This window comes from Salmo trutta, chromosome 12, assembly GCF_901001165.1.
Source record: "Salmo trutta chromosome 12, fSalTru1.1, whole genome shotgun sequence".
NCBI lineage: Eukaryota > Metazoa > Chordata > Actinopteri > Salmoniformes > Salmonidae > Salmo > Salmo trutta.
The window spans coordinates 43749581-43821669 of NC_042968.1; the positions used below are offsets into that span (position 1 = coordinate 43749581).

The 72089-nt window shown below is 43.2% G+C and overlaps 2 protein-coding genes across 2 annotated transcripts; one reads left to right on the forward strand and one right to left on the reverse strand.

Moving 5' to 3' along the window:
- Positions 1-6033: 6033 nt before the first annotated feature.
- LOC115202548 (cadherin-related family member 5) lies at positions 6034-38281 on the forward strand. Its single transcript, XM_029766672.1, has 14 exons — positions 6034-6284; positions 13306-13478; positions 13890-13955; positions 14533-14622; positions 14848-14934; positions 15133-15237; positions 15624-15809; positions 16580-16670; positions 27524-27621; positions 33743-33949; positions 34414-34527; positions 34993-35059; positions 36049-36209; positions 37688-38281. Exons 1-14 carry the CDS (start codon positions 6185-6187, stop codon positions 38279-38281), a joined length of 2139 nt encoding a protein of 712 aa, XP_029622532.1. The 5' UTR covers positions 6034-6184.
- Positions 38282-42483: 4202 nt separating this feature from the next.
- Positions 42484-55331, reverse strand: LOC115203603 (cathepsin D). The gene is made up of 9 exons (XM_029768406.1): positions 55127-55331; positions 52913-53075; positions 49757-49880; positions 49238-49356; positions 48754-48953; positions 48306-48428; positions 44301-44445; positions 43985-44083; positions 42484-43225 (listed from the first exon to the last, which is right to left on the reverse strand). Exons 1-9 carry the CDS (start codon positions 55186-55188, stop codon positions 43064-43066), a joined length of 1197 nt encoding a protein of 398 aa, XP_029624266.1. The 5' UTR covers positions 55189-55331; the 3' UTR covers positions 42484-43063.
- Between the last annotated feature and the right edge of the window lie 16758 nt (positions 55332-72089).

Sequence of the window (72089 nt, forward strand, 5' to 3'; positions counted from 1 at the left end):
ATACACTGGCCCAGAGAGACAGGAAACACAGGGATAAATACACTGACCCAGAGAGACAGGAAACACAGGGATAAATACACTGTCACAGAGACAGGAAACACAGGGATAAATACACTGGCCCAGAGAGACAGGAAACACAGGGATAAATACACAGAGAGACAGGAAACACAGGGATAAATACACTGTCACAGAGAGACAGGAAACACAGGGATAAATACACTGGGGAAAACAAGCGACACCTGGAGGGGGTGGAGACAATAACGACGACAGGTGAAACAGATCAGGGTGTGACACAAATTCATATCACCTGAAAATGATTACATCCTATAAGCATTCAAGTTTATATGGTTTGGAGTTGGAAAATGTGCATAGAAGTAATGATAAGATCAGAATACTCACTTGCCTAATAATTGTGCACGCAGTGTGATCTGATGAACAACCTGTTTAGAAAAAGCGACCTTCTCTGATGCAAGTCATGTGGTCCTGTAATAATACCCTCCAATATGATAACAAACAACAGCAATTATGCACCACCTTCTATTCAATTCAATACATCACATAATCGCTAAAGTGAACATTATGCAAGTTCAATTACATGTCAAGTTTTGTGGGTTCAAGTCCCTAGACTGTATGCGTGTAGGATCTCCTTGTTCTCAGATGGACTGTCTCAGCTCATAAGAGTTATCACTGAGGATATACTGTATGTACAGTAGGATTATAGGATCTCCTTGTCCTCAGATGGACTCTGTCTCACCTCATAAGAGTTTAGTAGATAAGCGTCCTTAGACAACACCAGACCAGGCAGTGATCCTGTCCCGAACAGCACTCATACATGGCTGACCTAGACAAGCGTCCTTAGACAACAACAGACCAGGCAGTGATCCTGTCCCAAGCAGGACTCATACATGGCTGACCTAGACAAGCGTCCTTAGACAACAACAGACCAGGCAGTGATCCTGTCCCAAGCAGGACTCATACATGGCTGACCTAGACAAGCGTCCTTAGACAACAACAGACCAGGCAGTGATCCTGTCCCAAGCAGGACTCATACATGGCTGACCTAGATAAGCGTCCTTAGACAACACCAGACCAGGCAGTGATCCTGTCCCAAGCAGGACTCATACATGGCTGACCTAGATAAGCGTCCTTAGACAACAACAGACCAGGCAGTGATCCTGTCCCAAGCAGGACTCATACATGGCTGACCTAGACAAGCGTCCTTAGACAACAACAGACCAGGCAGTGATCCTGTCCCAAACAGGACTCATGCATGGCTAACCTCGTCTAACTCTAACCCTAACCCAGGGTGAGCCTCCAGCCACTGTAAGCAGCTACTGTAGATTAGCGCAAAGAATTCTGGGAGGGAGTCTTAAGACTGCTGAGGCTCATTTTGTTGCTGTTGAAACTGTGTTGCCCTGGGCTGTGTACCTCGATACTGGAGCTGTGTAGTGTGTAAGACTGACAGGGTATGGTACCTGGGCCCGGGTCGCATTCCTACTGTATAAGACTGACTGGGTCTAGAACCTGGACCCGGGTCGTTTTCCTACTGTATAAGACTGACTGGGTCTAGAACCTGGACCCGGGTCGTTTTCCTACTGTATAAGACTGACTGGGTCTAGAACCTGGACCCGGGTCGTTTTCCTACTGTATGAGATGACAGGGTATGGAACCTGGACCCGGGTCGTTTTCCTACTGTATGAGATGACAGGGTATGGAACCTGGACCCGGGTCGTTTTCCTACTGTATAAGACTGACTGGGTCTAGAACCTGGACCCGGGTCGTTTTCCTACTGTATGAGATAACAGGGTATGGAACCTGGACCCGGGTCGTTTTCCTACTGTATGAGAGACAGGGTATGGAACCTGGACCCGGGACGTTTTCCTACTGTATGAGATGACAGGGTATGGAACCTGGGCCCGGGTCGTTTTCCTACTGTATAAGACTGACTGGGTCTAGAACCTGGACCCGGGTCGTTTTCCTACTGTATGAGATGACAGGGTATGGAACCTGGACCCGGGTCGTTTTCCTACTGTCTTGGGCCTATAAGGGCAGGGATACTCAAATCCTATCCTGGAAACTGCCTGTCTGAAAGTCTCACTGTTTAGATTGTTTACCTTGTCTGATTAAGTTGATTAGGCCTGTCAGCGCATGTTGACTGGTTACATAGCAACAGCTGAATCAAATCACACTCAGAACAGTTATACCCTTAGAGCCAGACCAGTGTGGGATAATGGGATGATATTCCTACTGCAATCTATTGTTGTGATTGGTTTGAGTGGGCTAGGTTGTTCAGCTAGTCTGTGAGACTGTTCATAGTTCATCACCCAGCCTAGTCCTGCTTTATCTGACTTGAAACTTCAACTATGTTGAAAATTAAAGAGCTGTTACTGTAACCACAGGCTGTTCTGTTCTAACCTCTACTGTGCTGCTCTCTGCTGGTAGTAGTGGTTACTGTAGACCTGTCTGTCTCACCATGCTACAGTCCTAGTAGTAGTGGTTACTGTAGACCTGTCTGTCTCACCATGCTACAGTTCTGGTAGTAGTGGTTACTGTAGACCTGTCTGTCTCACCATGCTACAGTCCTGGTAGTAGTGGTTACTGTAGACCTGTCTGTCTCACCATGCTACAGTCCTGGTAGTAGTGGTTACTGTACACCTGTCTGTCTCACCATGCTACAGTCCTGGTAGTAGTGGTTACTGTAGACCTGTCTGTCTCACCATGCTACAGTCCTGGTAGTAGTGGTTACTGTAGACCTGTCTGTCTCACCATGCTACAGTACTGGTAGTAGTGTTTACTGTAGACCTGTCTGTCTCACCATGCTACAGTCCTGGTAGTAGTGGTTACTGTAGACCTGTCTGTCTCACCATGCTACAGTTCTGGTAGTAGTGTTTACTGTAGACCTGTCTGTCTCACCATGCTACAGTCCTGGTAGTAGTGGTTACTGTAGACCTGTCTGTCTCACCATGCTACAGTTCTGGTAGTAGTGGTTACTGTAGACCTGTCTGTCTCACCATGCTACAGTCCTGGTAGTAGTGGTTACTGTAGACCTGTCTGTCTCACCATGCTACAGTTCTGGTAGTAGTGGTTACTGTAGACCTGTCTGTCTCACCATGCTACAGCCCTGGTAGTAGTGGTTACTGTAGACCTGTCTGTCTCACCATGCTACAGTACTGGTAGTAGTGGTTACTGTAGACCTGTCTGTCTGATGCCATGCCACAGCACTTGGCTGGCAAAATTAAGCTTCATTACATATTCACAATGACATCACACCTCCCCAGTGTCCTGGTTACACAGCCCTCACGTGAGAGACAATTAGCTATTCTCGATTTCACCTTTTAAAGTGTCAACAGTTTTACATTTCATGGTAAGTCCAGTGCTTAACTTGGACTGAAATAGGTGGTGGTACTGTTTATATATTTAGGTGCAGGAACTCCACAATACTTTTGACCTGATAAGAGGTTCAGGAACTCCACAATACTTTTGACCTGATAAGAGGTTCAGGAACTCCACAATACTTTTGACCTGATAAGAGGTTCAGGAACTCCACAATACTTTTGACCTGATAAGAGGTTCAGGAACTCCACAATACTTTTGACCTGATAAGAGGTTCAGGAACTCCACAATACTTTTGACCTGATAAGAGGTTCCGGAACTCCACAATACTTTTGACCTGATAAGAGGTTCAGGAACTCCACAATACTTTTGACCTGATAAGAGGTTCCGGAACTCCACAATACTTTTGACCTGATAAGAGGTTCAGGAACTCCACAATACTTTTGACCTGATAAGAGGTTCAGGAACTCCACAATACTTTTGACCTGATAAGAGGTTCAGGAACTCCACAATACTTTTGACCTGATAAGAGGTTTCCAGAACTCCACAATACTTTTGACCTGATAAGAGGTTCCGGAACTCCACAATACTTTTGACCTGATAAGAGGTTCAGGAACTCCACAATACTTTTGACCTGATAAGAGGTTCAGGAACTCCACAATACTTTTGACCTGATAAGAGGTTCAGGAACTCCACAATACTTTTGACCTGATAAGAGGTTCAGGAACTCCACAATACTTTTGACCTGATAAGAGGTTCCGGAACTCCACAATACTTTTGACCTGATAAGAGGTTCAGGAACTCCACAATACTTTTGACCTGATAAGAGGTTCAGGAACTCCACAATACTTTTGACCTGATAAGAGGTTCAGGAACTCCACAATACTTTTGACCTAATAAGAGGTTTCCAGAACTCCACAATACTTTTGACCTGATAAGAGGTTCCGGAACTCCACAATACTTTTGACCTGATAAGAGGTTCAGGAACTCCACAATACTTTTGACCTAATAAGAGGTTTCCAGAACTCCACAATACTTTTGACCTGATAAGAGGTTCCCGGAACTCCACAATACTTTTGACCTGATAAGAGGTTCAGGAACTCCACAATACTTTTGACCTGATAAGAGGTTCAGGAACTCCACAATACTTTTGACCTTATAAGAGGTTTCCGGAACTCCACAATACTTTTGACCTGATAAGAGGTTCAGGAACTCCACAATACTTTTCACCTAATAAGAGGTTTCCGGAACTCCACAATACTTTTGACCTGATAAGAGGTTTACGGAACTCCACAATACTTTTGACCTGATAAGAGGTTCAGGAACTCAGTAGAACATTTGATGTGCTGGCCCGGTACTCAGTTCCTGTGAGCTCCTGCCCAAGTCAAGCACTGGGTAGTCAGGTAAATCAATTAAATTCATCCAGGTAAGTCATACAGTTCAATCTGCAATGACATGAAGAATGAGGCTACACTGTTCCAAGCCAACAGCTGGGTGTTGCTAGTAGGGTGAAAAGTAGGGTGCTATATAGGGAATAGGGTGCCTATTTTTTTCAAACCCCTTGAGAGAATGGGAGAAAGTGGATGGTGGTGGCTATATTCATGTGAAATATGTCCTAGTGACGCTCTAAACAGGACCAAGTCCAGAAAACAAGTCCTTTTATAAACACCTCAATATGATTTAGTAATAAGATGACCTGTTTTTGATCACGACGGCACACAGAGCTTTTGATTTCAGCCATGGGTTAATGTGATCCACGTGTTGTTGTAGAGTCAGTACTTCTAAACATTACACTGGTTCCATCTGACTGGTTACATCTGACTGGTTCCATCTGACTGGTTACATCTGACTGGTTCCATCTGACTGGTTCCATCTGTCTGGTTCCATCTGACTGGTTCCATCTGACTGGTTCCATCTGACTGGTTCCATCTGACTGGTTCCATCTGACTGGTTACATCTGACTGGTTACATCTGACTGGTTACATCTGACTGGTTACATCTGACTGGTTATATCTGACTGGTTATATCTGACTGGTTACATCTGACTGGTTATATCTGACTGGTTACATCTGACTGGTTACATCTGACTGGTTACATCTGACTGGTTACATCTGACTGGTTACATCTGACTGGTTATATCTGACTGGTTACATCTGACTGGTTACATCTGACTGGTTACATCTGACTGGTTACATTTCAGTTTCACAAATATGAAATAAAAGGTATTCAAATGCCCCATCCATCCATCCACCCACCCATCCATTCACCCACCCACCCATCCATCCATCCACCCACCCACCCACCCATCCACCCACCCACCCACCGATCCATCCAGAAGCGGTCTCTTTTTGAGTGGAGGTAATCTGAAATGGCACCCTATTCCCTATATAGTGCACTACTTTTAACCAGAGCCCTATTCCCTATATAGTGCACTACTTTTAACCAGGGCCCTATTCCCTATATAGTGCACTACTTTTAACCAGGGCCCTATTCCCTATATAGTGCACTACTTTTAACCAGGGCCCTATTTCCTATATAGTGCACTACTTTTAACCAGGGCCCATAAGGAATAGGATGCCATTTCAGACGCTTCCAGTGTGATCCCTTCAAGCAGCAAAACAGATGCAAGTATTTTAGTAGGAGGCTAGCGGACCACTATTGGCAGGCTCTTTAGGCAATAATATGACCCTAAGATGAAGTCACAAACATTGCAACTGTAGTCGACTCCCACACGTCAGGCAGGGCAACACAGACAAAGCATTATGCCCAGTGAGTACCAGCTGGTACCATCGTCTCCTCTCCTCGTCCTCTCTACGGACTTCATTTGTTGTGTCGTCTTGAAAACCAGGACATGGAACTATATAATTATAAAGGAAAACAGCAAACTGCAAATATCCTCCTGGGTTGTCTGGTGTTGTTTTTACTTTCTATACTTTGTCCAGCTGAGAAACGTGAGTAGTGATGTTCTATTGGCTGCTTTGGTCAGGTGGTCATCTTGGTGTGTTATGAGAGGGGTTGTGGATTGTGGTTTCTTGTTTAATGGGGGGGATACTGTACTCAAGCACAGTGCAATCTGACCTCTATCAAAAATGGCTTTATACATTGATAAGTACCTCTGTCACTGTTTCACAGGCCTTGAGGCCTGTACGTCATACTGACCATGGGCCTGATTCTGACTTAGGAAGTTATGCCTTTCCTCCACACGCTAGCCGTGCTTAGGTCAGCTGTTGGCTCACCCGCACCCGCCCTCAATTGCTAATAACCCATCCGCAACCGCCCGACTATATGTGATAAAGTGAACATCTGAGACCCGCACCCGCACCCAACCCTAACCCACTAATATACAAAATGTGCTGTAGGCTACAGTCAGAGACAGCAGAAGGATTTTTTTTTAATTAACAGGAGGTGCAGGATATTTTTGTTATTGCCTGATTTAGATATGTTTCTGCTTATAATTTCCAACATTTTGGTAGGCTATTTGTTAGTCAACTTGTCTATAATTAGATGCAGCTTCTCTTCTGTCATTATAAATGGACCTAGAAGATTAAATCAACCCTTGCTCAACAGAATAATGTAATTGATAGATCGATAGAATGCTTCAATATAGTTGACATCCGTAATGTTTTCTCTGTCATCTCTGATTCTTTCTCCAAGACCTTTAGGGATCAGCGATAAAATGCAAGAAAATAGAAATCTGTGAAAACGACCCAACATGTTTCTGATAAGATTTCAGTTTGGCTTAGATGCATATTTTATGTGTTTGAAATAGTATGAGGTTTTATGATGCTGAAAAAGACAGCACCTTCACCTTTAGAGACGGTCCCTATCCACGCTATCAGGTTTTATGATGCTGATAAAGACAGCACCTCTACAGATGGTCCACTACCTGGCCAAAGGTATGTGGACACCCCTTCAAATGACTGTATTTCGGCTATTTCAGCCACACTCGTTGCTGACAGGTGTATAAAATTGAACACACAGCCATGCAATCTCCATAGACAAACACTGTCAGTAGAATGGGCCGTACTGAAGAGCTCAGTGACTTTCAAGGTGGCACCGTCATACAAGCCAGTTCGTCAAGTGTCTGCCCTGCTAGAGCTGTAAGTCTTGTTATTGTGAAGTGGACATTTTTAGAAGCAACAACGGCTCAGCCGGGAAGTGGTAGGCCACACAAGCTGACAGGACATGACTGCCGAGTGCTGAAGCACCGTAGCGAGTAAAAATCATCTGTCCTTGGTTGCAACACTCACAACACTCCCTACCGACTGCATCTGGAAGTAATGTCAGCACAATAACTGTTTGTCGAGAACTTCATGAAAGGGGTTTCCATGGCTGAGCAGCCGCACACAAAACTAAGATAACCATGCGCAATGCCAAACGTCGACTGGAGTGGTGTAAAGCTCGCCACCATTGGACTCTGGAGCAGTAGAAACGCGTTCTCTGGAGTAATGAATCACGCTTCACCATCTGTTAGTCTGATTGACGAATCTGGGTTTGGCGGATGCCAGGAGAACGCTACCTGCCCGAATGCATATATAAATAAATACAATTGTGCCGTCTGGTTTGCTAAATATAAGGAATTTGATGTACAGCATTGACTTTTACTTGAGTCATTTCAAATTAAGGTATCTTTACTTTTACTCAAGTATGACAATTGAGTACTTTTTCCACCTCTGCTGCCGGGCAACAGTCTAAAAATGGCAGCATTGGGACAACCCTGCGGAGAGATTGTTTTCTAAAGTGAAACTCAGACCTGATCCTGGTATTGGGATTTATTGTCAAGAGACCATGGCGGGAAATTCAAAACTGCAAGAATCTAATAATTTCAATTTCTTAAACAATGAACTATTTTTCACCATTTGAAAGATAAACATCTCCTAAATCCAACCACATTGTCCAATTTCAAAGAGGCTTTACGGCGAAAGCATAAAGTTAGGTTATGTTAGGAGAGTACATTGAAAATAGCTGTGTGCAATGTTTTGTCAATTCAAAGACAGGCGTCACCAAAAGCAGATAACCAGCTAAAATTATGCACTAACCTTTGACAATCTTCATCAGATGACACTCCTAGGACATTATGTTATACAATACATGCATTTTTTGTTCCATCAAGTTCATATTTATATCCAAAAACAGCCTTTTACAGTAGCGGTGAAATTCAGCATTTTTTTCCCTCAAATGCTTCCAGTGAATCAGCGTTACAATTTACAAAATTACTATTCGAAAACATTGGTAAATTATAATATTGTCATTCAAAGAATTATAGATTAACATCTCGTAAATGCTACCGCATTGCCAGATTTCAAAATAACTTTACTGGGAAATCACACTTTGCAATAAACGGGGTGCTATGCTAAGAACATGCTAAGAACAATAGGCTAGGATATACAGGTTAGCACCATCTAATATCAATAATACTATTGTAAATAATCGCTTACCTTTGATTATCTTCATCAGAAGGCACTTCCCAGGTCCAGAATCCCAGGTCCACAACAAATGTGGTTTCTTTCGACAAAGTTCATAATTTATGTCCAAATAACTGCAAGTTGTTCCATGTTGTTAGGCGTTCAGTAGGCTCCTCAAAATGTAGGGGGGGGAGTCACGAAGAAAAGTACAAAAGAAAAATCTATTTACATTCGTTCAAACATGTCAAGTGTTGTTTAGCATCAATCTTTAGGGCCATTTTTAACGTGAAACATCAGTAATATTTCAACCCGACCTCTCCTGTGTCTTGAAAAACTTTTTTGAAAAATGTATCGCCTCACATGCACGCGCAGGTGCGCACAATAATGAAGTGACGACATCCCAGGGACGTCAACTTCCCTGCATTCTAATTCGGTCTCTGTTCATCATAGACGCTTCAAACAACTTTATAAAGATCGTTGACATCTAGTGGAAGCCGTAGGAAGTGCAAAATGAATCCTTTGTCACTGTGTGATCTATTAGCAATGACTCGAAAATAGTACAGCCACAAAATTCTCATTTCCTGGTTGTATTTTTCTCAGGTTTTTGCCTGCCATATGAGTTTTGTTATACTTACAGACACCATTCAAACTGTTTTAGAAAATTCAGAGTGTTTTCTGTTAATAATATGCATATCCTAGCTTCTGATTTGGTGTAGGAGGCAGTTAAAAATGGGCACATATTTTTTTCAAAATTCTCAATACTGCCCCCTAGCCCGTAGAGGTTAAGAACTACATAAGAAGCATTAGGCTCTAGGTCTGATATGCGATTTGGAACACCTGAGTGTTCATTACACTGGCGCAGTCGTAGTCTTGACCACGACATATATTCACCGATATCCCCTTATACTTTCAGTTTATTGTTTATTTTTCACCTTTTCAGTCACATTCCTGAAGCTAAAAAAACAAACAAACACTTTGCTCCCTAGTACATATGAAAATGAAAAAGGTTCATGAATGACTTGTTGGAGGTTTACTCTCAAAGTGATTTCTTAAAATAAATAAAACATAGACATCGATGACATGAGCATGTGCCCCCAGACCTCGTGGGTCTCCCACCTTGCGGATAACGCCTACAGGTCCTTTTTATTGTAACGTCATCACCCGTTACTCAGCAACAACCACGTGGCTACGACGGCGTTTATAGAGGAAGCAAATGATGGTACACGAAACAATGGAATTAAATGGAATGATAATGTCGGCTACAGAGGGAAAACAGTATTTGATCCCCTGCTGATTTTGTACGTTTGCCCACTGACAAAGAAATGATTAGTCAATAATTTTAATGGTAGGTTTAATTGAACAGTGAGAGACAGAATAACAACAACAAAAAAATCCAGAAAAACGCATGTCAGAAATGTTATAAATTGATTTGCATTTTAATGTGGGAAATAAGTACTTGACCCCTCTGCAAAACATGACTTAGTACTTGGTGGCAAAACCCTTGTTGGCAATCACAGAGGTCAGACGTGTCTTGCAGTTGGCCACCAGGTTTGCACACATCTCAGGAGGGATTTTGTCCCACTCCTCTTTGCAGATCTTCTCCAAGTCATTAAGGTTTCGAGGTTGACGTTTGGCAACTCAAACCTTCAGCTCCCTCCATAGATTGTCTATGGGATTAAGGTCTGGAGACTGGATAGGCCACTCCAGGACCTTAATGTGCTTCTTCTTGAGCCACTCCTTTGTTGCCTTGGCCGTGTTTTTTGGGTCATTGTCATGCTGGAATAGCCATCCACGACCCATTTTCAATGCCCTGGCTGAGGGAAGGAGGTTCTCACCCAAGATTTGACGGTACATGGCCCCGTCCATCGTCCCTTTGATGCGGTGAAGTTGTCCTGTCCCCTTAGCAGAAAAACACCCCCAAAGCATAATGTTTCCACCTCCATGTTTGACGGTGGGGATGTTGTTCTTGGGGTCATAGGCAGCATTCCTCCTCCTCCAAACACGGCGAGTTGAGTTGATGCCAAAGCGCTCCATTTTGGTCTCATCTGACCACAACACTTTCACCCAGTTGTCCTCTGAATCATTCAGATGTTCATTGGCAAACTTCAGACGGGCATGTATATGTGCTTTCTTGAGCAGGGGGAACTTGCGGGCGCTGCAGGATTTTAGTCCTTCACGGCGTAGTGTGTTACCAATTGTTTTCTTGGTGACTATGGTCCCAACTGCCTTGAGATCATTGACAAGATCTTCCCGTGTAGTTCTGGGCTGATTCCTCACCGTTCTCATGATCATTGCAACTCCACAAGGTGAGATCTTGCATGGAGCCCCAGGCCGAGGGAGATTGACAGTTCTTTTGTGTTTCTTCCATTTGCGAATAATCGCACCAACTGTTGTCACCTTCTCACCAAGCTGCTTGGCGATGGTGTTGTAGCCCATTCCAGCCTCGTGTAGGTCTACAATCTTGTCCCTGACATCCTTGGAGAGCTCTTTGGTCTTGGCCATGGTGGAGAGTTTGGAATCTGATTGATTGATTGCTTCTGTGGACAGGTGTCTTTTATACTGGTAACAAACTGAGATTAGGAGCACTCCCTTTAAGAGTGTGCTCCTAATCTCAGCTCGTTACCTGTATAAAAGACACCTGGGAGCCAGAAATCTTTCTTATTGAGAGGGGGTCAAATACTTATTTCCCTCATTAAAATGCAAATCAATTTATAACATTTTTGACATGCGTTTTTCTGTATTTTTTGTTGTTGTTATTCTGTCTCTCACTGTTCAAATAAACCTACTATTAAAATTATAGACTGATCATTTCTTTGTCAGTGGGCAAACGTACAAAATCAGCAGGGGATCAAATACATTTTTCCCCCACTGTATCTACCAAATGACTGGAACTAACAGTTGAATTGTAGTGTGTTTGTTAGGCCTACTGACTGTCGATACTGATAATGGCTAATATTTAACGTGATAGAAATAGGAGATAGAGAAAGTCGGGGTAGCCTATAATTAAGACATTCGAGAGTGCCCATCCCTACAAGTTAAAAGGTCTTAATATTTAAATGCTGCATAATGGCACAGCATTTCATAAACTTTATTGTGGGAAAGTTGATATGTTGATATGCTTCAGTTTGTTGCCATATGACTGGTTTCACATTTGTCTCTTGTGATTATTAGGTAAAATATATCTAAAACAAGTGTCATTTCTATTTACAATCCCCTTGTTCAAACGGATTACTCATTTACCTAGCTCTTATCAATAGCACACCTCCACCACACCTTCATTAATACAGTGTATCTGTAGACACACCTCCACCACACCTTCATTAATACAGTGTATCTGTAGACACACCTCCACCACACCTTCATTAATACAGTGTATCTGTAGACACACCTCCACCACTCCTTCATTAATACAGTGTATCTGTAGACACACCTCCACCACTCCTTCATTAATACAGTGTATCTGTAGACACACCTTCATTAATACAGTGTATCTGTAGACACACCTCCACCACACCTTCATTAATACAGTGTATCTGTAGACACACCTCCACCACACCTTCATTAATACAGAGTATCTGTAGACACACCTCCACCACTCCTTCATTAATACAGTGTATCTGTAGACACACCTCCACCACTCCTTCATTAATACAGTGTATCTGTAGACACACCTTCATTAATACAGTGTATCTGTAGACACACCTTCATTAATACAGTGTATCTGTAGACACACCTCCACCACACCTTCATTAATACAGTGTATCTGTAGACACACCTTCATTAATACAGTGTATCTGTAGACACACCACCACACGTACAGTTTCTCCTGACCCCTGTATCTGTGTCTGTTATACATCTCCCTCAGTCTGTACAGTTTCTCCTGACCCCTGTATCTGTGTCTGTTTCACATCTCTCTCAGTCTGTACAGTTTCTCCTGACCCCTGTATCTGTGTCTGTTTCACATCTCCCTCAGTCTGTACAGTTTCTCCTGACCCCTGTATCTGTGTCTGTTATCCATCTCTCTCAGTCTGTACAGTTTCTCCTGACCCCTGTATCTGTGTCTGTTATCCATCTCTCTCAGTCTGTACAGTTTCTCCTGACCCCTGTATCTGTGTCTGTTATACATCTCTCTCAGTCTGTACAGTTTCTCCTGACCCCTGTATCTGTGTCTGTTATACATCTCTCTCAGTCTGTACAGTTTCTCCTGACCCCTGTATCTGTGTCTGTTATACATCTCTCTCAGTCTGTACAGTTTCTCCTGACCCCTGTATCTGTGTCTGTTATACATCTCTCTCAGTCTGTACAGTTTCTCCTGACCCCTGTATCTGTGTCTGTTATACATCTCTCTCAGTCTGTACAGTTTCTCCTGACCCCTGTATCTGTGTCTGTTATACATCTCTCTCAGTCTGTACAGTTTCTCCTGACCCCTGTATCTGTGTCTGTTTCACATCTCCCTCAGTCTGTACAGTTTCTCCTGACCCCTGTATCTGTGTCTGTTATACATCTCTCTCAGTCTGTACAGTTTCTCCTGACCCCTGTATCTGTGTCTGTTATACATCTCTCTCAGTCTGTACAGTTTCTCCTGACCCTGTGTCTATAAAAGAGAACAGCACTGTGGACATTCTAGTAGCCAGGATCAACTGTAGTGATGATGTTCAGCTGACCATCACAGAGAACCCTGCGGAGGCTTTCTACCTGCGGGGGACGGACCTCATCGCCAAGAGAGGACTGGACTTTGAGGTGAGAGCTCAAGGACAATGTATCAAGCTGATCTAGGATCAGTTTTGCTTTGTAGAATACAAAGAATACAAGCAGGGGGAGCCTGATTCTGGATCAGAACTCCTACTCTGAGACACTTTATACGTACAGTGTCAGAACTTTAACATTTATAGCATTTTTAACATGTCACAAAGTGCATTTATTTAAAAACTTTATTTTGTTCTTGGACAAGTTCAGGTAGTGTTGTGAGATCTGGCTTGCATGCCAACTGCAAAGTAGTTGACTGGAACGTGGCCATGAACTGATTCAGTTATGGGGTCAAAGGTCATTTTTCCGTTGACAAAAAGGTCAAAAGAAAGGTTGAGGGACTATGCCGATGCATTCTGTCTATGATGTGAAATAACAGCTGCTGCTTTTGTGTTTGTTTCCCAGTCCCTGCCCAGTGTGGATGATGCTCTGTGGGTCCGGGTACGCTGCAACAGAACTGGCTCCAGATCAGTGAGTAGTAGTGATGACATGTCTCATGGTCATGGGGCTGTGAGTCCGGGTACGCTGCAACAGAACTGGCTCCAGATCAGTGAGTAGTAGTGATGACATGTCTCATGGTCATGGGGCTGTGAGTCCGGGTGCGCTGCAACAGAACTGACTCCAGATCAATTAGTTGTAGTGATGACATGTCTCATAGTCATGGGTTATGTCCCAAATTGTACCTTATAGGGCTCTGGTCTAAAGTATATAGGGAATAGGGCTCTGGTCTATAGTAGTACCACTATATAGGGAATAGGGCTCTGGTCTGTAGTAGTACCACTATATAGGGAATAGGACTCTGGTCTATAGTAGTACCACTGTATAGGGAATAGGACTCTGGATTCCTAAGCATCATTTGGCCTCGCTATTTCTGGGCTGTACCTGTCAATGGTCAATATTTCTGCTCTGAAGCTATGGGTGAAGAACTTCAATGTGTAGAATATCAATTTGCTTTCACATCAAATTTTCAACTCTAAAAATAAGTAGGTTCTATAAAGTGTTTTGCTGCTTTCAAATGCAAACTAATAACGATCTACTCTTTTCTAAGGTGAACGTGTCTGTTGAAGTTTTCATTGAAAATGTGAACGATAATCCTCCAAACTTCGCTCAGAGTCATTACGTTCTCCAGGTGAACGAGGTGAGACCATCTTTCATTTACTATATATTTTATAGCATTAGACACTTATATGTGGGCCTAAAAATACAATGGTGACTATGTTATGATGACTATAGTAATAAACTACTTGCACCCTTCATATAATACCACATCAGTTTGTATGAATTAACTTTCCAAATCGGTACATTTCCAAGAAGTAACATTTGTGTAACATAATATGTTGATTCTGGGCCCTCTCTCCCACAGCTGACTCCTGTGAACACCAGTGTTGGTCGGATAGAGGCCACAGACATTGATTCTGAGCCACTGTACTATCGTTTAGAGTCAGCCACGGTAAGACCTTCCCCTCCATCACCAATGAACACCATCACTGATCTGTTGATGCTGCTGTCTTGGTCCAGCTCTTTCCTGAAAATATATTTTTTTTTTTATCTCAACAAGACTAACCTGGTATAAATAAAGGTTCAGTCAAATCATTGCTCAGCAGTTAGGAGATTAAACAGACACGTTTGTCATTGTTGGTGTCACCAGAACAGGTATCTACGACTGGAGAATGCCAACACCCCCAACATACTGGTGCAAAACATCATCGACTATGACTCCGTCCAAAAGATCTCCCTTGTCTTACATGTACAGGTATACTGTTCTTTACATTCTGCCCTACTGTTTATGTCAAATGGGATTTCAAAGTATTCCAGAAATATCCTCGAATCTGTAAAGTATTCAAGAAATATACTAGAATCTGTAAAGGATTCTAGAAATATACTAGAATATGAAAAGTATTCTAGAAATATACTAGAATCTGTAAAGTAATCTAGAAATATACTAGAATTTGTAAAATATTCAATAAATATACTAGAATCTGTAAAGTATTCTAGAAATATACTAGAATCTGTAAAGTATTCTAGAAATATACTAGAATCTGTAAAATAACATAATCCTATAGTAGAGAACCAGGATTTGCTGTCCTCAGCTCAATGCCCCTTGATCTTCCTTGACAATCTATGAATACCATTTCCCAGGACACGTATAACGTTTCTGAGTCTGGCGAGCCTTCGTTCACTGCCGTGGTGACCATCACGGTTAACGTGAAGGACATTGACAACCGTCCACCGTGGTTCCAGCCCTGTGTCAGAACCAACCTGGGGATAGCCAAACTGTGTGTCAGCTCCGGCTACAGGTCAAAGGTCAACCTCACAGAGAAAGAGGTGTGTGTTACAGTATATCTGTGTAACTGAACAGAAAGTGGTATGTGTTACAGTATATCTGTGTAACTGAACAGAAAGAGGTGTGTGTTTCAGTATATCTGTGTAACTTAACAGAGAGAGGTGTGTGTTACAGTATATCTGTGTAACTTAACAGAGATAGGTGTGTGTTGCAGTATATCTGTGTAACTTAACAGAGAGAGGTGTGTGTTACAGTATATCTGTGTAACTGAACAGAGAGAGGTGTGTGTTACAGTATATCTGTGTAACTTAACAGAGAGAGGTGTGTGTTACAGTATATCTGTGTAACTGAACAGAGAGAGGTGTGTGTTACAGTATATCTGTGTAACTTAACAGAGAGAGGTGTGTGTTACAGTATATCTGTGTAACTTAACAGAGAGAGGTGTGTGTTACAGTATATCTGTGTAACTGAACAGAGAGAGGTGTGTGTTACAGTATATCTGTGTAACTTAACAGAGAGAGGTGTGTGTTACAGTATATCTGTGTAACTTAACAGAGAGAGGTGTCTTCTTGTTGTTAAAGTTGACCCGTTCTGCTTCATCAGTCCACATCACACATCTTATAGAAGTGCAACATCCACTTGTAGAGTACTTATAGTGTATTTTAGTAATCGCGGTGAGTTTGATTTAGTGTAGAGTTTGCACTTTTGGGACTATTCAATTGGTTCCATTAAACAGGGCAAACTAAACCAAGTGCAGCTCAAGTATTTCACATACAGTATGTATTTTACCCAGGTCTGTTGTTGTCCACAGGATGGTGCTTTATCTCTGGAGCCTGGTCCGTTATACGCCAAGGATGGAGACAGAAACAGGAGTGAGCTGATCAGCTACAGGATACTTAGAGGTACAACAGATCTTTGATGTTCTCTCCACAGTAATCTAGTTGTGATGTTCTCCCCACAGTAATCTAGTTTTGATGTTCTCTCCACAGTAATCTAGTTGTGATGTTCTCCCCACAGTAATCTAGTTTTGATGTTCTCTCCACAGTAATCTAGTTGTGATGTTCTCCCCACAGTAATCTAGTTTTGATGTCCTCCCCACAGTAATCTAGTTGTGATGTCCTCCCCACAGTAATCTAGTTGTGATGTTCTCCCCACAGTAATCTAGTTTTGATGTTCTCTCCACAGTAATCTAGTTTTGATGTTCTCTCCACAGTAATCTAGTTGTGATGTTCTCTCCACAGTAATCTAGTTTTGATGTTCTCTCCACAGTAATCTAGTTTTGATGTTCTCTCCACAGTAATCTAGTTGTGATGTTCTCTCCACAGTAATCTAGTTTTGATGTTCTCTCCACAGTAATCTAGTTTTGATGTCCTCCCCACAGTAATCTAGTTGTGATGTTCTCTCCACAGTAATCTAGTTTTGATGTTCTCTCCACAGTAATCTAGTTTTGCTGTTCTCTCCACAGTAATCTAGTTTTGCTGTCATCCCCACAGTAATCTAGTTGTGATGTTCTCCCCACAGTAATCTAGTTTTGATGTTCTCCCCACAGTAATCTAGTTGTGATGTCCTCCCCACAGTAATCTAGTTGTGATGTTCTCCCCACAGTAATCTAGTTGTGATGTTCTCCCCACAGTAATCTAGTTGTGATGTTCTCCCCACAGTAATCTCGTTGTGATGTTCTCCCCACAGTAATCTAGTTGTGATGTTCTCCCCACAGTAATCTAGTTGTGATGTCCTCCCCACAGTAATCTAGTTGTGATGTTCTCCCCACAGTAATCTAGTTGTGATGTTCTTCCCACAGTAATCTAGTTGTGATGTTCTCCCCACAGTAATCTAGTTTTGATGTTCTCCCCACAGTAATCTAGTTGTGATGTCCTCCCCACAGTAATCTAGTTGTGATGTTCTCCCCACAGTAATCTAGTTGTGATGTTCTCCCCACAGTAATCTAGTTGTGATATTCTCCCCACAGTAATCTAGTTGTGATGTTCTCCCCACAGCAATCTAGTTGTGATGTTCTCCCCACAGTAATCTAGTTGTGCTGTCATCCCCACAGTAATCTAGTTTTGCTGTCATCCCCACAGTAATCTAGTTTTGCTGTCATCCCCACAGTAATCTAGTTGTGATGTCATCCCCACAGTAATCTAGTTTTGCTGTTCTCTCCACAGTAATCTAGTTGTGATGTCCTCCCCACAGTAATCTAGTTTTGATGTTCTCGCCACAGTAATCTAGTTGTGATGTTCTCCCCACAGTAATCTAGTTGTGATGTTCTCCCCACAGTAATCTAGTTGTGATGTTCTCCCCACAGTAATCTAGTTTTGATGTCATCCCCACAGTAATCTAGTTTTGCTGTCATCCCCACAGTAATCTAGTTGTGATGTCCTCCCCACAGTAATCTAGTTGTGATGTTCTCGCCACAGTAATCTAGTTGTGATGTTCTCCCCACGGTAATCTAGTTGTGATGTTCTCCCCACAGTAATCTAGTTGTGATGTTCTCCCCACAGTAATCTAGTTTTGATGTCATCCCCACAGTAATCTAGTTTTGATGTCATCCCCACAGTAATCTAGTTTTGATGTTCTCTCCACAGTAATCTAGTTGTGATGTTCTCTCCACAGTAATCTAGTTTTGATGTTCTCTCCACAGTAATCTAGTTTTGATGTCCTCCCCACAGTAATCTAGTTGTGATGTTCTCCCCACAGTAATCTAGTTGTGCTGTTCTCTCCACAGTAATCTAGTTTTGATGTTCTCTCCACAGTAATCTAGTTTTGCTGTTATCTCCACAGTAATCTAGTTTTGCTGTCATCCCCACAGTAATCTAGTTGTGATGTTCTCCCCACAGTAATCTAGTTGTGATGTCCTCCCCACAGTAATCTAGTTGTGATGTTCTCCCCACAGTAATCTAGTTGTGATGTTCTCCCCACAGTAATCTCGTTGTGATGTTCTCCCCACAGTAATCTAGTTGTGATGTTCTCCCCACAGTAATCTAGTTGTGATATTCTCCCCACAGTAATCTAGTTGTGATGTTCTCCCCACAGCAATCTAGTTGTGATGTTCTCCCCACAGTAATCTAGTTGTGCTGTCATCCCCACAGTAATCTAGTTTTGCTGTCATCCCCACAGTAATCTAGTTTTGCTGTCATCCCCACAGTAATCTAGTTGTGATGTCATCCCCACAGTAATCTAGTTTTGCTGTTCTCTCCACAGTAATCTAGTTGTGATGTCCTCCCCACAGTAATCTAGTTTTGATGTTCTCGCCACAGTAATCTAGTTGTGATGTTCTCCCCACAGTAATCTAGTTGTGATGTTCTCCCCACAGTAATCTAGTTGTGATGTTCTCCCCACAGTAATCTAGTTTTGATGTCATCCCCACAGTAATCTAGTTTTGCTGTCATCCCCACAGTAATCTAGTTGTGATGTCCTCCCCACAGTAATCTAGTTTTGATGTTCTCGCCACAGTAATCTAGTTGTGATGTTCTCCCCACGGTAATCTAGTTGTGATGTTCTCCCCACAGTAATCTAGTTGTGATGTTCTCCCCACAGTAATCTAGTTTTGATGTCATCCCCACAGTAATCTAGTTTTGATGTCATCCCCACAGTAATCTAGTTTTGATGTTCTCTCCACAGTAATCTAGTTGTGATGTTCTCTCCACAGTAATCTAGTTTTGATGTTCTCTCCACAGTAATCTAGTTTTGATGTCCTCCCCACAGTAATCTAGTTGTGATGTTCTCCCCACAGTAATCTAGTTGTGCTGTTCTCTCCACAGTAATCTAGTTTTGATGTTCTCTCCACAGTAATCTAGTTTTGCTGTTATCTCCACAGTAATCTAGTTTTGCTGTCATCCCCACAGTAATCTAGTTGTGATGTTCTCCCCACAGTAATCTAGTTGTGATGTTCTCCCCACAGTAATCTCGTTGTGATGTTCTCCCCACAGTAATCTAGTTGTGATGTTCTCCCCACAGTAATCTAGTTGTGATGTTCCCCCCACAGTAATCTAGTTGTGATGTTCTCCCCACAGTAATCTAGTTGTGATGTTCCCCCCACAGTAATCTAGTTGTGATGTTCCCCCCACAGTAATCTAGTTGTGATGTTCCCCCCACAGTAATCTAGTTGTGATGTTCTCCCCACGGTAATCTAGTTGTGATGTTCTCCCCACAGTAATCTAGTTGTGATGTTCCCCCCACAGTAATCTAGTTGTGATGTTCCCCCCACAGTAATCTAGTTGTGATGTTCTCTCCACAGTAATCTAGTTTTGATGTTCTCTCCACAGTAATCTAGTTGTGATGTCATCCCCACAGTAATCTAGTTTTGATGTCATTCCCACAGTAATCTAGTTTTGCTGTCATCCCCACAGTAATCTAGTTGTGATGTCCTCCCCACAGTAATCTAGTTTTGATGTTCTCGCCACAGTAATCCAGTTGTGATGTTCTCCCCACAGTAATCTAGTTGTGATGTTCTCCCCACAGTAATCTAGTTGTGATGTTCTCCCCACAGTAATCTAGTTTTGATGTCATCCCCACAGTAATCTAGTTTTGATGTCATCCCCACAGTAATTTAGTTTTGATGTTCTCTCCACAGTAATCTAGTTGTGATGTTCTCCCCACAGTAATCTAGTTTTGATGTTCTCTCCACAGTAATCTAGTTGTGATGTTCTCCCCACAGTAATCTAGTTTTGATGTTCTCTCCACAGTAATCTAGTTGTGATGTTCTCCCCACAGTAATCTAGTTGTGATGTCCTCCCCACAGTAATCTAGTTTTGATGTTCTCTCCACAGTAATCTAGTTTTGATGTTCTCTCCACAGTAATCTAGTTGTGATGTCCTCCCCACAGTAATCTAGTTTTGATGTTCTCTCCACAGTAATCTAGTTGTTATGTTCTCCCCACAGTAATCTAGTTTTGATGTTCTCTCCACAGTAATCTAGTTGTGATGTTCTCCCCACAGTAATCTAGTTGTGATGTTCTCCCCACAGTAATCTAGTTGTGATGTTCTCCCCACAGTAATCTAGTTGTGATGTTCTCTCCACAGTAATCTAGTTGTGATGTCCTCCTCACAGTAATCTAGTTGTGATGTTCTCTCCACAGTAATCTAGTTGTGATGTCCTCCTCACAGTAATCTAGTTTTGATGTTCTCTCCACAGTAATCTAGTTGTGATGTTCTCCCCACAGTAATCTAGTTTTGCTGTCATCCCCACAGTAATCTAGTTGTGATGTCCTCCCCACAGTAATCTAGTTTTGATGTTCTCGCCACAGTAATCTAGTTGTGATGTTCTCCCCACAGTAATCTAGTTGTGATGTTCTCCCCACAGTAATCTAGTTGTGATGTTCTCCCCACAGTAATCTAGCTTTGATGTCATCCCCACAGTAATCTAGTTTTGATGTCATCCCCACAGTAATTGTCACGCCCTGACCGGGTGAACTCAGGTGTTTTGGGTCAGGGTGGTTTATGTTGGGTGGTTTTCCTGTGTTTGTTTTCTGTTTTGCGTTGGAGCCTTGTGTTGGCTCTATTGGGGAGTATTTCTATGTTGGTTTCTGTCTTCCCAATCAGAGACAGCTGTCGCTAGTTGTCTCTGATTGGGATCTCATTTAAGTTCATTTTCCCCCACGCTGTTCGTGGGGAATTGTATTTGCATTGCTATTCGTAGCCTGTGAAGCTGTTCGTTCGTGGTATCGTTTATTGTTTTGCTGGTTCACCGTTCTAATAAAAATGATGATGAACCAAACCTCCGCTGCGCCTTGGTCCCTCTATAACGACGAACGTTACAGAATTCCCCACCGAACCAGGACCAAGCAGCGGGAGGAAAAGGAGCGCGAGAGATGGGCTCGCGAGGGAAAGGAGTTCTGGACCTGGGAGGAGATCATGTCGGGGAAAGGACCCTGGCGGACGGACTCCCAGGTCGAGGCGGAAAAGCCAGCCGGTAGACGGAGTCGCAGGCGGCGGTCGAGGAGGCCCGGAAAACAGCCCCAAGAAAATTTTGGGGGGGGGCTAATGGGGTGGTCCGGTAGGGCAGAGGAAGAGCCCAGACCACTGCTCTCGTGGGGATGACGGCGGAGGAAGAGACGAGGATGAGGCAGTTGATTGAGGACCTGCAGAGGGAAGATCTGGAGGAGGAGCCCTGGTATGCGGAGTTGCGCGCTGTGTCGCCAGTGCGCCCGCACAGCCCAGTGCGTCCGGTGGACAGACCCAGCACATGCCGTGCTAAGATGGGAATCCAGCCGGGACGAGTGGCTAAACCAGCTCCACGCTACAGGTCACCTATACGTGTTCACAGTCCTGTCTGGCCCGTCCCTGCGCCCCGCACCAAGCCCACGGTGCGTGTCCACAGTCCTGTCCGGCCCGTCCCTGCTCCCCGCTCCAGGCCACGGGAAGCGGAGTTGCGCGGTGTGTCGCCAGTGCGCCCGCACAGCCCGGTACGTCCGGTGGACATGCCCAGCACATGCCGTGCTAGGATGGGCATCCAGCCAGGACGAGTGGCTAAACCGGCTCCACGCTTCAGGGCACCAGTACGTGTTCACAGTCCTGTCTGGCCCGTCCCTGCTCCCCGCACCAGGTTAGTGGTGCGTGTCCCCAGTCCTGTCCGGCCCGTTCCTGCTCCCCGCACCAAGTCAGAGGTGCGTGTTCCCAGTCCTGTCCGGCCCGTTCCTGCTCCCCGCACCAGGTTAGTGGTGCGTGTCCCCAGTCCTGTCCGGCCCGTTCCTGCTCCCCGCACCAGGTTAGTGGTGCGTGTCCCCAGTCCTGTCCGGCCCGTCCCTGCTCCCCGCACCAAGTCAGTGGTGCGTGTCCCCAGTCCTGTCCGGCCCGTCCCTGCTCCCCGCACCAGGTTAGTGGTGCGTGTCCCCAGTCCTGTCCGGCCCGTCCCTGCTCCCCGCACCAGGTTAGTGGTGCGTGTCCCCAGTCCTGTCCGGCCCGTCCCTGCTCCCCGCACCAGGTTAGTGGTGCGTGTCCCCAGTCCTGTCCGGCCCGTCCCTGCTCCCCGCACCAGGTTAGTGGTGCGTGTCCCCAGTCCTGTCCGGCCCGTTCCTGCTCCCCGCACCAAGTCAGAGGTGCGTGTTCCCAGTCCTGTCCGGCCCGTTCCTGCTCCCCGCACCAGGTTAGTGGTGCGTGTCCCCAGTCCTGTCCGGCCCGTCCCTGCTCCCCGCACCAAGTCAGTGGTGCGTGTCCCCAGTCCTGTCCGGCCCGTCCCTGCTGCCCGCACCAAACCAGTGGTGCGTGTTCCCAGTCCGGCACGGCCCGGGTCCGGTCCACCGGTGCCCAATCCTGTTCCGGGCGACGGCTCCGCTCCAGAGCCTGGGCATGCCGCTCCACAGTGGTCCAGTCCGGGCCAGAGGGGTAGGGCTAAGGTGGAGGCGGGGGGGAGAACACGCCCGGGGCCAGAGCCTCCACCGAGGGTGAGGCGCCCACCCGGATTCCCCCCCCTAATAGACTTAAGTTTGGTGCGCCGGGAGTACGCACCGTTGAGGGGGGGGTACTGTCACGCCCTGACCGGGTGAACTCAGGTGTTTTGGGTCAGGGTGGTTTATGTTGGGTGGTTTTCCTGTGTTTGTTTTCTGTTTTGCGTTGGAGCCTTGTGTTGGCTCTATTGGGGAGTATTTCTATGTTGGTTTCTGTCTTCCCAATCAGAGACAGCTGTCGCTAGTTGTCTCTGATTGGGATCTCATTTAAGTTCATTTTCCCCCACGCTGTTGGTGGGGAATTGTATTTGCATTGCTATTCGTAGCCTGTGAAGCTGTTCGTTCATGGTATCGTTTATTGTTTTGCTGGTTCACCGTTCTAATAAAAATGATGATGAACCAAACCTCCGCTGCGCCTTGGTCCCTCTATAACGACGAACGTTACAGTAATCTAGTTTTGCTGTCATCCCCACAGTAATCTAGTTGTGATGTTCTCTCCACAGTAATCTAGTTGTGATGTTCTCCCCACAGTAATCTAGTTGTGATGTTCTCCCCACAGTAATCTAGTTTTGATGTTCTCGCCACAGTAATCTAGTTGTGATGTTCTCCCCACAGTAATCTAGTTTTGATGTCATTCCCACAGTAATCTAGTTTTGATGTTCTCTCCACAGTAATCTAGTTGTGATGTCCTCCCCACAGTAATCTAGTTTTGATGTTCTCTCCACAGTAATCTAGTTTTGATGTTCTCCCCACAGTAATCTAGTTTTGATGTCATTCCCACAGTAATCTAGTTTTGATGTTCTCTCCACAGTAATCTAGTTGTGATGTTCTCCCCACAGTAATCTAGTTTTGATGTCATTCCCACAGTAATCTAGTTTTGATGTTCTCTCCACAGTAATCTAGTTGTGATGTTCTCCCCACAGTAATCTAGTTTTGATGTTCTCGCCACAGTAATCTAGTTGTGATGTTCTCCCCACAGTAATCTAGTTGTGATGTTCTCCCCACAGTAATCTAGTTGTGATGTTCTCCCCACAGTAATCTAGTTTTGATGTCATCCCCACAGTAATCTAGTTTTGATGTCATCCCCACAGTAATCTAGTTTTGATGTCATCCCCACAGTAATCTAGTTTTGATGTTCTCTCCACAGTAATCTAGTTTTGATGTTCTCTCCACAGTAATCTAGTTTTGATGTTCTCTCCACAGTAATCTAGTTGTGATGTTCTCTCCACAGTAATCTAGTTGTGATGTTCTCCCCACAGTAATCTAGTTGTGATGTTCTCCCCACAGTAATCTAGTTTTGATGTTCTCTCCACAGTAATCTAGTTGTGATGTCCTCCCCACAGTAATCTAGTTTTGATGTTCTCTCCACAGTAATCTAGTTGTGATGTTCTCCCCACAGTAATCTAGTTTTGATGTCATTCCCACAGTAATCTAGTTTTGATGTTCTCTCCACAGTAATCTAGTTGTGATGTTCTCCCCACAGTAATCTAGTTTTGATGTCATTCCCACAGTAATCTAGTTTTGATGTTCTCTCCACAGTAATCTAGTTGTGATGTTCTCCCCACAGTAATCTAGTTTTGATGTTCTCGCCACAGTAATCTAGTTGTGATGTTCTCCCCACAGTAATCTAGTTGTGATGTTCTCCCCACAGTAATCTAGTTGTGATGTTCTCCCCACAGTAATCTAGTTTTGATGTCATCCCCACAGTAATCTAGTTTTGATGTCATCCCCACAGTAATCTAGTTTTGATGTCATCCCCACAGTAATCTAGTTTTGATGTTCTCTCCACAGTAATCTAGTTTTGATGTTCTCTCCACAGTAATCTAGTTTTGATGTTCTCTCTACAGTAATCTAGTTGTGATGTTCTCCCCACAGTAATCTAGTTGTGATGTTCTCCCCACAGTAATCTAGTTTTGATGTTCTCTCCACAGTAATCTAGTTGTGATGTCCTCCCCACAGTAATCTAGTTTTGATGTTCTCTCCACAGTAATCTAGTTGTGATGTCCTCCCCACAGTAATCTAGTTTTGATGTTCTCTCCACAGTAATCTAGTTGTGATGTTCTCCCCACAGTAATCTAGTTTTGATGTTCTCTCCACAGTAATCTAGTTGTGATGTTCTCCCCACAGTAATCTAGTTTTGATGTTCTCTCCACAGTAATCTAGTTGTGATGTCATCCCCACAGTAATCTAGTTTTGATGTTCTCTCCACAGTAATCTAGTTTTGATGTTCTCTCCACAGTAATCTAGTTGTGATGTTCTCTCCACAATAATCTAGTTTTGATCTTCTCTCCACAGTAATCTAGTTGTGATGTTCTCCCCACAGTAATCTAGTTTTGATGTTCTCTCCACAGTAATCTAGTTGTGATGTTCTCCCCACAGTAATCTAGTTTTGATGTTCTCTCCACAGTAATCTAGTTGTGATGTTCTCCCCACAGTAATCTAGTTTTGATGTTCTCTCCACAGTAATCTAGTTGTGATGTCCTCCCCACAGTAATCTAGTTGTGATGTTCTCCCCACAGTAATCTAGTTTTGATGTTCTCTCCACAGTAATCTAGTTTTGATGTTCTCTCCACAGTAATCTAGTTGTGCTGTTCTCTCCACAGTAATCTAGTTGTGCTGTTCTCCCCACAGTAATCTAGTTTTGCTGTCATCCCCACAGTAATCTAGTTTTGCTGTCATCCCCACAGTAATCTAGTTTTGATGTTCTCTCCACAGTAATCTAGTTTTGCTGTCATCCCCACAGTAATCTAGTTGTGCTGTCATCCCCACAGTAATCTAGTTGTGCTGTCATCCCCACAGTAATCTAGTTTTGATGTTCTCTCCACAGTAATCTAGTTTTGCTGTCATCCCCACAGTAATCTAGTTGTGCTGTCATCCCCACAGTAATCTAGTTGTGCTGTCATCCCCACAGTAATCTAGTTTTGCTGTTCTCCCCACAGTAATCTAGTTTTGCTGTCATCCCCACAGTAATCTAGTTTTGCTGTCATCCCCACAGTAATCTAGTTGTGCTGTCATCCCCACAGTAATCTAGTTTTGATGTTCTCTCCACAGTAATCTAGTTGTGCTGTCATCCCCACAGTAATCTAGTTGTGCTGTCATCCCCACAGTAATCTAGTTGTGCTGTCATCCCCACAGTAATCTAGTTTTGATGTTCTCTCCACAGTAATCTAGTTTTGCTGTCATCCCCACAGTAATCTAGTTGTGCTGTCATCCCCACAGTAATCTAGTTGTGCTGTCATCCCCACAGTAATCTAGTTTTGCTGTCATCCCCACATTAATCTAGTTTTGCTGTCATCCCCACAGTAATCTAGTTTTGCTGTCATCCCCACATTAATCTAGTTGTGCTGTCATCCCCACAGTAATCTAGTTTTGATGTTCTCTCCACAGTAATCTGTTTTTGCTGTCATCCCCACAGTAATCTAGTTTTGCTGTCATCCCCACAGTAATCTAGTTTTGCTGTCATCCCCACAGTAATCTAGTTTTGCTGTCATCCCCACAGTAATCTAGTTTTGCTGTCATCCCCACAGTAATCTAGTTTTGCTGTCATCCCCACAGTAATCTAGTTTTGCTGTCATCCCCACAGTAATCTAGTTTTGCTGTCATCTCCACAGTAATCTAGTTTTGCTGTCATCCCCACAGTAATCTAGTTTTGATGTTCTCTCCACAGTAATTTAGTTTTGATGTTCTCCCCACAGTAATCTAGTTTTGCTGTCATCCCCACAGTAATCTAGTTTTGCTGTCATCCCCACAGTAATCTAGTTTTGCTGTCATCCCCACAGTAATCTAGTTTTGCTGTCATCCCCACAGTAATCTAAAAAATAGGTTTTCCCCAAAAATATCAATATGTTTTATTTTACCTTACGAAGATGGAGACGTTGTCAGTAAAGGTGGTATTTGGGAGCATATACAATGTCAGGGACTTTCTGTTCTCTTTGCGTTATCAGCCGGGCACTGACGTTTTATTAAAGGATGTGGGTATGACCACACAGTTTTCTATATAATACAAATATATCACACATGATCAAATATCATCGTACTTGTTCCTCCTCTGTATCTCATAACAGACTGATCTTGACTTCATGGTTTCTCCTCTGTATCTCATAACAGACTGACCTTGACTTCATGGTTTCTCCACTGTATCTCATAACAGACTGATCTTGACTTCATGGTTTCTCCTCTGTATCTCATAACAGACTGACCTTGACTTCATGGTTTCTCCACTGTTTCTCATAACAGACTGATCTTGACTTCATGGTTTCTCCTCTGCACCTCTGCATCTCATAACAGACTGATCTTGACTTCATGGTTTCTCCTCTGCATCTCATAACAGACTGACCTTGACTTCATGGTTTGTGTATCTTTTCCTCCCAGGGAATGAAGGCAGCATCTTCCAGATCGATGAGGAGACGGGGAACATCTCCATGGCCAAAGCCGCAGACATAGCAGGCCCAATAACCCTCACTGTCCTGGTAAGAGATGTCTTTTCAATCTGTATTTCCATGTGTACTCAATTTCTTCTTTTGGCATTTAATCGATTGAAAGCTATGATTGTGTTCAACATTGAAATTGATCTTCAGATCATGGATCTTTTCAAATGATGATGAATGAGATGCATTTTTCTTACTAGAACATAATTTTGGGTTTCAGAATACATTTTATAAACATATAGTTCATAAAGTAGCTATAGACTTCTAAAAGTCACTAATATAAAATACATTGTGGTGACTTTTTCTGATCCCATTTGGGTTTGAGAAGAATTCTAGTTTATGATATAGTAATCTGGAAACCCAGAACCAAATCTTGCGTGTGCTGGTCATGCTATTTGATATTTATATTAACAGTCTGTCACAGGAGACTACAGAGAGCCAGCAGCATACCACCCTGCATCCCACTGCTGGCTTGCTTCTGAAGCTAAGCAGGGTTAGTCCCTGGATGGGAGACCAGGTGATGTTGGTAGGAGGCACTCTTTCTTCTTGCCTAAAAAAAAGATCCCAATACCCCAGGGCAGTGATTGTGACACTGCCATTTGTAGGGTGCCATCTTTCAGATGGGACGTTGAACAGGTGTCCTGACTCTCTGTGGTCACTGAAGATCCCATGGCATTTATCGTAAGAGTAGGGGTGTTAACCCTGGTGTCCTGGCAAAAATGTCCAAGCTGTCCCACATACCATCATGGCCACCTAATCATCCCCAGCTTACAATTGGCTCATTCATCCCCCTCCTCTCCCCTGTAACTATTCCCCAGGATGTTGCTGTAAATGAGAATGTGTTCTCAGTCAATTTACCTGGTAAAATGACAGAAAAATACAAGGACTAGACTACCTCCCTCTCTCTACTAGATAGACCACCTCCCTCTACTAGACTTAATTACCTTAATCACAAGGTGGGAGTTAAAACAAATGTCCAATTAAGACCTAGACAACAGGGTTAGGGGAGTTTGGTAGAAAATGACAAGATGATGTTTTAATACTGTTTATTCATCGACTAAGGTTTCTCAGTACTCTCTCTTCTGTGTCTGTGTGGCCTGAGTTCGGCCTCTGGGGCTTGGCGCTGGCATTTGATTTATGATGGCTCGCTGATAGAACCTACAGCCTGCATTACATAGTACAGAAACGCCTGCTCATTCTATGAGGTACCAGGAAGGAGATGTCTCTGGTATGGATAGCTGATGAGAAGAACCTGGTCTTAGGGGCCAAACCCTGCTTTCTATACAATTGGAACAGTCTTCACAGCAAATGCTATCTGGCTCGGGGATACTACTTTCTCATATACCAAGCCTCACCTTTTGACCCATTCCTTTCTCATATACCAAGCCTCACCTTTTGACCCATTCCACACATCTGCTTCACACTTATTAAATGTCTATTATTTTAAGATTTAACATGTAATGCGCCACATGTATAAAATATATCAGCCAATTCCTAAGGGAAAATATACATTTTGATGGGAGCTAAAATATACTGCTCAAAAAAATAAAGGGAACACTTAAACAACACATCCTAGATCTGAATGAAAGAAATAATCTTATTAAATACTTTTTTCTTTACATAGTTGAATGTGTTAACAAAATCACACAAAAATTATCAATGGAAATCCAATTTATCAACCCATGGAGGTCTGGATTTGGAGTCACACTCAAAATTAGAGTGGAAAACCACACTACAGGCTGATCCAACTTTGATGTAATGTCCTTAAAACAAGTCAAAATGAGGCTCAGTAGTGTGTGTGGCCTCCACGTGCCTGTATGACCTCCCTACAACGCCTGGGCATGCTCCTGATGAGGTCCGCCAACTCCTGGACAGTCTGTGGTGCAACGTGGCGTTGGTGGATGGAGTGAGACATGATGTCCCAGATGTGCTCAATTGGATTCAGGTCTGGGGAACGGGCGGGCCAGTCCATAGCATCAATGCCTTCCTCTTGCAGGAACTGCTGACACACTCCAGCCACATGAGGTCTAGCATTGTCTTGCATTAGGAGGAACCCAGGGCCAACCGCACCAGCATATGGTCTCACAAGGGGTCTGAGGATCTCATCTCGGTACCTAATGGCAGTCAGGCTACCTCTGGCGAGCACATGGAGGGCTGTGCGGCCCCCCAAAGAAATGCCACCCCACACCGTGACTGACCCACCGCCAAACCGGTCATGCTGGAGGATGTTGCAGGCAGCAGAACGTTCTCCACGGCGTCTCCAGACTCTGTCACGTCTGTCACGTGCTCAGTGTGAACCTGCTTTCATCTGTGAAGAGCACAGGGCGCCAGTGGCGAATTTGCCAATATTGGTGTTCTCTGGCAAATGCCAAACGTCCTGCACGGTGTTGGGCTGTAATTACAACCCCCACCTGTGGACGTCGGGCCCTCATACCACCCTCATGGAGTCTGTTTCTGACCGTTTGAGCAGACACATGCACATTTGTGGCCTGCTGGAGGTCATTTTGCAGGGCTCTGGCAGTGCTCCTCCTTGCACAAAGGCGGAGGTAGCGGTCCTGCTGCTGGGTTGTTGCCCTCCTACGGCCTCCTCCACATCTCCTGATGTACTGGCCTGTCTCCTGGTAGCGCCTCCATGCTCTGGACACTACGCTGACAAACACAGCAAACCTTCTTGCCACAGCTCGCATTGATGTGCCATCCTGGATGAGCTGCACTACCTGAGCCACTTGTGTGAGTTGTAGACTCCGTCTCATGCTACCACTAGAGTGAAAGCACCGCCAGCATTCAAAAGTGACCAAAACATCAGCCAGGAAGCATAGGAACTGAGAAGTGGTCTGTGGTCCCCACCTGCAGAACCACTCCTTTATTGGGGGTGTCTTGCTAATTGCCTATAATTTCCACCTGTTGTCTATTCCATTTGCACAACAGCATGTGAAATGTATTGTCAATCAGTGTTGCTTCCTAAGTGGACAGTTTGATTTCACAGAAGTGTGATTGACTTGGAGTTACATTGTGTTGTTTAAGTGTTCCCTTTATTTTTTTGAGCAGTGTAGTTAACAAAACTAGAGCCTCTTACTGCCCACAACTTCAATCCATTGCAGTTGTAGCCTTGTTTTATCATAATCAGGGTTACAGCTCTGTCGCAATTTGCCCATCCGTCATGGTTACAGCTTGCTGATTTAAAATGCATTACATGTAGGTAACAGTCCCTTCTGATTAGACTACAGATAATAAAACAAACACTGGCTGTTGTTGACAAGGATATATTCAGTTCATATGCATACTATTAATATTTCATTCAGGGATTGAAATCACGACACCAATCTCAGTAGCCTATTCTAGCAGGCTATTACGCAACACAAAAACGTATTATCTTGAAATCGCCTCGCTATTCATGTTGAATAAATGAGTCTGTTCATTTGAACTGAGCGAGCTGCTAAATCGTTCAGTTTACCTGTTAAAACAAACACCGGCTGCTGTATCTAGCTAAGAAAACCATGGCAACAGTTGAATTACAACCAGAAACCCAGATTTTAGTCAGTAACACAGACCCAATGCTATTGAAATGACAAGTAAATCCCGCAAATAGACCATTTATAATCGTTTGTAGTCTTAACATCTGCCAAATAATAATGACACAATTACCAGTTCGTCCAACATTTGGTGAAATGTTATATGCGCAAAGGGATTTATTTACAATCAGGGTGGTCAAACGAGTAAATGGACATCCACTGATTTGGAAACAGATCTGTCGAGTTTAATAAAAGCGGATTATATTTTCTCTTGCGACATATTGAAATTCCTGTATTACATCAAATTTGCTCCGCAATGACAATTATTTTGATAGAAAACCTACTTAGGCTTTTTACGTCGTTTCAAGTTACGTCGATATTCCATCTGAATTCTCTCTGACTTTATAGAAAAATGGATTATCCGATAATATGTAGCAACTCTTGCTGCGAAAAAGAGAGAGGTTGACAAACTCATTTTCAGGCATTATGGGCAGGTTTTTCCCCCCAAATGTATTACCAGGACGGAGAAAAACCCATTAGCTTTTTATAGTTTTATTGGTTAGGGTAAATCAATTCCCCGTACTTTTACCAAAAGTGAACATACGCCAATCTTTTATTTAATAAAAAAAAAAACTCTTATTTCCCAGAACCTTTAGACAGTCATACAATGGTCAATGCTTAATAACCTTATCTTTATCAAATGATCCATAAAGGGACCACGCTGAACCTTTCAGAATACTTTTTATTAAAAAAAAATCTTATACCCCTTATGTGCATCTACGTATGAGTTTAAAAAAAAAGTTGCATATCATTATTATTTCCATTATTACAAATCTCCGGATCGATTATACTGTAACGACCCTGGGTTTATAAGTGCGGGAATCGACTCTGCCGCTCGGGCATACTTCTGCGGTACAGTCGATATCGCACCAGACCTCGGGCTAGAAGGTCGAGGGTTCGAGGCCTGCTCCCTGCTGTTTCATTACAATACACACATACAATTATTCATTTTTTTATATATATATTCACAGAATCCATCAATAACGTTATAGTCATCTTTTATTATCCTGTAACTCTCATATCACATTCACACTGTACTGTTCCCAAAAAAAACAACTATATTTTATTATTTACATACTATATTTTCACTAATTTCATTAGTCATGGGTATCTCTCAGAAATCCCACAGCCTCGGCTTTTAATCAGTCCTAACTTTCCAGAAAACCTCACCCTAGGCTTTTAGATGGTCTTACTAGTTTAACTAGTCGTAGGTATTCCTATTTCAGAACCCCTCACCCTAGGCTTTTAACTAGTCGTAGTCGTCCCTGTTTCAGAACCCCACATAATTCTCTATTATGGCAACCCGCAGGTCCACATAGATTCACAGCAGCCCCCTTAGGACCCGTGATATCTTTGATTGTTTTCAAGAAACATTAGTCTCACCTATAATTCAGTTGGAAATGACGTATCCATTCCGCTGATGCTCCCAGCCAGGGATCCACTCTTCTCTGTCTAGTGGAGTATGGCTTCCCCAGCTGCATCTAATGCAACTCCCGTGCACGAGACAGCAGATGATAGGTCAAAAGGTGAGGCTTGGTACAGTATATGAGAAAGGAGTATCCCCCCAGCCAGATAGCATTTGCTGTGAAGACTGTTGTAATTATATAGAAAGCAGGGTTTGGCCCCTGAGACCAGGTTCTTCTCATCATGTCCCTGCTGAATGGAGAGGAGGAACCCTCTGATCCTGAGAGGGAATCTGATCCTCATCTATTTGGCCTACGTATATGCGTTACCAAATGACATTTTGATGATACTCAGGAACTAGAGCAAGTTTTTGGGGCAGCAGGTAACCTAGTGGTTAGAGCGTTGGGCCAGTAACCAGCAGGTAGCCTAGTGGTTAGAGCGTTGGGCCAGTAACCAGCAGGTAGCCTAGTGGTTAGAGCGTTGGGCCAGTAACCGTAAGGTTGCTTGATCGAATCCCTGAGCTGACAAGGTACAAATCTGTTGTTCTGCCCCTGAACAAGGCAGTTAAACCACTGTTCCTAGGCTGTCATTGTAAATAAGAATATGTTCTTAACTGACCTGCCTACTTAAATAAAAAAAAGGTTTGTGTTAATGGCACATAGAGTCCATTAGATGTTCCCTTTATAAATAGTGGGATCATGATGGGGCCAAACCCTGGTTTCTATACAATTAGAACAGTCTTCACAGCAAATGCTATCTGGCTCCTTTCTCATATACCAAGCCTCACCTTCTGACCCATTCCACACTTCTGTTGTTTGTCATGTAGACCAAGGGGTTGTATCTTTGCTGTAAAATACCTCTGTATTCTCTGTATGATTGAGCTCTCGGGATCACACTTCAGAGTGTTGGGATCGACCAGCTACATTATTGCAATTCTTATTAAATAAAGGTTGATTGTTTGAAGAATTAACAAAGTCTTTCTCACTTGGTTAGAATTTCCACAACAGGAGTTCCTAACCAATCAATGACCTTAATCACAAGGGGGAAGTAATAACCTGCAGACACTAGGCCCTCGGGGACTGGAGATGGACAATACTCTCTCCCATCTCCCCCATCTCCCCCACCTCTCCCATCTCTCCCACCTCTCCCATCTCCCCCATCTCTCCCACCTCTCCCACCTCTCCCAGGCCTCCCAGGTCACCAACAGGGACCAGTTTGCGGTGACTCAGGTCACCATCGAGGTGCTGAAGAAGAGCAGGAACCCTCCGCGGTTTGAGAAGGAGCGTTATGAAGGATACATCTACAGTAACTCAGTCCCAGAGACCATGATCCTACGAGACAGAACCTCCAACAGACCCTTCAGGGTCAGGGCTAGAGACGAGGACTTTGCCACCGTAAGAGTCAGAAGAGATCAACATTTACATTTGAATCATTTTAGCAGACACTTGTCTTACAATCTCAGTCTGTGTTTGTTCATGGGACCTCTAAATGTAATGTCACGTCTTATATACAGTAGAGACATACTCGTCTGGCACCGTGACAGTCCTAGAAATGACACAATTACCATCAATTCTGGGTAGTTACGCTTCTGTTTGGGATTTGAAACACTGACACACAACTTTAATCAGCTTGTTTGTGTGTGTGTGTTTATTTGTGTGTGTGTATGTTTGTGTGTGTGTGTGTGTATGTGTGTGCGTGTGTGTGTGTGCGTGTATGTGTGTGTGTATGTTTGTGCATGTGTGTGTGTATTTGTGCGTGTGTGTATGTGTGTGTGTATGTTGGTGCGTGTGTGTGTTTGTGCGTGTGTGTATGTGTGTGTGTATGTTGGTGCGTGTGTGTGTTTGTGCGTGTGTTTCAGGGTGTAAACCCAGACATGAGATACGAGGTGCAGTACAGCAGTTATGTCAACGTGACAACCGAAGGGTTTGTTCTTCTGAAGAGGGTTGTGAAGACAGAGTCCTTCGCTCTGCAGGTGAGTGGTTACCAGTCTCATTGTTCTTCTGAAGAGGATAGTGAAGACAGAGTCCTTCACTCTGCAGGTGAGTGGTTACCAGTCTCATTGTTCTTCTGAAGAGGATAGTGAAGACAGAGTCCTTCGCTCTGCAGGTGAGTGGTTACCAGTCTCATTGTTCTTCTGAAGAGGATAGTGAAGACAGAGTCCTTCACTCTGCAGGTGAGTGGTTACCAGTCTCATTGTGCTTCTGAAGAGGATAGTGAAGACAGAGTCCTTCGCTCTGCAGGTGAGTGGTTACCAGTCTCATTGTTCTTCTGAAGAAGGTTGTGAAGACAGAGTCCTTCGCTCTGCAGCTGAGTAGTTACCTGCCTCTTACTAGACTACTATAATTGTTTTGATAAATGTTTTGGTTAATGCTGGGGGGGTTGCAGAGACATTCATAGGCATGATAATAATGTATTTTTCCTTGTGATGTGTGTGTAGATTCGTGCTATTGACCTGTCTACAGGGGAGTTTGGTACAGCGGCCCTCTCTGTCCTGGTTATACCAGGTACGACTTTCACATAGCACCATAAGGGAAGGTTAATTCATAGCAAAGAGAAATGAGCCCTTGATGGTGGACGACTGACTGTTCAGATGATCTACTCCTACCAACAGCAGGCTCTGTACTCTCCATATTAAAGCCTGTATTAGTATACTATGGTGGGGATCTACTCCTACCAACAGCAGGCTCTGTACTCTCCATATTAAAGCCTGTATTAGTATACTATGGTGGGGATCTACTCCTACCAACAGCAGGCTCTGTACTCTCCATATTAAAGCCTGTATTAGTATACTATGGTGGGGATCTACTCCTACCAACAGCAGGCTCTGTACTCTCCATATTAAAGCCTGTATTAATATACTATGGTGGGGATCTACTCCTACCAACAGCAGGCTCTGTACTCTCCATATTAAAGCCTGTATTAATATACTATGGTGGGGATCTACTCCTACCAACAGCAGGCTCTGTACTCTCCATATTAAAGCCTGTATTAATATACTATGGTGGGGATCTACTCCTACCAACAGCAGACTCTGTACTCTCCATATTAAAGCCTGTATTAATATACTATGGTGGGGATCTACTCCTACCAACAGCAGGCTCTGTACTCTCCATATTAAAGCCTGTATTAATATACTATGGTGGGGATCTACTCCTACCAACAGCAGGCTCTGTACTCTCCATATTAAAGCCTGTATTAATATACTATGGTGGGGATCTACTCCTACCAACAGCAGACTCTGTACTCTCCATATTAAAGCCTGTATTGATATGCTATGATGGGGTTCAAGTTAGAAGTGAAGTGGAGTAGAGCTTAGGTACATCTCAAAGGCTATTGTCTGCTGTAACGGCTTGATTGATTGATTGACTAATATATTGGTTGATTGATAACTTGATTGGTTGATTGATATCTTGATTTTATATCTTGATTGATTGATATCTTGACTGGTTGCCTTGACCAACTATTATTTTCCCTGACCTCTGACCCTCTACAGCTGTGGCGGTTCCCTTGCCCTCTGGGGCAGGGTACCGGGCGGGGGACATGGCTCTGCTAGGATTGGTCATGGCAGCCATCTTGGTTCTCTGCTTCATCGTGATTGGCTTCCTGATCTCCCGCCTGAAGAAAGGAGGCACCAACCTGGACAACATAACTGAGGTCAGCACCATTCTGTGAGTTCAGCTCAGAACTGATGCTGCATTCATTACAAGTGGGAAACTCTGAAAATACTATTTGTAAACTGGGGTCAACGAGTTGTATGCGTTGATGTGCTTTAAACTCGTTGAGTAGGCCTGTTGGCTAATGGCAAACAAGCTGCGTAAACCATACACTAACAGCACAGCTATCAGCCTCGCAGACTAATTATAGTGTTCAAAAAACATTTTAATAGATACTTTTCTGCATGAATAATGTTTTGTTGTATTTAACTGCCAAAATTGCTGTTATAGTATGTGACATCAGAGGTCAGTATGTGGGAGAAGTCAGAGATGATAGGTGAGTTTCCCCACTAGTAATACCAGTTGGAGGGCAGTTCATGTGGGTTTCTCCCAGTGGGATGTGACATCAGAGGTCAGTATGTGGGAGAAGTCAGAGATGATAGGTGAGTTTCCCCACTAGTAATACCAGTTGGAGGGCAGTTCATGTGGGTTTCTCCCAGTGGGATGTGGCATCAGAGGTCAGTATGTGGGAGAAGTCAGAGATGATAGATGAGTTTCCCCACTAGTAATAACAGTTGGAGGGGCGTTCATTTGGATTTCTCCCAGTGGGATGTGACATCAGAGGTCAGTATGTGGGAGAAGTCAGAGATGATGGGTGAGTTTCCCCACTAGTAATACCAGTTGGAGGGCAGTTCATGTGGGTTTCTCCCAGTGGGATGTGACATCAGAGGTCAGTATGTGGGAGAAGTAAGAGATGATAGGTGAGTTTCCCCACTAGTAATACCAGTTGGAGGGGCGTTCATGTGGGTTTCTCCCAGTGGGATGCTGGTATTGAGGAAGTTCCGCAGCATGACACTTGGTGAAAGTCCTGTCCTGCAAGTGTTTTTGAAGCGGCCTTAGCCCTAACAGGAAGGTAACCTAGCGTCAGAACTGTTTGTGTTGTCTTGCCAACACCTTGGCAGGACTTAACAAACAGATCTGGGACCAGGTTAGCAGGCTAGCCGGGGCTGTTGGATGGAATAGTGAAGGCTGGTTGAATAACCCTGGATAGGATGAGACGCTGATGGAAGGCCTGTGAGCAAGGCATTTATCCTGATCGAATTGAACAGCTTCACTGAATATTTATGAGTAGTACTTCACAGAAGGGCTCTCTGTGTTAAAGCAGAATAAATGAACCTAACGCTATAGGAAGGCAGAAGCATCTGTGACATTGAACAATGCCTAGAGATCAATGGTGCATTAACTTGTGTGTAAATGACAGCTTTCTCTCTCTCTCTACTCCTCTCTCTAGTGCTTCAGTTTTTAACTCGTAGGACCATTTTATTACTATTATTTATGACTATTTATCTACTTTTATTATTTATTTGTTACTATTTATTCAACCAAATGATATACACAACACATAAAGCCCTTATCCTGTGATCCTTGTACTTGTCAGATTTGACATGGTTGCTGTCCTGTATTCTGTCCTGTCTGTAGTGTTTGGCTCCATGTCTGAAGATGGTGAGACCCCATGGGAGACCCAAGGACACCCTGCAGTACACCAACGATGGCTACCAGGGTACCGAGGGTGATGCCCTGCGCGGCGGACCCAGACGTCCAGAGCCGGTAGACAAGAGGGGCCGAGGTGCTACTGTCCCTGGGGACAGAGGCAGGGCCATCCCCCTGGAGCGACGCCGGAGCGACCGCCACTGTGGCTTCTGCGGCCTGTACGCCAACCACAACCACCATGCCAAGCCCAGCCCGGCCAGCAGCCCTGCTAGGGGAGGGGGGAGAGGAGGAGGAGACAAGGACGGGATGAGGTCCATCCTCGCCACGGGGGGAAGGAAGGAAGGAGGGAAGTCAGTGTGGTTTAAGGAGAACGAGGATGCTTCTGGGATCGAAGTGGAGATCATCCCGGATACTCTGTGTCAGGAGGAGGAGACTGAGGAGGAGGTGTTGGACATGGAGGAGATGGAGGGGGGAGACAGGAGCATGGCTAGCCAGACAGAGATCGATGGTGGGCATGGGGACCAGGAGAGCCATGGAGAGTCTGACTCAGCTGCTAAAGAGGAAAAAGAGAAGGAGGGTTGAGAGGAGACGATATTTGGGTTATATTAAATAGGAAGACGATATCTGGGTTATAGTCTATAAGGAGAGGTTATCTGGGTTATATTAAATAGGGGGAGGATATCTGGGTTATATTAAATAGGGGGAGGATATCTGGGTTATATTAAATAGGGAGAGGTTATCTGGGTTATATTAAATAGGGAGAGGATATCTGGGTTATATTAAATAGGGAGAGAATATCTGGGTTATAGTCTAAAAGGAGAGGATATCTGGGTTATATTCTAAAGGCAGGAGGATATCTGGGTTATAGTCTATAAGGAGAGGATATCTGGGTTATATTAAATAGGGAGAGGCTATCTGGGTTATATAGTCTATAAGGAGAGGTTATCTGGGTTATATTAAATAGGGGGAGGATATCTGGGTTATATTAAATAGGGGGAGGATATCTGGGTTATATTAAATAGGGAGAGGATATCTGGGTTATATTAAATAGGGAGATAATATCTGGGTTATAGTGTATAAGGAGAGGATATCTGGGTTATATTAAACAGGGAGAGGTTATCTGGGTTATATTAAATAGGGAGAGAATATCTGGGTTATATTAAATAGGGAGAGGATATCTGGGTTATATTAAATAGGGAGAGAATATCTGGGTTATAGTCTATAGGGAGAGGATATCTGGGTTATATTCTAAAGGCAGGAGGATATCTGGGTTATAGTCTATAGGAAGAGGATATCTGGGTTATATTCTATAGGCAGGAGGATATCTGGGTTATAGTCTATAGGGAGAGGATATCTGGGTTATATTCCATAGGCAGAAGGATATCTGGGTTATATTAAATAGGGAGAGGCTTTCTGGGTTATATTCCATAGGCAAGAGGATATCTAGGTTATATTCAATAGGGAGAGGATATCTGGGTCATATTCTATAGGGAGAGGATGTCTGGGTTATATTAAATAGGGAGAGGATATCTGGGTTATAGTCTATAGTGAGAGGATATCTGGGTTATAGTGTATAGGGAGAGGATATCTGGGTTATATTGAATAGGGAGAGGATATCTGGGTTATAGCCTATAGGGAGAGGATATCTAGGTTATATTAACTAGGGAGAGGATATCTGGGTTATATTAAATATGGAGAGGATATCTGGGTTATAGTCTATAGGGAGAGGATATCTGGGTTATAGTGTATAGGGAGAGGATATCTGGGTTATAGTCCATAGGGAGAGGATATCTGGGTTATAGTCCATAGGGAGAGGATATTTGGGTTATATTAAATTAGGGGGAGGATATCTGGGTTATATTAAATAGGGAGAGGATATCTGGGTTATATTAAATAGGGAGAGGATATCTGGGTTATAGTCTATAGGGAGAGGATATCTTGGTTATATTCTATAGGGAGAGGATATCTGGGTTATAGTGTATAGGGAGAGGATATCTGGGTTATATTAAATAGGGAGAGGATATCTGGGTTATATTCTATAGGCAGGAGGATATCTGGATTATAGTCTATAGGCAGGAGGATATCTGGGTTATAGTCTATAGGGAGAGGATATCTGGGTTATATTCTATAGGGAGAGGATATCTGGGTTATATTCTATAGGGAGAGGATATCTGGGTTATAGTCCATAGGGAGAGGATATTTGGGTTATATTCAATAGGGGGAGGATATCTGGGTTATATTCTATAGGGAGAGGATATCTGGGTTATATTCTACAGGGAGAGGATATCTGGGTTATAGTCCATAGGGAGAGGATATTTGGGTTATATTAAATAGGGGGAGGATATCTGGGTTATATTAAATAGGGAGAGGATATCTGGGTTATAGTCTATAGGGAGAGGATATCTGGGTTATATTCTATAGGGAGAGGATATCTGGGTTATAGTCTATAGGGAGAGGATATCTGGGTTATATTCTATAGGGAGAGGATATCTGGGTTATAGTCTATAGGGAGAGGATATCTGGGTTATATTCTATAGGGAGAGGATATCTGGGTTATATTAAATAGGCAGGAGGATATCTGGGTTATAGTCTATAGGCAGGAGGATATCTGGGTTATAGTCTATAGACAGGAGGATATCTAGGTTATATTAAATAGGGAGAGTATATCTGGGTTATATTAAATAGGGAGAGGATATCTGGGTTATATTAAATAGGGAGAGGATATCTGGGTTATAGTCTATAGGGAGAGGATATCTGGGTTATATTCTATAGGGAGAGGATATCTGGGTTATAGTCCATAGTGAGAGGATATCTGGGTTATATTAAATAGGGAGAGGTTATCTGGGTTATATTAAATAGGGAGAGGATATCTGGGTTATAGTCTATAGGGAGAGGATATCTGGGTTATATTAAATAGGGAGAGGATATCTGGGTTATAGTCTATAGGGAGAGGATATCTGGGTTATATTAAATAGGGAGAGGATATCTGGGTTATAGTGTATAGGGAGAGGATATCTGGGTTATATTAAATAGCGAGAGGATATCTGGGTTATATTAAATAGGGAGAGGTTATCTGGGTTTTATTAAATAGGGAGAGGATATCTGGGTTATAGTCTATAGGGAGAGGATATCTGGGTTATATTAAATAGGGAGAGGATATCTGGGTTATAGTCTATAGGGAGAGGATATCTGGGTTATATTAAATAGGGAGAGGATATCTGGGTTATAGTGTATAGGGAGAGGATATCTGGGTTATATTAAATAGGGAGAGGATATCTGGGTTATAGTCTATAGGGAGAGGATATCTGGGTTATATTAAATAGGGAGAGGATATCTGGGTTATATAGTCTATAGGGAGAGGATATCTGGGTTATAATAAATAGGGAGAGGATATCTGGGTTATATTAAATAGGGAGAGGATATCTGGGTTATATAGTCTATAGGGAGAGGATATCTGGGTTTTAATAAATAGGGAGAGGATATGTGTTAAAGGCACAAAACAGAAGAAAACAGTAAAACAGGGAGGTATCTGAATATGTCCAGTACGAACGGACCGCTCTAAAGAACATACCCCAGCCGGGAAGAGAAGTGGAGTTTCCATCATCATGGGAAAACCTGATTCCAGAGTGGGATTCTGGAATATGGACATTAGTTCACATAGATTGGAGGGAATTACCCTTTTTGGATAAGTGTGTGTCTAGATTATGTGGCTTCCATCACACTATGGTGAGTTATTCAATATATAAAGACAATTTCCATGAAGAACCACAAGAAGGGGATCAAGTTGGACACAATACTTTTTAACTTGGTATCTTTTAATGATCGTTCTGAGAGTGAATCCATCAAGTCCTTGGGAAAGATTTGAGTATTACTAATGAGGAAAAAAATACTTTGAAAATGTGGACATTTTTTACCACTGAAAAAAAAGTTTGTAAGGAGAACACGTCTACTAAACAAATTGAGGACATATTGTATTCCATTTTTATTTATGTTGGAAGAAAAAAGTATGAAATGTAATAACCTTATTATAGTATGTAAAGTATGTGGATACAAATTCTGACATTTTATACTATTTATGAGTTATTAAGCAGGCTTGTGGTCAATTCAGGAAGTACACGGACATTCCAATTCCCTTCAACACCTTTTAAAAGGGGAACATTTCTAATTAGAATTTGGTTTACTCTATGAATTGACTGGACCCCAACCCTGGTTATTACAGAGATTTGATGAAATAATAAAGTTTGATTGAAGTGACTGATGTGGGAAAATGTACAAGGTTCAATTTTGAAATGTGGTTGTGCTTGAGCAGTTTTTCCTCTTGTTATGTCATTCACAGGCAGATCTTATAGAGCTGTTTATAACCTGTCTGAAATGTCCAGTTGATCAACTACTGGTCATGTTAGCTGGTTAGCCTAACTTAGCCATCTCAAATCTTGTAGTCATCCAGATCACATGACCAGAGGCCTCAACCCCAGTGCCCCCCCCCCCATTGATTTTGAGTCACTCAGGTATCATATGAACACCCAAAGCATGTCAAAATGTGTAGAATTGCAGGAAATGAATTTCTAAAACAGAAAAATCTAACTCCACTAACGAGAGTGGTGTGACCAGTTTGGGGGTCACATGGGTCGCTTGGTGGGGGTTTGTTACTACGTTGGTAAATGACAATATCAATCCTGACCTTTGCCATTTCTGAGCTGAACTTCTGAAACAGGAGTGGAGTGATCCTACTCTACAGCATCTATTAGAAGGGGGACTGACAGTGACATTAAAGAAAGGGGAACTTCACTTTTTACAATTATTTTATTAAATCCAATCATTTGAAGATACATCTTAAAGTCATTGACAAGAGGTCCATTGCCTCATAAAACGCAAATTAAAATGTTACATTGTTCGGTTGCTTTAAAAATAAAACAAGTCCCTGATTTAACACATACAGCAGATCACTCAGATAGATGGTAAAACTCAGTCTGTTCTGATAGTCATCTTTGACTCCCGATCCTGTACCTCCAACACCACGTTTTCTGTTTCACTTTCACAGCAAATAACTCAGAAATGAATGCTTGTTTAGATCAGTGCATTTGAACTCTACACAAATCGAATTGCTAGTTTAAAGATTTCAGAAAAGCAACGGAAAGCTTGTGCAAGTTACAAGTAGTGTCTTTCCCCCACACTTTGATTTTGCCCATCTAAAATCGTAAAATCTCGATCCATTTTAAATGTACCGCAAAACATTGTCCTAAAACGTTGACTACTTCCCAATTCTCCAAATCCATGACATGTAGTGTGCAGAACAAGCGTACACTTCAGGAGAAGGGTAGATGATGGATAGTGGAGAATGGGGACGTAGCCATCATTGTAGTTCTACTTGGACTTAGCGAAGCCCACCCTGTTGTTGTCACGGTCGAACACAGTGTAGTATTGGCCAATGAATACATCTCCCAGGATCCACAGCGGCCCGGCGGGGGCGGGGATGTCCAGGCCCATGAAGCCACTCAGGCAGAAAGTCTTACCAGCCTGGCTCTCCTGGAGTGGGGGAAGGAATAGAGAGACGCACAGTCAGGCACAGAGCAGAAGGAATACAGAGACGCACAGTCAGGCGCAGAGCAGAAGGAATACAGAGACGCACAGTCAGGCACAGAGCAGAAGGAATACAGAGACGCACAGTCAGGCACAGAGCAGAAGGAATACAGAGACGCACAGTCAGGCGCAGAGCAGAAGGAATACAGAGACGCACAGTCAGACGCAGAGCAGAAGGGGGAAGGAATACAGAGACGCACACAGTCCCACATCATGTCCAGTAAGCACCAAACAGTTTGAAACAGAGGGGTAGTATGTATCTGAACTTGTTCATTGCTGAAATGCTCATTTTTGTTCTGTTGCACAATGTTTTGCTACGGTGTGCACTAATGAACAAGAACCTGATATGTAATGACCAAACAGAAATACTAACATCGTAGCCAACAGAGGGACGGTTTGTAAAGAAAGTTAGGTAGGCCATTATTACCCAGTAATAAATATCAATTACATTCTGAGACCAACATTCAAATCAATGTACGTTGTCTCCCATGGTTCTGAGAATGGCTTAGTGAACTAAACAATGCCCTGTTTGTGTGGTATAGTGACTGACTGAGCGGACAATGTTGCTATGGTTGTTGAATTAGACTCTACCGCCCGCTGCTGGATATCTGCCTCTACTGGACATTTACTTGTAGCAAAACAACGTAGAATCTCTAGAGACAGAGAGGAGAGAAAAAAAATAAAGAGCGAGAGAGAGAGACTCACCTTGAGAACGTACTGCTCTGCAGTCAGACTGTAGGACTGTCCTCCCAGGTTGAATGTGATGTCAGGCATGGTGGGAATCTTATCACAGTTCACCATGTACTGAAACACAAGCAGAAACAGTCAGTGAAGGTGCTACCGTATTCAGGAAATAAAGTGGAGTATAGTTCTTCTAAGTAATAGGAGACGGGCCAGGTCAAGAGGGACTTCATTTAGCTGTAGTCGGGGCCCACCGTGCTGAACTAGAGGAGGAGGAACGTAGCTGTAGTCGGGGACCACAGTGTTGAACTAGATGAGTGGGGTTGATCCTGTGTCTTACCTCTCCCTGGATGAGTGGAGTTGCTCCGATGGCCTTCTGCAGGGCCTTGACCTCGGCCGTGGGGCCGGTGATGAGGGACGTGCCGGTGTCCACGATGGCCTCGCAGCCTCCCTTACACAGACTCAGCTGGCTCCCCACACCCATCCTGTTCAAACACACACAGGTTTAAATCCAGCTCCCTTGGTGGTAGGAGGGCTGCATGGTTACACAAGGTAACAATATATCTATTGTCCTCAGAGCAGTAAATGCCTTTTCACAGGATTCTCTATTTAAAACACCAAACCAATAACTCATCATTTGGGTTTACAGTTCCCTCCCTACATAGTGAAAACAACATTTATTTAATTCGTGCTCGTAGCCGACAAGACTGCATTTTGCAGAACGCACAGTTACAGTTGAAGTCAGAAGTTTACATGCACCTTAGCCAAATATATTTAAACTCCGTTTTTCACAATTCCTAACATTTAATCCTTGTAAAAATTCCCTGTCTTAGGTCAGTTAGGATCATCACTTTATTTAAAGAATGTGAAATGTCAGAATAATAGAGAATTATTTATTTCAGATTTTATTTCGTTCATCACATTCCCAGTGGGTCAGAAGTTAACATACACTCAATTAGTATTTGGTAGTATTGCCTTTAAAATGTTTCACTTGTGTCAAACGTGTCAGGTAACCTTCCACAAGCTTCCCACAATAAGTTGGGTGAATTTTGGCCCATTCCTCCTGACAGAGCTGGTGTAACTGAGTCAGGTTTGTAGGCCTCCTTGCTTGCACATGCTTTTTCAGTTCTGCCCACAAATTTTCAATAGGATTGAGGTCAGGGCTTTGTGATGGCCACTCCAATACCTTGACTTTGTTGTCCTTAAGCCATTTTGCCACAACTTTGGAAGTATGCTTGGGGTCATTATCCATTTGGAAGACCCCTTTGCAACCAAGCTTTAACTTCCTGACTGATGTCTTGAGATGTTGCTTTAATATATCCACATATTTTCCTCCCTCTTGATGCCATCTATTTTGTAAAGTGCACCAGATCATGTAGAGGAGGGTCCAGGATTAGTGGAGCCGGATCCACCTGGAACAGCCCGTCCACCCAGGATTAGTGGAGCCGGTTCCACCTGGAACAGCCCGTCCACCCAGGATTAGTGGAGCCGGTTCCACCTGGAACAGCCCGTCCACCCAGGATTAGTGGAGCTGGATGGGGATAATAAAAAATAAAAAGTTGGACAGTCACTTTTCCCTCCAGGACCTCAGGAACGGGGAGGAGTTGGTGGTCTTCCAGTCTGAAGGTACAGAGCCCAGTTGATTGGTGGTAACTAAGGAGGGGGATGTACTTCCTGTCCATGCTTCAGCAAAGATGTTGTTCAGGACCTCAACCTCGTCAGTTTCCACACCATCAAATCGGTATCGTACATCCAGGTGATTTTGATCAACCAGCTCTGTGATGATGTCCCACAACCCTTTTTGGATTCTTCTTTTTTGGAGTGCTTGAATTTACATTTTGTCATCTAGTGGATTCTTAGTCCCTCAGATGAGCCTTTGAACAGAGTTCCTTGCCTTTTTCAATTTTGTTTGTTATCATCAGATCAATCATGGAGTCTCCACAGGTCTTGTTTTTCTCAACCCGTTTTAGACCTGGGTGGGATTTGATGAGGGCCTTAGTAGGTAGATGATTGAAATCCCCACATAAGACAACACCTGCTTCAGGTGACTTCAACTTCAGAGTGGATGGTGTTAATGAGATCGTCAATGGCTTCCTGTTGCAGTTTCTTCTCATTAGCCGCTCCGGGTGCAACTGTATCCAGACAAACTCATCTCTTCAGGTCCGGCCGTCTCCTAACCTGGAGACTATAAACATTGAGACAGATTTCTGCCTCTATGTTTGGGGACTCATCTGGAATGTTCTCATGTATCCATGATTCCGTTACACAACCAATTTCTGTCCTGGATGATCTGAGCAGAAGTTCAAACTCATCCACTTTGTTTTGCAAAGATATAGAATTGCAGGTTAGGACATTTAGCAGACAGTGGGGAGATTCAGCATCTTATGCCTTCTTAATTGCAGTTAAGACTCGGTCCCTTGGCACTTCTACATGAGACTGAACCCAACAGTGCAAATCTTCATTTACCTCGGCCAGCCTTGGTTCCTCTTAGAAGGCTTCTACCTCGCAGAATGTTGTTTTCCAGAAGCTTCTGTTTGATGTGTGGAGCCAGAGGTGGCGGGTAAGTTTCCTGAGATTCCCAAGGGAATGAGGTGGGTATTCACAAAATGTTTGTGGTGTCATGACTGTCCTGATCAGGTCAGGGTACAGGAGACCACCACCCTACAGATTATCTCCCAAACCCCCAACAGAGGAGGAGAGATCTAGGGGTCTGAAGATGTGGGGGTTTTATGACACCTCATGCCCATAATACAGAGAAATTCCTTTGTCCTAACAATGGAGAACTGGCCTCAGAACCTTAAACATGCAATAAAGGAACTTTGGAACAATGGTTTCCGTCAGCCACAATGGTGGTTATGACGAAAAGTGGAATATTAAAATGTATGTAACTTTTGTATTGGTTTTTAAAGGTTAAGAGATGACGTTATTATGAAAACATTGTACCTTTAAGAGTTTTCCCAGTATATGCCTGATGTTTATACATTGTACGCTGTTTGGAAAATATCCAAATCAAACAGAATGTTTTGATAAAGATGAAATGTGAAGTTAGTGTCTAAAATCGGATTTTTAGCCAAATCTAAGCCTTGCCCCCTGTACTTGGTCCGCCCAGAGAATCGCCCTAAAGGCTGTTACACCCACTTCTGACCTGAGGGTATAAGACAGGAGAGTGAAGAATTAACATAGACTATTGACCCCAAGCTGCAGCCAAGGTCTAACAAAGTCGACGAACCCCAAAACGAAACACAAGGTTGAAGACAAAGAAATATTTTTCTACACGAGCTACGGACGAGTAGCTGTGTCTAAGCGGGTGAATTCAAGCCGAACCACCCAGCCTCCACTCTCCATTGAATCGTGGTATCGACACCATTCGAGCCGAAGCTGTGAGCTCTGAGCTACAGAGCTGTCTGTCCTCAGAAGACCCCTTTCCGATCAAGGGTGAGGATCAGACCACTTAGCCAAGAAGGACACTGACATCGTGAGGACAACCAGAGAGTTGCGCCGGAGAACTTCGTCATTTAGAAGCCTAAACGACCCACGCGGAGCTTCCCACCTGAGAACTACAACACGTAATTACATCATTATATTCTGCCCCATAAGAGCGGCAGTTCGGGGCAAGGCTAATTTTAAATAAGCATGGCTGACAAATGAACCCAAATGTATATTTCTCTCGTGTACTTCCTTTCTTTCTCTCTCTTTAAAATCCCCATTTTGGGTAACAAGCGCCATAGTGTGTTGGCCCGTTATACTAAGTCCTAATCAATAGCTAGACTGTGTTTTGTGTATGTGCATTTTTATCATCATTTTAGCTTGCTAGTAAATAAATAATCAACTAAGATTGGTGTGGTAAATTCAGTGGTAAAGCCCGGGTCCGTGCAGATTCCCGGATTATACGACTTTCAGATTATGAGACTGTAGAGGAAACTGATTAATTTAGCGACTGTTGTAATCGATATTCTGATATCCTTTGAGTTAATTTGGGAAATAGAAACTCAATCAAAACAATGTTCCCATGGTGCCCCAGGTTAATGAGTTAATAATTGCTTGATTCATTGCTTAATTCATTTAATCACGTAATTATAAACCGTTAATCATTCGATGAGCAACAGTCGTCACATTAACTAATACAACGTCACGACAGTGGCATCCATTTCACTTACTGAAAAAGTCCTCAAAAAAGTTGTAAACTGAATAATTCTGACACAGAACTGACCAGACATACTAGTATAGTGTCCACCAACAACATATGGTTAATATAGAAAGAGATTGTTATGGTGGTGTTACAATACACTAACTAACACAAGCAGCAGAAGAAGTGGCAGCATATAGACAATGGAAGAGCACTCACCCGTCCATGTGGACCTGCCAGTAGGCCTGGCGGCTGACGTTGAGGTATTGGAAGTCTCCACTGTAGTACTTAGGGTCAGTTCCTCCCAGCAGGAGCTCACCACCGGGCTCAGAGTCTGGGTCCCTGACACACATAGGACCAAACAGTCATTTTACTATTTTTATAATGTCTTTGCAGAGCAGAAACAAACTCAAACTTGTTGTGCTAGTTTCCTAGATACAGATTAAACCTGGTACTTGAGGCCTTTTGGTAGTCCGTTTCTTAACTGACTTGCCTAGTTAAATAAAGGTTAAATAAAAATAACCAGCTATTTCAATAGGCATGGGCTTTTTACTTCAGTACTAGGCTTAATCCGTGTCCAGGAAACCAGGCCTAAATCTCCGAACAGGACTATGGAGCCAAAAAATAATAATAATTGGTGAGGCACTCCCCTCTGAGGCACTCCTACCTGTTGAGGTAGAAGGAGAACACGTTCTGCTCTACTTTCTTCTGGCTCATGATGTTGTCAAATGGTGGGGCGACCCCGTCCACAGAGATACGGGGGTAGGCCATGCCCAGGATGCCATCAAACTTAGCAGCGATGAAGGCTACACCAGGCTGCTTGATGGCCTCACCGAACACCTGCTCCTCTATGGACAGTCCTCCAATCTACCAGAGAGATGAGCAGCACATTCATTAAAAAAAGGCTATAGACCATCAGGTCTCCAAACTGACACCTAACACAGAGAGATTGTATTTTTATATCATCAAATAAAATCAATTTCAGGCAGAAAAGTGGAAACGCTGTTTAAAAATCATTAAGGACACAAAAAAAAACTGCCTTAAAATGGGCATTGCTTTGGAGAATAGTACAATAGTGACAATGGATTTGATTTATACAGCACCTTTCTAGATGCTAGGCTATTTAACAAGTGTGTAACCTTGGAACCTACCGTGCATGTGTCTTGGCTGAGGTACCCAGACAGACTGCCAGACCCATACTGGATGGCGAAGGCCGTTCCATTCTTTACATACGTGCTGGACTTGGCACCGTTATACTTGTGGTGAAGCACTGACAGACAAAGAAGGGAAGTGTCACTTTAAAAATCGGTCAAAAATGGCCAATATCAATGGTTATATAACCTAGAAGGAAAAGCCCGTTGAAGCATTCAACTAATGGAGAAGAGGCATTTGGCAGAAAGAACAAAGAAACAAAAAACAGAAGATTCTTAGAAACAGATTAAACCTAGAATTGGACTAAGAGGAACATAAAGCTTGTTAATATTTATGCTGCTTATAAAAATCAGTGTTCTGGAAGTGAGCAGGTCCTACTAGCTCCAGTCATGTGTGTACGAGTCAATGGCCCATTCCCAAAATGGAACCCTAGACCCCTATGGACTTGTGGAGGATCTGAGAGGACGTGACAACTGTATGAACACATATGGGATTGAGTCAGTGTAGTGTAGACTTACAGCAGGCGATGTCTGTGAAGGAGCAGTGGACAGAAGGAACCCACAAGTTGGAGGAGCCTGTATCAAACACCACAGTAAATGTCTGGGCGGGAGTCCCCAGGCCGATCTCACCATAGTACTGAGCCTAGAACACACACACACACACACACACGGCTGCATGAAATAAAAACAACTGTGGTTTCAAGGACCTCATTAAGCATACTGCTCCTGGACTAGAAAGCAGGTAGTAGGATCTTTACATTAAAGTTTACTCCAAACTGGTGGAGGACGGAGGCCCAGTTTCTGCTAGTTCTTCATATACCTATTCCCTCAGAAGAACAAGCTCCACTATGCTTTGCTATTGTCACGTTGTAGGGATACAGTGAAGGCAATCCCTTCCAACAGGTTGAGCTGGCCTGAACACATCTGGCACGATCTACCTAAACTTGTCTATTCATGCACGTCATGTGATTACTTCAGTTCATTCTACTTCCAAGACGGATAGAGAAGTTGGCTCTGCCAGTGTCAGAAACGGTTTGTCTGAAGTAAAACAGGTCAGAGTGACCTCTTCTCCTAGTCACGCTGTTGAACATACAAGTCAGCTAACCTTCTGTTCAAGAGCAAATAATAATTACACAGTTTAAACGATGAGTCAACTTCCCTCTTTCTAGGACTCCAAACTAGCACTTTATATCGTCGGTCAATCCAATAGGTCTCAGTGATTTCTCTTCTCCTAGTCACATTCTAACAGTCAGCTAACCTTCTGTTGCAAGCAGAGAATGAACGATTACTCAACATTTTTCAATACGTGACTCAACTTCCTTTTTCTAGGACTCATAGGAAATGAACCTCTTCAGTCAATTCAATCTCTTGAGACTGCTTGACCACTTCATTGTGATTAGATTAGCAGTCTTAGTGTGTGCGTATCAAATGGCCCAACTTCCTATAATAGTGCACTACTTTTGACCAGAGCCTTGTGGGGAATAGGGAGCCATTTTTGGACACAACCTTTCTCTTATTAACGAGCTGACTTTTGAAGGGACAATGGGTTAATAAATTTACTGTGGTTGTATTTTGGTTGGTTGATATCCAAGTGGTTTGATGTGAAAGTTCAATTACTCTGCAAGTTGTTATGAAGTGGCTGAAACCATTCCATGTTTAAAACTGTATTCATTCACAGTTCCAACTTTTCAAGCTTCATAGGAGGAATTGCATTACATTTTACATGGTAGATGTGGGTGTGTAACCTTGTACCTACCGTTGGATTAATCTACATATCGCAACTCACTTTCTGTGAGAGTCTAGGAAACAGTGGAAACCACAACCATTTCCTGTGTTTGCGCATCCCTCAGCTCGGTGGAAGGAACTATCAGAGTCCCGGACAAAACACTCAGAAACCAGAACGATTACTGTACTGTGTAGGCTGCTCACATAGGCCAGTTTATTAGGTACACCACTCCATTCACAAAAATGGTTCACTCCTACAGACAATGAGTCAAGTGGCCAGACAGTGAGTCAAGTGGCCAGGGCTCGCTATATAAAGCAGGCAGACCGGCATCGAGGCATTCAGTTACTGTTCGATTGAACGTTAGAAATGGGCAGAATGAGAGACCTAAGCGACTGAGCGTGGTATGAGTCAGTGCCAGGCACGCCGATTCCAGTATCTCAGAAACAGCCGGCCTCCTGGGCTTTTTATGCACAACAGTGTCTAGGGCAGGGCTAACCAACCCTGTTCTTGGAGTGCCACTGGTACGGAAACTAGGCACCACACCTGACCAACTGAGATAATCGATTAGTTCAAAGATTGAATTTAGTCAACACATCTGGTCTTCCAGGTCTGTTAAATCAAAACCATGAAATGCCTGTTGCATTCCAGGACCAGGGTTGCCTAGCCTGGGTCTAGGGTATACCGAGACTCAGCGGCAGTCCTGTGGGCGAAAACAGCTCGTTGATGAGAAGGAGAATGACAAATCGTGCAAGTTAACAGGTGTACCACAAACAGACAAATAATGGCGCAGTACAATAGTGGTGTGCAGAACAGCATCTCGGAGCGCACAACTCGGCAGTCTTCCTCACAAATGGGCCATTGCAGCAGACGACCACACCGGGTTCCTCTCCTATCAGCTAAAAACAAGAAGAAGCGGCTCCAGTGGGAACGCATTAACCAACACTGGACAATTGAGGAGAGGAAAAGCAACACTTGATGGCAGTCAGGATTTGGTGTAAGCAGCATGAGTCCATGGCCCCATCTTGCCTGGTGTCAACAGTACAGGCTGGTGGTGTAATGGTGTGGGGAATGTTTTCATGGCACACGTTAGGTCCCTTGACACCAATTGGGCAACATTCTATGCCCCGAATGAATTTGAGCTGTTCTGGATGCAAGGGGGGGGGGGGGGGGTCTGACCCAGTACTAGATGGTGACCTAAATAAAACTGGCCCTAGAGTGTACAAGGCCCTCTTTTTTCTGGTGTTTAGAATCAACTACATAAAACGACACAGCCAAGTGGATTTGCCGAGGATAAACCGTACATTATGTCTACAAATTGTCAGCTGATCAGGCTCAGGGAGCTTAGAAGATCAGGCCTTCCTTGCTCTCAGTCACCGGTCATATGACCAACTATTCCTAGTTCCTGTTTGGTCACACAGAGAAAACGATCCCGTCACTAGACCCAACATTGATGGGAAGCCGAGTTACCGTCACATGACAAACGTTCTTGTTCCGTCACACTTAGAACCTAACAAATCTGATTACCCAACTTTAATGGGAAATGTTAAATCAGAAGGGATCTTCCATCTTCCCTTCAGGACAGGGAGGGGGAGTGGGCTTCGCCTTGTAACGTTCCTAATTCAGCTAGCTCGGAAAACTAGCCGGAAAGGCCGGACTGGCGACAAGAGATTCTTTGTTGGATTTCTCCTGGCCTGCCTGCCTGGCTTTTAGCTTGTGCTACAGTACATTAGGGAAGTGAAGGGTGACCACTCCATTGGCACAGGTCACCTACGTCCCAAATGGCACCCTACTTCCTATTAAAGTGCACTACTTTTGACCAGGGCCTATAGCAAGGCTCTAATCAAAAGTAGTGCACTACGTAGGGAATAGGGCGCCATTTGGGACGCATACCAAGGGTAACTACTCCACTCCCAGGTCCCTGGTTAGTAGTGACTAGAGGATCTTCTTACATCCATAAAGTTCTTGAGGGTTTCTGGAGTGGGTCCATTTCTGGAGGAGGGGAAGCCCAGGTTGTTGTACTTAGTGTATTCCTTCCCGGCCAACAGCTCTTCTGCTGCCCTCCCCGAGTCAGTCAGTGTACGCCTGATGGAACGGAACTTCCTCAACGGAATTCTGTAGGAGAGAGAGAAGGAGAGAAAGGGGAAGAGAGATAGATACAGGGGGAGGGAAAGAGAGGGAGACATAGCGAGAGAGGATCTATTAGAGAACTCCTTTGAAATGGCTAGCCAGCCCTGAACAGTTGGTAGGTCAAGCAGAATCTCAGCAGGCCTACTGGTCAGCCCTGTCTAGTGTCTACTCAACCTAGTTCCTGCTGGGAAACAACTTCTGAATAGTTACAGGTCTCCTAATCTCAGACAGACACAGTGAAGAACACTGGTGCCAACATACTTTGCTAGCTTGAACAAGTGCTGCATGTGGCAACCTCGCTATGTGTAATATCTGTTTTACAAGGACATTGCTGAATGGGAAACATAAACAATATAACAATCAATGGGGCATACACTAATCAAAGATAACATGACAAGATTACATAAGAAGTTCCTAGTTCAATTGATGAAGCAGATGGTATTGTTATCAGACAGGTTAAGGCCAGTTTATACTTGGTCTAACGACATGTCTGTATACATTTATAATGCGACAAGTGTCACTGGTCTGAAAGACATTTAAAGTTATCTGCAACTGTCGCAACGTCCGTTGTCGTGGTTACCGGTCAGCCACAGCAACCAGACCAAATCTTACTGTGACAAATTGGTGCAGGAGTTAATAAACAATTCTCCGATACAATGACCTTTTATTTCGTCAGATTATTTTCTGTAAATTTACCACTACCTTGTAAATAATGTTGTGGGTTTAGTTTCCTGTAATAATGAATAAAAAGTAGCTAAAGTTAAGACGTCAGCTATACTATGATCTTTAACGTTATTTGAACTAACTAGCCAGCTAGCTAATTAGCAACGAACCAAAACATTGTTAAGAAAATAGCTTTTAGTTGCCTGGCTTGCCATTAATTAACTTTTGAACGGATGGGTTTATTTTTGTTAAAATAGATAAAGTGTACAATTTGGAGCATCGGGCTGCTGTGCTGATTTAATGCACACATACGACACGTTTGATTTCGGACGACAAAAGAATGTTCATGATCTCGCTACGACAGTTGTGTTACTACATGACACAGGTCAGACGGTCTATAAACCAGGCTTAAGCTAATTTACTACTACATGACAGGTCAGACGGTCTGTAAACCAGGCTTAAAGCTAATTTACTACTACATGACACAGGTCAGACGGTCTGTAAACCAGGCTTAAAGCTAATTTACTACTACATGACACAGGTCAGACGGTCTGTAAACCAGGCTTAAGCTAATTTACTACTACATGACACAGGTCAGACGGTCTGTAAACCAGGCTTAAAGCTAATTTACTACTACATGACACAGGTCAGACGGTCTGTAAACCAGGCTTAAGCTAATTTACTACTACATGACACAGGTCAGACGGTCTGTAAACCAGGCTTAAAGCTAATTTACTACTACATGACACAGGTCAGACGGTCTGTAAACCAGGCTTAAAGCTAATTTACTACTACATGACACAGGTCAGACGGTCTGTAAACCAGGCTTAAGCTAATTTACTACTACATGACACAGGTCAGACGGTCTGTAAACCAGGCTTAAAGCTAATTTACTACTACATGACACAGGTCAGACGGTCTGTAAACCAGGCTTAAAGCTAATTTACTACTACATGACACAGGTCAGACGGTCTGTAAACCAGGCTTAAAGCTAATTTACTACTACATGACACAGGTCAGACGGTCTGTAAACCAGCCTTAAATCGCGTTTGGGATCTTGACTTTAGCGGATTTTTATTTTGACATTGTCACAGCATGTTTGCCTGGTCGAGAAACTTAGTACTAGCTAATGAAAAAAACAAACAAACACCTTTCTCTAATGCGACTTGAGAACATTTAGTTAACGTCACTTTGTAGCCCCAGGGCGTCTTCACTATTCATTCAGCAAAGTAAATATTCACAAACCTAGCTAGGCCTATCTATTTTGTCATACTGGCTAGCTATTTTAATAAGGACGTAACGTTAGCTCAACTGTTTGAAGATAATTGATTTTCTAGCTGAGAAGCTAGCTTGGCTAATATGACTTTACTTACCGGACGAGTGCATCAGATGCCAAAGCAAGTGCCGCGAAAACACACAGGTACAAAACCTTCATTTTACAGCTGCAGAATAACTTTAGCTACAACCTGATCCGCCAGCACAATGACTGGACAATTTGACTTGAGATAACAACAACAGAACTTTATCACCTGACTGTGTCGACGTTGAGTCAAAATCATGTGATGATGGGTGCGTTCCAGGAGTTAAGGCAGCTGCGCGTGCGCATTGCCAATGGGTGCGTTCCAGATACACACATTTGGCGCAGACCTGCGCTGAATGTCATAGATTCACAATGTCTGCAAAAGCGCTTACGGTCTCCAAATGTGTATTTCTTGAACGCACCCAATCCGTGCCGGCATGCTGTCAGAGATGTATGTGTCTATCAAATTGTGGGAATAAAGATTTTAGTAACCTGTCCAGGGACTTACAGTTGAAAATTAGACAGCTGACTAAAACAAGCACTTTTACTGAAATGTTGATTAATGTTCACCAGTGGAGGCTGCTGAGGGGAGGACAGCTCATAATAATGTCTAGAACTGAGCGAATGTAATTCCACTGATTCAGCTCCAGCCATTACCGCCAACCTCCTGTGATGTGCTCTGTTCCTGTAAAAAATAATCTCAATAAAGTAAAGTGTAAACCAAGACACAATGTATTGTCAATGCAGACCAGAATTTGACGTAAATATATTTGATATTTGACACTGTTTGCAGACAATAAAATTGTCTTGATGGCTTTGTACTGCATAGGCTACAAGTCATTTATATTGTGGGACAGGATAGGATATATCAAGATAGGATATATCAGGATAGGATAGGATAGATCAGGATAGGATAGGATACATCAGGGTAGGATAGGATATATCAGGATAGGATAGGATATATAAGGATAGGATAGAATATATCAGGATAAGAACCATAGTGTTGATCTGTGTTTCCCCTGGGCCTCTAATGTGAAATGGTATAAAAACTCACCCCTTACACCTGTTCAGATGAGAGCTTTTCTTTTGGTTCCTGATGTGCTGCGTTGTGCTGTAGGGACCTAGTTTATTTGTGAGAGCAACTATTTTGTGTTTGGGATGTGGTTGAGAGTTTTCTGAGAAGATATGTTTCTTCATTCCTCTCTGTGTTTTAGTTGGACAATATTCCACATGATATTTGTGGGCTATACTCGGCCTTGTCTCAGGATGGTAAGTTGGTGGGTGAAGATATCCCTCTAGTGGTGTGGGGGCTGTGCTTTGGCAAAGTGGGTGGGGTTATATCCTGCCTGTTTGGCCCTGTCCGGGGGTATCATCGGATGGGGCCACAGTGTCTCCTGACCCCTCCTGTCTCAGCCTCCAGTATTTATGCTGCAGTAGTTTATGTGTTGGGGGGCTAGGGTCAGTCTGTTATATCTGGAGTATTTCAGTGTCCTGTGTGAATTTAAGTATGCTCTCTCTAATTCTCTCTTTTTCTCTCTCTCGGAGGACCTGAGCCCTAGGACCATGCCTCAGGACTACCTGGCATGATGACTCCTTGCTGTCCCCAGTCCACCTGGCCGTGCTGCTGCTCCAGTTTCAACTGTTCTGCCTGCGGCTATGGAACCCTGACCTGTTCACCGGAGGTGCTACCTGTCCCAGACCTGCTGTTTTCAACTCTCTAGAGACAGCAGGAGCGGTAGAGATACTCTCAATGATCGGCTATGAAAAGCCAACTGACATTTACTCCTGAGGTGCTGACTTGTTGATCCCTCGACAACTGCTGTGATTATTATTATTTGACCCTGCTGGTCATTTATGAACATTTGAACATCTTGGCCATGTTCTGTTATAATCTCCACACGGCACAGCCAGAAGAGGACTGGCCACCCCTTATAGCCTGGTTCCTCTCTAGGTTTCTTCCTAGGTTTTGGCCTTTCTAGGGAGTTTTTCCTAGCCACCGTGCTTCTACACCTGCATTGCTTGCTGTTTGGGGTTTTAGGCTGGGTTTCTGTACAGCACTTTGAGATATCAGCTGAAGGGCTACATAAATACATTTTATTTGATTTGATATTCTGTGAAGTTATGCCACTGCAGTAATGTTTTTTCCTTTGAGTTGCAGTTTATTCCATGTGTTTGAAGAGTGGCAAATGGGTATCCAAGCCAATCCTAACGCCGTTAAAGTTAATGTCTTTTCATTTTTGTATTTCTATTGCAATGACTATTTCTTTGTAAATGCAATTCATTCAGAAGTTTTGTTTGTCACTCTTTTTGGTTCAAGTGTTGTGAACTTGGTCAGCTACAAGTAAACCTGAAGTCTGGACCTGCCTATGTAGGAAGTGATGGCACCTCAGCCCTGCCTATGTGAAGGCACTGTTGTGCTGTAGGAAGTGATAGCACCTCCGCCCTGCCTATGTGAAGGCACTGTTGTGCTGTAGGAAGTGATAGCACCTCAGCCCTGCCTATGTGAAGGCACTGTTGTGCTGTAGGAAGTGATAGCACCTCAGCCCTGCCTATGTGAAGGCACTGTTGTGCTGTAGGAAGTGATAGCACCTCAGTAAAAGTAGAACAAAGAACATGTTTTGTACAGTACCCATTACAAACACTCCTAATCATTTAATAAATGTTGCTTTAAAAAAAATACATATATATAAATATATATTTATGCATGCTGTTTCCCTATACATGAACCTAGAACCTGTGGTTTGAATAGATGTTACACAATCAATAGCTAAATCATGTGGGGACATTATGTCTTGTAACCTATTAGCCTCAATGACTCAAGAAATGTGACTCACTTCTCTATAAAAACCTTTATTTCACTCTGACTTTGCAAATATTTAGAGAAGGCAAGTATGCCTTTTGTGCAATGAAGTCTATATACTGATAGTTACTCGTGACAGACAGCTGAGATTTTGTCATGGGTGATGAGATTATATGCTGACCAATGTAGTCCCTATATGCTGACCAATGAAGTTCATATTTGAAGACCTATCAAGTCTATAGAGTGTTAGACTTGTGATACTGCTGATTTACTGATGTGAATGAGTTACATGGGTTAACGGTTGCTGTACATAGACATGTTCCTGCTCTCCTATCTATTATAGGATGTTGTTTACTATTCAGAAAGAAACTGAATAGACCTTTGACAGCTGGATGGATGCTTGATTGAACTCCTAAAAGGAATGGGTAGGTTTTTTAAGAAATGTGGTGGACATGCCACCAAGCTTATCAGAGTACAATGTGGAGCTACCACCGTATTGAGTTGGCTACTTTTTAAAAATGATTTCAGATTACATGAAGTGCTGAGAGGTTGTTACTGGACAAGAGGATCATACCATTGATCAAGGTGCTGTTCTCTCTTCTGACAGCAGTCGGTACTATAGAGCTCCTGTCTTCTGACAGCAGTCAGCACTATAGAGCTCCTGTCTTCTGACAGCAGTCAGCACTATAGAGCTCCTGTCTTCTGACAGCAGTCGACACTATAGAGCTCCTGTCTTCTGACAGCAGTCGGCACTATAGAGCTCCTGTCTTCTGACAGCAGTCGGCACTATAGAGCTCCTGTCTTCTGACAGCAGTCGGCACTATAGAGCTCCTGTCTTCTGCCAGCAGTCGGCACTATAGAGCTCCTGTCTTCTGCCAGCAGTCGGCACTATAGAGCTCCTGTCTTCTGACAGCAGTCGGCACTATAGAGCTCCTGTCTTCTGCCAGCAGTCGGCACTATAGAGCTCCTGTCTTCTGCCAGCAGTCGGCACTATAGAGCTCCTGTCTTCTGCCAGCAGTCGGCACTATAGAGCTCCTGTCTTCTGACAGCAGTCAGCACTATAGAGCTCCTGTCTTCTGACAGCAGTCAGCACTATAGAGCTCCTGTCACACTGCTCTTTCCCAACATGGAATACAGCAGTAAAATAAGGCCTATATCTATAAAGTAAATTGTCGCCCCTAGACACATGGACAATCTATCACAGTTCAATGGTCCAAAATAAACTTTATCCAAAATGTGGTCCAAAATAAATTGTATCCAAAATGTTGATGGATATCTCTCCACAGTGGATCTGTGCAGGGTTCAGTGCTGCTGTGTTGATGTTGAAGATACTGTCTGTAATTAAAGAAAGAAGTCCAAGATTAAAAACCAAAAACTACATTTTAAGTGAGAATAGGTATTGGTCTGAAGCCGAAAAAGAAAGGAAATTCACATGAGCACCACAATGCCTATTCCACCCATGCTCTACTAAGGTTTTCCAGCACACAGCTTTGACCTACTACAGTAGCTATGTTGGTATTGTACTTCAAACTATGTGCAGGCAGGTTGCTTAGGATTCAAACCTTCTCAAACAGCCTAATTAATGGAAACCTTGGTAGAGCATGGGTGGAATAGGCATTTTGTCCTCATGTGAATTTCCTTTATTTTTCGGCTTCAGACCAATGCCTATTGTCACTTAAAATGTAGTTTTTAGTTTTTAATTTCCATGTTTTTTACACCGGAAGAGGATTATCCAACATTATAGTACCGCATTATAATACAGCTTAACACAGCAGTAAACGTTAAGTAAAAGTACACAATAATGACAATGGTAACAGACATAATGTCACTCCCTGATCTGTTTCACCTGTCCTTGTGCTTGTCTCCACCCCCCTCCAGGTGTCGCCTATCTTCCCCATTATCCCCTGGGTACTTATACCTGTGTTCTCTGTTTGACCAACTGTCTGTTGACAGTTGGTCTTGTTTATCAAGTCAACCAGCGTTTTGTCTCTGCTCCTGCTTTTCCCCAGTCTCTCTTTTTCTCGCTCTCCTGGTTTTGACCCTTGCCTGTCCTGACTCTGAGCCCGCCTGTCTGACCACTCTGCCTGCCCCTGCCTGCCGTCCTGTACCTTCGCCCCTACTCTGGATTACCAACGTTTGCCTGACCTTGACCCTGAGCCTGCCTGCCGTCCTGTACCTTTGCCCCACCACTCTGGATTATCGACCCCTGCCTGCCTTGACCTGTCGTTTGCCTGCCCCTGTTGCTATAATTAACATTGTTACTTCAACACAATCTGCATTTGGGTCTTACCTTCAAACCTGATACATAATGTAGTTGTCAGTATTTATTTAATATTAACAGTTGATTTTCCATAGAGAAGCGAGAAACCAATTTAAGCCAATATGGAATAAACTGGAAAAATGGTTCCTTATCTATGTTAAGAGCACTTCTTTTGGCTCAAATCCCGTTAATGGGATCGATTTGACAACAGCCAAGGCGACAAATTCAAACAGAAATCTCATAATTAAAATTCCTCAAACATACAAGTATTATACACCATTTTAAAGATAAACTTCTTGTTAATCCAACCACAGTGTCCGATTTCAAAAAGGCTTTACAGCGAAAGCATACCTTGCGATTATGTTAGGTCAGCGCCTAGTCACAAAAAAACAGCCATTTTCCAGCCAAAGAGAGGAGTCACAAAAAGCAGAAATAGAGATAGAATTAATCACTGACCTTTGATGATCTTCATCAGATGGCACTCATAGGACTTCATGTTACACAATACATGTATGTTTTGTTCGATAAAGTTCATATTTATATCCAAAAATCTCAGTTTACATTGGCGTGTTATGTTCAGTAATATTTTGCCTCTAAAAAACATCCGGTGAATTTGCAGAGAGCAACATCAATTTACAGAAATACTCATCATAAACTTTTCTATAAGATACAAGTGTTATACATAGGATTAGAGATAAACTTCTCCTTAATGCAACCGCTGTGTCAGATTTCAAAAAAGCTTTACGGTGAAAGCACACCATGCGATAATCTGAGTACAGCACTCAGCCACCAAAACAAGCCATACAGATACCCACCATGTTGTGGTGTCAACAAAAGTCAGAAATAGCGTTATAAATATTCACTTACCTTTGATGATCTTCATCGGAATGCACTCCCAGGAATCCCAGTTCCACAATAAATGTTTGTTTTGTTCGATAAAGTCCATATTTATGTCCGAATACCTCTTTTTTGTTAGCGCATTTAGTTCACTAATCCAAATGAACAAAGTCCAGACGAAAAGTCAAAAAAGTTCCATCGAAGTTTGTAGAAACATGTCAAACGATGTACAGTATATAATCAATCTAGGATGTTTTAATTATAAATCTTCAATAATGTTTCAACCGGACAATTCCTTTGTCATTAGAAAGGAAAGGGAACGGAGCTCGTGCTCACGGCCGCACGCGATAAACAACTCATAGCTTTCAGCTGAGGCACTTATTGTGAGTGGTCTTATTCGCTCCCCTTTCCCAATAGAAGCCTGAAACAACGTTCTAAAGACTGTTGACATCTATTGGAAGCCCTAGGAAGCGCAGTCTGACCTATATTGGATAGGCAATCACTTGAAAAACTACAAACCTCAGATTTCCCACTTCCTGGTTGGATTTTTCTCAGGTTTTCGCCTGCCATATGAGTTCTGTTATACTCACAGACATCATTCAAACAGGTTGAGAAACTTCAGAGTGTTTTCTATACAAATCTGCTAATAATATGCATATCCTAGCTTCTGGGCCTGAGTAGCAGGCAGTTACTCTGGGCACGCTTTTCATCCGGATGTGAAAATACTGCCCCCTTGCATAACAAGTTAAGAGAATCGAGCAAGCTCCTGGAAAATACACAAATAATCAACATGAAAATGTACCTTAAAGATTACTGAAGAAAGGCCTAGTACTACACCTGTAAACAAAGGTGAGTTATCACTAAATATAACATTTACAAACAAATGTACATTCATCAGATATAGTCAACTTTGTAAATACAATTCAGGGATGACCACAACTGCTCTTGACAATATAGAGGTTTATGTAAGGTTTTATATTCAAGCCCAGTTCTACCACACCTGATTCTACTATTCATTGTCTTGATGAACATCTGAGGTCTTGCTGAACATCTGAGGTCTTGATGAACAGCTGAGGTCTCGACGAACAGCTGAGGTCTTCATGAACAGCTGAGGTATTGATGAACATCTGAGGTATTGATGAACATCTGAGGTATTGATGAACATCTGAGGTCTCGACGAACAGCTGAGGTCTTCATGAACAGCTGAGGTATTGATGAATATCTGAGGTCTTCATGAACATCTGAGGTCTTGATGAACATCAGAGGTCTTGATGAACATCTGAGGTCTTGATGAACATCTGAGGTATTGATGAACAGCTGAGGTCTTGATGAACAGCTGAGGTCTTGATGAACAGCTGAGGTCTTGATGAACATCTGTGGTCTTGATGAACAGCTGAGGTCTTGATGAACAGCTGAGTAGTATAATCAGGTGTGGTAGCACTGGGTATGAACAGAACATCCTGCATAACCCTGTGGAACGTCAAGAGCAATTTTTATAACTCCTGAAACAAACACTTAAACAAATGACAAACTGCTGAGAAACACCTGCAAAATACATCAATAGACAAGTACAAAACTCTTAAGAAAAATTATTGACATATTTACACCCTACAAACTTATTCTACACATGTCCTAAGTAATGCTGTACACAACTTTCCAACTCCAGTAAAACAGCACACATGTCCTCATTTATAAATGGCAGTATAAATATGAAAACAAGTGGGAGAACTCACAGATTTGGAAACAGAACATACATTTTAAGTGTTGATGGTGTACAATGTACCATGTTTACTGCGTGCATTTGAATTGGCATAAGTCATTTGTCAGTTCCACATGAGCCAGTTTGCATTTCTCAGTGATTGGCGCATTCCCACAATCCGTCACTCTGCCTTAAAGCACTGTGTCCCTAGGTAGTACCGTAGTGAGGGCGTGTATCTCACGGATGAGGGCAACGACGTCTTCCTTTAGAGTCTGAGAGCTGGTCTCTCCTCCGTTCTAGCAAGACACATGCAGTAGTTCACACCACCACGCTCGCTGCCACTTGCCTGCCCCTCCACGAACCCAAAGGCTCTTTTAAGAGCCACCTAATAAATGAAAATAAGTGTTTGTTTGTGTGTGTGTGTGTGTGTGCATGCACGTGTGGGTGTGTGTTGTGTGGGTTGGAAGGGGGCTGTCAAAACTAAAACTAAAACGCTGATTTCGACAGACCATTTAAAATGGACAGTCTTGAAGCTTTCGTTCAAAGAAGATTTGTTTGTTTATTTATTTTGCTTGGTTAAAAAAACAATAGTCTAAAGCAGTTGATTTTTTGAAGACAGACCAAATTAATGTCATTTTCTTTTGACTGCGCACAGCATGGTGCACAATAAGCAAGTAGAGAGGTGGTTCGATTAATCTGACATGGGGTACACAATCGGGCGAAAGTGGGGAGAGAAGGTAGATAAAGCATTTTCATCAAAAGCAATCCCTTTTCCATATGAAAACACAGAATTCCACTCATTACCAGTGGTGGGAAAAGTACCCAATTGTCATAAGATGGCTTAATAGAAAATTACTCCACAAAAAGTGAAAGTCACCCAGTAAAATACTACTTGAGAAAAAGTCTAAAAGTATTTAGTTTTAAATATACTTAATTATCAAAGTTAAAGTATAAATCATTTAAACATCGTTATATTAAGCAAACCAGAAGACACCATTTTTTGTTTTTAATTTACAGATAGCCAGGGGCACACTTTTGTGTTTAGTGAGTCCGCCAGATCAGAGGCAGTACACGGGATGACAAGGGATATTCTCTTGATAAGTTTGTAAATGGGACCATTTTCCTGTCCTGCTAAGCATTAAAAATGTAATGAGTACTTTTGGGTGTCAGGGAAAAAGAGTAAAAAGCACATGATTTTCTTTAGGAATGTAGCGAAGTAAAAGTAAAAGTAGTCAAAAATATCAATAATAAAGTACAGATACGCCCCCCCCCCCAAAAAAAAACATTACTTAATAAGTAGTACTTTAAAGTATTTTTCACGTAAGTACTTTACACCACTGCTCATTACTACATGTGCTTAATTACCTCACTTTTGTTTGGAACCGACTTCGCCACCAGACAGAGCGGGCACCAGGCTCACTACCGGTGGCAGTCCAGTTCCAAATCGAATACGATTAATTTTTAACCAGGGCAAAACATGCCGACACGGCACCCGGGCCAGATTAATCTAACCCCCTTAATGATTCTAACGTGGTTTTACCTGGGTGCACCGTGTGCAGCACACACTGGAAAGTAACTTGACACTGTTAATCAGTCAGCACAAATGTGTATCATAATAATGACAAGGAAGGAACTGGAATGTATTCTATGTTTGAAACAGTGATGCTGTTAACTAGCTATGTTTTTTTGTAAGAAAGTATGATATATTGTGGTGCATGAACTGGCCATACACGTTAGATAACTAGCTAGTTAACGTTAACTGGCTAGCATAGCAGCCAAGGATGTTCGCTATCTTATGTTTGTTAACTGGCTAGCATAGCAGCCAAGGATGCTCGCTATGTATGTTTGTTTGTGCTCCAATTACATGCATGTGTCTAGATCAACAGTTTACACATGATGACTTCAGCCTATCATGAAAAACCTTAATTGGCAAAATATAGCTAGCTAGCTTTCCTTGTTTGTTGGTTAGCTACCTAGCCAACGTTAGCTCTCATCTGACTGGTATAACATTACTAACTAGTTAGCTTGCTACCTAATTAATAAAAACAAATGTACATTTATTGTCTAGCTACCTTTATTTGCCTGTTTGATAGCTAGCTAGTTGGCTTTCAGCTGACTGGTGTTAGCTAGCTACTGAGGCTAACCACTGGACTTTGTACAAGCAAGCTAACATTAGCTAGTTAGCTACCTAGCTAATCAATATATCAGCTTGAATACCACCATAGAGCTAGTTATATACAGTAGCCTAGGTTTGTTCCATACACTTCTTATGACTGGCAGCATAGTGCCGAGCAACCGACCCGGTGTTAGAACTCTGAGATTCTGTCTGAAAAGATGTTAGCATTGTCAGAAATGCTACAAAAAGGTCCTTAACGGACAAAACATTTTCACATGAGAGCGATAAATGTAATCAACACGGTTGACCCTACAAACGTATTGAGTCCGAAAGGTGCTAAGTATAATGGTCACTTTATGGACGCTGTAGTCTTGTTCCTAAACGACGCCTAGATATTGAGCTAGTTCTGGTCTGAAGACCCTAACGCTAAAGACAATGTTAAAAGCTCATGACGAGAAGGGACGGGGGGTGTACCTCCAATCAAGATGGTTTGCGAATTTTAATCGAAATTGGTGTCATATTGGCTTAGGTATGATTGTAGGGAGATTTGAATTTAACACTGAGATTCAACTAATGCCTATAATAGAAGCAACGGTAATGTAGGCCTAATATTTTAGCCATCATGTTGATTTCCTCATGGTTTTAGAAGGACTCTGTGTATAACTGCCTGACATGGCTTAGTACCGCTTTCCTCCTTTATCATCGTCCTAAAATCATCTCTTACAGGAACATGCAGACAAAAAGATACTTTAGACATTCTAAAAAGTGATTTGTATTCCTTAGCTATGAATCAAATTATAGAAAGATGACTCTTCCTAACAGTGTGTATTACTGTATTCCTTAGCTATAAATCAAATGATAAAGACAGAAAGATGACTCTTCCTAACAGTGTGTATTACTATATTCCTTAGCTATAATCAAATGATAAAGACAGACAGATGACTCTTCTAACAGTGTGTATTACTGTATTCCTTAGCTATAATCAAATTATAAAGACAGACAGAAAGAGGACTCTTCCTAACAGTGTGTAATACAGTATTACAGTAGAACATAGTTGGTTGTACAGTAGCTGCTAAGTATTCTACATTTGCTACAACAGTAAAGAGTAAAATGTTCATTATTTTAATCCCTACAGGTTTAATGAACATTTAGTTTTAAATTCAGTGTGAATACATATAGTCAAACAGAGAACACACCTTGGGAAAGAGGTCTTTCTGGTTAAATAATGTTTAAATTCAAATTATTGCTAGTAGTAAACAATGATCTTTCATACGTTTTTACTTCAGTTATCACCAAAGGTATAAATGCCTGGCTCTGCTAGGAGTCCCTCATGTGGAGCAGAGGAAGTTCCTCCTCTCCTCACAGCCCCTGGTTCCCCAAAGCTCTCCCTCTCTGGCCAGGGTCCCACAATACAGGTGTTGCGCAGGGCAGTGGGGCAGCCTCCCCCCGGTCCAGGCCTGGTACTCCAGGGGGTCCCCGTTCACCCACAGCCACTCGCTGGCCAGGAAGCGCAGTCCTGTCCACAAATGGTCTGTCTGGGCCCCCTTTGAATTAATCATTCTCTGGACGAGGAGCTGCTCATTCTCAGACAGCAGGCTGGTGAGGTCAGTGAAGTGCTTCCTGCAGTGATCCAGAGCCTCCTCCCATGTCTTGTTCTCCTTCACAAGGACCACGTTCAGATCAAAGCACAAGAAGGGATATTGCTCAGTGCATTGCTTATCATTCATCTCATGGTTCTTCACATCGACACAGTCCTGGTTGCCATTGAGATTGTTTGGCTGGCCTTGCTCCCAAAACCTGAATGATGAGTTCTACCCTCCAGACCACTTCCACTCTGTTGGGTGAGAGGGATCTCTGTACAGACCAATCCAAACATAATCCGTTTTTGATATGTTATTGAACTCATCTACTTCATCTTGGTTGCTGATGAAGGCCAGGTCAATGTACTTCTCTCTGCAGTACTGCTGAGCCTTTTCCCAGGTCTTTCCTCCTTCATTCACATTTGTTCAGACAACAGGAGACCACTGCACACAGAGCAGTGATGAGGAGCCCAGTGAAGTTGCTCTTCCTCTGCATGACGTCCCAGTACTCAGTCAGTGTGGAGTGGAGCTGCTCTTCCTCTGTATTTATCCAAAATGTTGTTGGAAATCTCTCCACAGTGGATCTGTGCAGGGCTCAGTGCTGCTGTGTTGATGTTGAAGATACTGTCAGTAATTAAAGGAACTACATAAATGTAATCATTTTGATTTCCGTAATGGTATTTGAAGCTTTGAATGAAGTTCGGGCTTTCGTAGCCCTGGGTCAATGTAATTTGCATAATGTGACATTGGGAAGACAGGGGAAGAAAGAAAAACAATGCTTTCCATGTGTTTACAGGAAATATGTAAATGTAGGTTTTTGCCTGAAGTGTGATTTGCCTGCCATCTCTGAACAAACAGAGGTCCACAGCGGGAAATGTCCACTGTACTGACAGCATAACACATCTGACAGGATAACAAATCTGAAACCACTGTAGTGACAGGATAACACTTCTGAAACCACTGTAGTGACAGGATAACAAATCTGAAACCACTGTAGTGACAGGATAACACATCTGAAACCACTGTAGTGACAGGATAACACATCTGAAACCACTGTAGTGACAGGATAACACATCTGAAACCACTGTAGTGACAGGATAACACATCTGAAACCACTGTAGTGACAGGATAACACCTCTGAAACCACTGTAGTGACAGGATAACACCTCTGAAACCACTGTAGTGACAGGATAACACATCTGAAACCAAAGTTAGGCTCCTGGCCATAGCTGTGTCATAACAATGCTGCTTTTGCTGGGGCCTCATAGGCCTAAAGCTACAATAACACTGTGCAGAACTATCAACAGGTCCTCCATGTACATAATATGTGGACTAAGACTTCACAAGATGTACCAGCTAACTATTCCTAGTATAACAGCTGGACATACCAGCTAGCTATTCCTAGTATAACAGCTGGATGTACCAGCTAGCTATTCCCAGTATATTAGTTGGATGTAACAGCTAGCTATTCCCAGTGTATTAGGTGGATGTACCAGCTAGCTATTCCCAGTAAACAGTTGGATGTACCAGCTAGCTATTCCCAGTATAACAGTTGGATGTACCAGCTAGCTATTCCCAGTATAACAGTTGGCTGTAACAGCTAGCTATTCCAAGTATAACAGTTGGATATACCAGCTAGATATTCCTAGTATATTAGGTGGAGGTACCAGCTAGCTATTCCCAGTATAACATCTGGATGTACCAGCTAGCTATTCCCAGTATAACAGTTGGATGTACCAGCTAGCTATCCCCAGTATATTAGGTGGATGCACCAGCTAGCTATTCCCAGTATAACAGCTGGATGTGCCAGCTAGCTATTCCCAGTATAACAGTTGGATGTACCAGCTAGCTATTCCCAGTATATTTGGTGGATATACCAGCTAGCTATTCCCAGTATATTTGGTGGATGTACCAGCTAGCTATTCCCAGTATAACAGCTGGATGTACCAGCTAGCTATTCCCAGTATATTAGGTGGATGTACCAGCTAGCTATTCCCAGTATAACAGCTGGATGTACCAGCTAGCTATTCCCAGTATATTTGGTGGATGTACCAGCTAGCTATTCCCAGTATAACAGCTGGATGTGCCAGCTAGCTATTCCCAGTATAACAGTTGGATGTACCAGTTAGCTATTCCCAGTATAACAGTTGGATGTACCAGCTAGCTATTCCCAGTATAACAGTTGGATGTACCAGCTAGCTATTCCCAGTATATTTGGTGGATGTACCAGCTAGCTATTCCCAGTATATTTGGTGGATGTACCAGCTAGCTATTCCCAGTATAACAGCTGGATGTACCAGCTAGCTATTCCCAGTATATTTGGTGGATGTACCAGCTAGCTATTCGCAGTATAACCGCTGGATATACCAGATAGCTATTCCCAGTATAACAGCTGGATGTACCAGCTAGCTATTCCCAGTATAACAGCTGGATGTACCAGCTAGCTATTCCCAGTATAACAGCTGGATGTACCAGCTAGCTATTCCCAGTATAACAGCTGGATGTACCAGCTAGCTATTCTCAGTATAACAGCTGGATGTACCAGCTAGCTATTCCCAGTATATTTGGTGGATGTACCAGATAGCTATTGTTGATGATCAGTTACTTGAGAAGGAGACCAAGTCAAGACGCCGAACAGGGTGGATTCAATTATAGTAAGGCAGCTTTATTAAGATACAAAGATATTTGGCATAGCGTGCACGGACTCGTTCTGTCACCTCTTAAGGAGTCAGCAGAAGAGAGCCCCGAAAACATGTGTTTACATTTTATACAGTGTAACAATAATGAAATGACGTAGGTTGAGTCTGGTAGATTCGCTCTCCTGACTGGTCGATGAGTGTTGAGGGCGGTCCCGTCCCCGACTAATGTCGACTTCTCATTGGCTCTTGACAGTGTTCTTTGTTCTTGAAACCCAGCCCTCAGGGATGTGTGTGTGTGTGTGTGTCACGAGTCTACTCAGCCTACACTACTTCTAGCTTATCTTCATGTGTGTACCCGAGAGTCAGACGCCCAAGGACAGTGCCTGTTTTTATGCTACAGTTAGGACAGTTTCTGCTACCAGCCCCTCCCGTACACCTGTCCTTGAGCGGCCCCACAACCAGGCATTGTGTGTGTGTGTGGGTGGTTAGGATTAACTGTTCTGCAAGATGTTATCTTGGTATAATGATTGTGTAAGGTTACTGGCAGTGTTTAGGCAATATCGCATTAGTATCAAGAGACATAAAGAATATATTTATTACACTATTCCCAGTATATTTGGTGGATGTACCAGCTAGCTATTCCCAGTATATTAGGTGGATGTACCAGCTAGCTATTCCCAGTATATTTGGTGGATGTACCAGCTAGCTATTCCCTGTATATTAGGTGGATGTACCAGCTATGTCACGTCCTGACCAGTATAGAGGATTATTTGTTATTGTAGTTTGGTCAGGACGTGGCAGATGGTAGTTAGTTTATGTATTCCGGGGTTTTGGGTTTCTTTTCTATGTTTGTGTTTCTATGGGTTTTCTATCTGTTCTGTTTCTATGTTAGTTAATTGGGGTATGGACTCTCAATTGAAGGCAGGTGTTTTCTAGTTGCCTTTGATTGGGAGTCCTGTATATTAGGGTGTGTTTGGTCTTGTTGTTTGTGGGTAGTTGTTTTAGCACTGCTATACGTGTGTAGCCTGCTATACTGTTCCTGTCGGTCATTGTTTTCTTGTTTTTGTTCGTGGTGTTCACATTGTAATAAATTATGATGAGCACGCAATCCGCTGCATATTGGTCCACTTTTTCCGACAGCGATTTCAACATATCTTCTGACGAAGAGGATCGTGACAAGCTAGCTATTCCCAGTATATTTGGTGGATGTACCAGATAGCTATTCCCAGTATATTAGGTGGATGTACCAGGTAGCTATCCCCAGTATATTTGGTGGATGTACCAGATAGCTATTCCCAGTATAACAGCTGGATGTACCAGCTAGCAATTCCACATTAACAAAAAAATAGATAGTCCACAATGGAAAAGAAACCGAGAACAAACCCTGAGAAAGATTTATTTGACCTCAACGGGACTTCCTGGTTAAATACATTTGAAATACTAACTGTTTGTAGTAGTAAATATTGAGCTTACATAGGTTTTCACTTTAGGTATAGAGTAACACAGTATGAGTCGTAAAACCTAGTTGTCAAACAGGGAAATGGTTCCAATTGTTTTTCCACCATTCGTTTTTCCTATAGGGGATTTTAGAAACACTTAAAATAATGACTGTGTTTCGTGAATGCTTACCCTGACATGACATTTTGAAAACTGTGTAAATCTCTCCAGGACAAGGTGACTTTTTCAATATATTCACCTGTGGAAAAACGATTGGAACCATTTCCCTGTTTGACCTCTAGGTTTTATGGGTATTATGACACTTCCACTGTGGGGCTCTATTTCATAGGTATTATAAGACCGGTCTGTCTCCTCTAATGCCTCTATCATACCTACAGTGTCATTGTGTAAAATGGTTCGCAGCATTTTAAACAACATATACTATTTAATGTATAACGTTCCATAAATCCAAAGTATCCACCACACAAAATGCACTGCAACTGCCCCTGCCTCTGCAACGCAATGATGCAAGTTAAACACAGCTTTCCATTGGAAATGAATGTACTTCTGGTGTAAGTAAAGGCAATGACACTGTCGGTGCTATCGAGGCGTAGGAGTCCCTCATGTGGAGCAGAGGAAGTTCCTCCTCTCCTCACAGCCCCTGGTTCCCCAAAGCTCTCCCTCTCTGGCCAGGGTCCCACAATACAGGTGTTGGGCGGGGCAGTGGGGCAGCCTCCCCCCAGTCCAGGCCTGGTACTCCAGGGGGTCCCCGTTCACCCACAGCCACTCGCTGGCCAGGAAGCGCAGCCCTGTCCACACATGGTCCGTCTGGGCCCCCTTTGAATTCATCATTCTCTGGATGAGGAGCTGCTCATTCTCAGACAGCAGGCTGGTGAGGTCAGTGTAGTGCTTCCTGCAGTGATCCAGAGCCTCCTCCCACGTCTTGTTCTCCTTCACCAGGACCACGTTCAGATCAAAGCACAAGAAGGGATGTTGCTCAGTGCATTGATCATCATTCATATTTTTCTTCCACACACTGACACAGTCCTGGTTGCCAAATATATTGTTTGGCTGGCCTTTCCCCCAAAACCTGAATGATGAGTTCCACCCTCCAGACCACTTCCACTCTGTTGGGTGAGAGGGATCTCTGTACAGACCAATCCAAACATAATCTGTTTTTGATATGTTATTGACCTCATCTGCTTCCTGTTGGTTGCTGATGAAGGCCAGGTCAATGTACTTCTCTCTGCAGTACTGCTGAGCCTTTTCCCAGGTCTTTCCTCCTTCATTCACATAGTGGAACTGTTTGTTCAGACAACAGGAGACCACTGCACACAGAGCAGTGATGAGGAGCCCAGTGAAGCTGCTCTTCCTCTGCATGATGTCCCAGTACTCAGTCAGTGTGGAGTGGAGCTGCTCTTCCTCTGCATGATGTCCCAGTGCTCAGTCAGTGTGGAGTGGAGCTGCTCTTCCTCTGAATGATGTCCCAGGACTCAGTCAGTGTGGAGTGGAGCTGAGCTGACCCTACTGCTCGATCCCCTCACCTGTACACCCAACCAACCAATCAGAGAGGCTTTCTTAGCCCACCTCTACACCCAGCCGACCAATCAGAGAGGATTCCTTAGCTCACATTTACAGCCAGCCCATAGAGGTCTACTCTGCTCCCCT

Coding starts and splice junctions, on each gene's coding strand:
- LOC115203603 (XM_029768406.1), bottom strand. CDS start 55,188: ATGAAGGTTTTGTACCTGTGTGTTTTCGCGGCACTTGCTTTGGCATCT. Junction 53,076..55,126: donor GCATCTGATGCACTCGTCCG/GTAAGTAAAGTC, acceptor TCTCTCCTACAG/AATTCCGTTGAGGAAGTTCC. Junction 48,429..48,753: donor TTCTCCTTCTACCTCAACAG/GTAGGAGTGCCT, acceptor TATGTGTGTCAG/GGACCCAGACTCTGAGCCCG.
- LOC115202548 (XM_029766672.1), top strand. CDS start 6,185: ATGGAACTATATAATTATAAAGGAAAACAGCAAACTGCAAATATCCTC. Junction 13,479..13,889: donor AGAGAGGACTGGACTTTGAG/GTGAGAGCTCAA, acceptor TTTGTTTCCCAG/TCCCTGCCCAGTGTGGATGA. Junction 15,810..16,579: donor TCAACCTCACAGAGAAAGAG/GTGTGTGTTACA, acceptor TGTTGTCCACAG/GATGGTGCTTTATCTCTGGA.